This window comes from Sphaerodactylus townsendi, linkage group LG06 (genome assembly GCF_021028975.2).
Source record: "Sphaerodactylus townsendi isolate TG3544 linkage group LG06, MPM_Stown_v2.3, whole genome shotgun sequence".
NCBI classification, from domain to species: domain Eukaryota; kingdom Metazoa; phylum Chordata; class Lepidosauria; order Squamata; family Sphaerodactylidae; genus Sphaerodactylus; species Sphaerodactylus townsendi.
The window spans coordinates 95,589,054-95,640,277 of record NC_059430.1 but is presented as its reverse complement, the minus strand read 5'-3'; the positions used below and the strand labels follow the sequence as shown (position 1 = coordinate 95,640,277).

Genomic DNA, 51,224 nt, shown 5'->3' with positions numbered 1-51,224 from the left:
CCAGAGGTGTATCACAGAGAGAAGTTTGTTACAGTCTTCTCTCTGTGATACACCTCTGAAGATGCCAGCCACAGATGCAGGTGAAACGTTAGGAACAAGATCTACCAGACTACAGCCACGCAGCCTGGAAAACCCACCACAACCATCCCTATTTCTGTTTAGGCATTTAGTTATAATGCTTGTTAACATTAGAGTCCCTCTGTTCTGATGCTGTGTTGCCACTTAGCAGTAACTTTAAAGGAAGTCAGCATCAGGCCATCCTCTCCTGAGTTTGGGAGGAGAGGAACAATTATGTCTTTTGTATGCTTTTTAGCATTCCAGCATTCCAAGACCCGTAGAATTTCCAAGTGTGTGTGAAAATGCTGCTGATAGGGACAACAGAAACCGGACATTCCTTAGACGGCATCACACAGAGAACTTCTGTTAACAGAACTGCACTTTTTTCAAGTTTGGATTGAAAGTGGTGAAACCTGAGATGAGCCTGACGTGCATTTGAAGGTTAAAACTAAATATGGCGCTCATGAGCTTGTGGCACAGACTTAATGCAAATATGAATTACAAGCAGCTTCAGAGGTCCAAAGCTATGGTATCTCATAGATTATAGGATAAATGGAAGTCCTAGATCAACAAGTCCCCACTCAGCTCCCTCCCCTTCCTGAACTTGACCATTCCCGTGCATTGGCCACAAATAGGGCTGCCAAACCCTAGTGGAAGCAGGGATTCCCTACCCTCAGGTCTTAGTTCTTGTCATAGATCTAAGCAGGAGTGGGCAAAAAATAAAAAACAGCACCATCGCATGCTGCACTGTGTCAAACTTGGTAAAAACTCAGAAGTGACAACGGGTAGCTCTAGGAATCACAGGAAACTTTATGATATGGTTTTATCATAAAGTTTTCAGTGACTCCTAGCGCCACCCTCTGTTGAGCTTTTACCAGAACTGATATGATGCCATAGTCAGTGCTAAAGCCCCCCTGCCAATCCCCCAATATCACCACCCACAACAATCCTGTCAGTTGCCCTAACTCCAGATCTCTAGGAATTTTCGAAGCCACAGTTGGCAATCCTAGATTTTGGGGTCGTGGTGAAGAAAACTGTCATGATATATGCCATAAAAGGAAATGTTAGAGATATGTGCGCAAGGTTAAGTTCTCTCCTGAGTGGATTTCATATATGGCTGCTTCTATATGTAGGTTTTGCTACGATTTTGTGCCTGAACTGGTGTGTGCATTTCTAAAGCGTCTACATATCAAAGACCAAATGGGAAATTGACATGCAGTATCAAGTGCAGTTTCCATATCTCTATAGCTTAAAACTGGCAAGGGACATACTGCTAGAACTTACTGCTATAGCGATATGTCAATTATAAATTTTGAAGCCCTCTGGGGATATGGAGGGAGGAGAAATGGGAGTTATGGGGGGAGGACGAGAGGAAAACAACTCATTTTAGTGTTCTCTTGGGGCTGCAAATGCCTTTGCATTGGCAGCTGCTATGGAAAGAACATAGAAAACAATTGCCCTCTGGATACAGCCGATGTTTGGAAAGCTGAGATGGGGGGAGGGGACAACATTCCTCAAGGTCACAGTCAGGATATGCATTTTATCATGCCAGTCCGGTCAGCACCAGCACAAAGCTTTACCCTTTGCCCTGACACCTGGCGGAGGTGCCCTCGTGTACAGCCCCATTCACCTTAGCAAAGGCTAAGTGACGGTTCCTGCCTGTAATGTGAGCCAGACAGTAGATATCTAGTTCCTAGCAAAGCCATAAGATTATAAATGCCTGAGCTACAATATTTCAACCTCTGCTCTACTCAGGCCACCTGCAGAAGGTCCAAAGGTTCTGCAGCCTGAAACCTCATGGCAGAGATAGAGACTGGAATCACTATCCATCATAACGTGGCAGGAAAAATGCAGCAGCACTTGATAGGATCCACTGTAAGCCTTCTCAGGAAGGAGTCTTGTGGTGCAATGGCAAAGGCAAAACAACCCCAATTAACCAACAGCTATTGGGGGAGGCCCTAGAATAGCCACTCATTTTCAGTGCTTGGTGTATTTGTGGGACGTGAACGGTTGCGAGCAAGCCAAGAGTGTTAGCTATATGCACCTCAGAAATGTTCTCTGTGATTTTAATATGGAATATTTGGGTCTTAGAGAGGTAGAGTGTAAATATAGTAAAATAAATATTTGCTGTATATTGTACGCTCAAGGCAAGGATTTGACATTTTGACTGCATTTGGTTTCTGAGAAGAGACTGGCCAGAACTTGAGCTTGCTGTAAAAGTAATCTGAATGGGAAGCTCAAGGGTTTAGTATAAACAAGGCGCACACCAGTTACCTGTGCCAGACCTTAAATGGAGCTAAGAAGGCAGCTCTCTGACATTATCTGCCAACCCCTTCCTCATGACTTTACTTTGCTCCTTTCTGGCCCACCATTGGGGCAGTGAGGGGTGGGGGGTGGGGAGATCAGAATGCATTCTCTCAGCTGTTGGCCAAGCACAGAGACAGCGCTATGGCTATCTGGACAGAATGTTATTTCTGTTGAAAGCATGTGTGGTGCAACAGAAACATTTCTCCATTGCATCCTGACCTGGATTTGGGTCCATGTGCCTTGGATACAGTGGAGAAATCTGATACATTTTCTTACTGTAAGGAGGCTCAAGGTGGCTTGCAAACTCCTTTCCCTTCTTCTCCCCACAACAGCCACCTTGTGAGTTAGGGGCTGAGAGAGTTCTGAGAGAACTGTGAGTAGCCCACGATCACTCAAAAGGTTTCATGTGTAGAAGCAGGGAAACAAATCCAGTTCACCAGATAAGAGTCTACTGCCCATGTGGAAGGGTGTGGAATCAAGCCCAATTCTCCAGATTAGAGACCACCACTCTTAACCACTACACCATGTGAGCTAATATTTTAATAGTTTTTAATGTATTTGTATTATTTAAACTCTGTTTTTAATCATTTTATTGGTGTTTGGTTTTTTTGGAGGGAGGATTGATTTTAATGATTTCAAAATGCAATTTACCATGCTTGTTATAATTTGTTAGTGAGCTTGCTGGTTTTTGCGAGGAAAAAAAGACAAGATAGAAATTTTATATTTTTAAACACAATTTATAAGATAAATATGCTGCAGAATAAAGAGTTACAATTAGACAGGTACAATTGGAAAGGTTCTGGGACTGGCAGTCACTCAAGACAGACCTAATGAAAGACCCCAAAGCATCCAATGTGAACTTTAGCCTTCCCCTCCAGTTCTTGACTTGCCTTACCTTTCTCTGTTTTCTCCAGGCAGTCACTCTTCCTGCACCCAGTTGGTGGGATTCAGCCGGTTCGCACCACTTCGGCAGAACCAGTTGTTAAAATGGTGCTTGTAAACAAACAGTTGTTAAATTATTTGAATCCCACCACCGGAACCGGCTAAATTATTTGAATCCCACCACTGCCCAGGTCTTGTAGCCAAATCTTCCCCCGTTTCTTGGATCCAGTTCCTCTCCTAAACCCTTGTATAAGGCTTTGGTCTACCTGCCTGCTTTTTTCCTGGATCCCTGCCTGTTGTTTTTTTTTTAAACCTTATTCATTTCATTGCAGCTTTGTTGGTTGCTTTTTCCAGCTACAATCTTAGTATGCTCCAAGGTGCTATCTTATGTTCTTTACCGTGAAGAGGGAGAGGAACCCTCTCCTCATCCAGGGAAAAGCAGGAACAATAGTGAAATAGGGGAATGAGGTGGAGAGACTTCTTCTGTCTCTTTCCCTCAGGACTGGTGACATGACAAAATTTGCTTCTGAATTGTCACCAAAAAGTAGAGAAGGGGGAGGCTGATGAAATCATAAAAACAAATCTGCATTGGGAGAAGGTATGCATATCAATAATGTTGAATTTTCTAAAGCAAATGATTATGATTCTTCAGGCCACCATTGCTCATAAAATCAAAAAAGGGGTTCCACTGGAATGCCTCTATTTATAGGTGATTATCATGATCCTAGGCCTAAAGCTAAAAAATGAACAGCCTGAAAGCATCAAGGAAGCATTTCTAACATAATGGCCTGAGGATTTGGGAAGATATTGCAATAAGCTGCATTTCCAAGGCACCTTCCAAACTTTAGGCAAACTTAGGACGAGTCTAGCTTTCTGGAGTCAAGTAATGAAATATAGTAGGATCTAAACAAGACAGTTGTGTAAGGGACCATTGTTCTTTTCCAAGCATATTCTTTCTTTGTGAGCTTTGCTCTGTGTTACTTCTGCCCCATTTTTATAGTTTTTAACCTATTTGCTTACTTGGATAGTAGATGTTGAGTAAATCATTTTTTTGTTCATTGTTTTGTTCACATCTCAAATTTAGCCGTAAATCAGGACAAGCCCTGACTAAAGAGGGGGTTGCCTGGGGGCCCTTCTGGACCCTCCTTAGTAAAGTCCTAGAAGGAGAGTGGTAGCAGTCAGCTAAGGCCCTTGCCTGCTGCAGAGCAGCGGGGGATGAGCGGAAAGGAGGGTATGTATGGAGGGAGAGATCCCTGGAAGCGATTCTCCATCTGTTGCAAACCTGCATAGCCCTGCATTGTTCCCTGACAAGTGACATGAAACAATGCAAGAAGACTGAAATGTGATTGTAAATCCATTTCCCCATGGGAATTTGAAAGTCAGCTCTATCCATCCTTTCAGGTTCTCCTCACTAACTGGCTTCATAAGGAGGTGCAAAGGCAAATTGAAGAGCTTTCTTGTTGGTGGCCCCAGACTTCCACGTGAAATGAGAACTTCTTCTCTACCAGCATTTGGCAAGCCTGCAAAACATTCTGTTCAGATGAGCCTTTGGTTCCATTGATACTGCCAGTCTGACTGGAGGTATATGCTTCTACATACCGTGGATTTTAAGCTGATTCTTCCAATGTTGTTGTGTTATCAGGGGCTCCTTTCCCAGAAGGGTAATATTTGTTCCGACTCCATCTTTGGCAGCCAATTCAGGAGATAGCATGCATGCTTTGGAGACAATTGGGTCAAGGTGCTCCTCAGGCTATGCTAACGAGTGGTGAAACCTTTGGGCGAGAGACTGATACACGGATGGGACATCTGCATGCCTACCCGATTGTGGGGAGGGGGGGAGGGGACACACACTTGCCAAGCCAGGCACCCACACAGGAAGGTCCATGTAATTGCATCAGCAAGGGCAAGTCTTCCTCTGGATAAAATCTAATTACAGTCAACCAGCCAGATAGGAGTGTTTGCTTTTACTGATTTTGTTTTAATGTCTCTTCCCAACCAGACTCAGGCCTCCATTTTGTCACCTTTCTGGGAAACCCCCAATTCCTGACTCAATCAAAGTCAGGAAACTCAAAGATTCGCATGCTGGACTCACTCCGTATCTCCAGACTTTACAGTTACTGTTTTGATATTCTTTTGTAGGGGCTCCTATTTTGTTCTGCCAGCCAAAATTATGCAGTCTCGCTCCTCCACTGGCTCATGAGAAGGAGCACAGGTGGTAGCAGTTCTGTTTAGTTTTGTTGATGGGGGATGTGTAAGCCCGTCAAGATGAGCCCTGAGCAGCTGAGCCCCTGCTTGACCTGGGAGGCAGAGGCTGAGGAGTCCCCTTCTTGTGTCCCCTGAGGCTCCTTGCACCTAGGGTTACCAGCTTCAACCTTGAAAAAACCTAGAGATTTGGGGGTGCTGCTGGGCAGCAGTGGCGTACGGCCTTAGGGACATGGGGTAACCCATGTCCCCGGGTGCACACCTTTTTGTTGTGTGGGGGGCGCACATGACCAAATGATTTGTGCCTCCAGTTGGAGGCAAGGAATTGAGCTGGGTGTGCGGTGTGCAGCCGGCTCTCAGTCCCTAGGGGCTGCTGCAGACTGTGGCGCCCGGTGCCCTGCTCAGCTCCTCGCCTCCAGCCAGAGGCGCAAAGTTGAGCCGCCCGCCAGAGCTCCTAGTCCTGCCTTCCCTGGCTGCAGAGGGAAAGACTGGGAGCCTCTGCAGCCCAGGCGGCTGGGTCAGTTTCTTGCCTCTGCCTAGAGGTGCAAAGCTGAGCCAGCCGCCAGGGTTTCCAGTCCTGCCTTCCCCAGCAGGGAGGCGACAGTGGGGGGGGGGGGGCTCTGACGGGCAGAGGTGGGGGGGCATGGAGATGGGGGAGCGCCCGGAGAAAGTGTTGTCTCCAGGTGCCATTTCCCCCCATGCACTTCTGCTGTGGAGGAGAGAATTTGGGGAGAAATTTTGCCCATGGTATACCATAGAGTTTGATGTCTGACACTGCTGTTTTCTCCAGGGAACATATGTCAGTACAGTAGTCTGTAAATCAGATGTAATCCCAGGAGAATTCCAGGCCCCACCTGGAGATTGGCAGGTCTTCAGGGGAAGATCCCCTGCCTTCTCCACCACAGCTAGCTCTCACTCAGGAGTCAATGGTATAAGCAGTGGTATAACCTGAGTGGGATTGTCCTCTACCACCCTCAGAGTCTCCCCAGACTCAGAGGTGAACTCAGGACCAGGCATAGGAGTGCACACTTGGAAGTTTGAAGTATTTCACACTCCAATCTGTCAGTGAGAGCGGCTTTCAAAGGCTTCAAGAGCCTTGTGTGAAACCTGTTTTTGGTTCCTAGCCAAGTGGTGGGTAACCAATATAAAGGACACACAAAAATGTCTTCCAGAGGTCTTCTGCAGTTCTGTACTGTACTGTACTGTATAAATGGTGAGATTTCATCCAGAGTCCTTCAGATGACTTGTAGAGGAAATGGAAATAAAGCGCAGAACTCAGAGGATACCACAGCACAATTGGTAACAATTGTTCTGCAAAATTTTGTTTTAAAATGTTTACTGGGGTAGATGCTTCCTATGGATAAGTCGCAAAGTCACTGTTAGAGAAGTGGGTATGGATTGACATTGTACTGTGGGGGTTTGTAATGTGTCCCTTCCTCCCAAGGTGTTGCAGTCAATCATGACTCATTGCTTCTTGCCTTCCCCCAAGCAGTTTCCCCAAGCTAGTGACTGATATGTTGCATGATTGATATCTGACAGTGCAACCCAATCCCCCACTTTCTAAAAACAGCCCTGTTTTTTTACATTTTTTCATAACATCCTTCCTTACAAGTTGAAAGAAATAATTATTTTGTTAGTCACCAATATAGGAAATTGCAACACATATATTGCACCAGTACTAATCTGGAGAACCAGGTTTGATTCCCTACTCCTCTCCCGGAGTGGTGGAGGCTTATCTGGTGAACCAAATGTGTTTCTGCACTCCTACATCCCTGCTGGGTGACACAGTTCTCTCTGAACCCTCTCAGCCCCACCTACCTCACAAGGTGTCTGTTGTGGGGAGAGGAAGGGAAAGGACACATTGAGTCTCCTTACAGGACAGAAAGGAGGGGTATAAATCCAAACTCTTCTTTTTCTACTCATATTATGAGTACTAATTTCTATAACTTCCCCCTTCCCCTCCAGATCTGCACTGTTCCTGAGGGTCCAGAAACCTGCAGGAACAGTAATTTGGACCGCTCAGTAGGCTGCAGCAGAAGACGGGGAGTGCTGCTGCCCCCTCTTAAGAAAAGGGTACTTATTATTTCTTAATGATGTGTTTGGGTACAGGCTGTTATCTGGTTGTCCTTACAACAACTCTGTAAAGTAGATTGGTATTATTTATCCGCAGAGTGTAAACAGCACCCTAAATCTGAGACAGTGGGCCACTCCCCACTTACCTCTTCTAAGTGCAATGCCGCAGCGACCCCGCGTAGAAAAGGCTCTGCGGCTTTTGACCAGGGAGACATTTGTTCCCCACTCATTTGCCATTCAGGAAATAACACGGGGGAGCAAGAGGAGGAGTTCCGTGGCAATCGTGCGTTCTGATTGGCTGGCACGCGTGTTCGTCATGGACACGTGGAAGTGACGGCCAGCCAAAGGCGGGCCTCCATTTTGATTGGCTGACACTGAGAAGTTGTTTTTGATAGGCTTGCAATGCGCACGCACCTATCCGCAGTGAATTGATTGGGCAGAAAAACGAAAGTGAAAATCAGTTTCGGTTTCCACCGCCCACAACCTCGTGCGCTCAGTGGCACTTTGCCGTGAATGGGTGCTGCCAAGCCGCAAAGCTGCAAAGCTCGAGCAAAGGGAGCAATGTTGGCACGTCGCATTGTGCACACGTCTCAATTTCCACGAGCGTGCATTGTAAAAGAGGATGTTGCATCGTGTCTACGTCATCACGTAGCTTCATGTCGCCCACTTTTTGACGGGGACACCCTCCCTAAACAAAATGGAGGATCCTTTTTCCTGATTGGCCGGAAAGCTGTGCGTCACAGCGAATCAACCACGCGTAAACAGCCGAGGTTTCCCACCACCCCGTGGCAACCGCGGGGTTTTGGAAAATGTTGCTCTTTAAAGAGGACCTAATTTGACGTGCACCAAGGAGGTGGGAGAGCGGCAAATTCTGGGCAGCTGCGCAGTGGCCGCTGGTGATGTGGGGAACGTCCAGGATCCCCGTGTCTTATCAAGAGGTGACCCCGTGGCTTATGGTGAGTGGGGAGCGGGCCATTGTGGCCTGCCTAACCTAAGGCTACCTGTGAGTTCAAAGCAGTAGTGAGAGAGGTTTCGGAGACATTCTGAGTTTGTTTCTACTCTCCTTTCCAAAGGTGCTCTAAACTCTTCTATTGTTGATTTGCTGTCTTCCCCTCAAAAAGTAGCGCTGGCACTCAGTATCAGTGAGTAGCATCACATTTGGTGTACGCACTCAAAGAGCAGATAATGTTTGTTTGCTTATTATAATATTTACATTTTACCCTCTTGATCCAAATTGGTTTCCAAACAGCGTATTTAAGCATTAAATGTTTAGTTTTTTTAAAAGCATTACTAAACAACACACAGAATAAAATCCAGAACAGAATATGAAAATAGCAGCAAGCTCATCTCCCAAACATTCCGTGAACAGTAAGTTGCCAAGTACAGTGGTAAAATACAAGAAATGGCCACAGAAATGGCCAGAGAAAAAATTCTTGGTATGGTTATTTTTGGTGTGGTCACCAAGACATCATGACATCAAAAATGTATTCATTCATGTAGATATTTTTACCTGGCGTTTCTGCCTAATAGGACTCAAAGCACCTAACTGTGATCCCCCCCCCACTTTTATCCTCTCAACAATCACCCTGAGATGTAGTTCTGTACCCTGACCCCACGAGGCACACCAGAGGGGGTTCAGAAGGATATGGACCATGGAAGATACTACAACGCAAAATTCTCACTGCCCAAATCTATTAGGCAGAAGCAGCTTTAGTTGCCCTGCTAAAAGGCCTCAGATACAAGAGATAGTAATCTAAAGAAGCAGTTGCTACAAAGCAAAAGCAAACCACAGAAGTGAAGGTAATCTACTGGTGAGTCATTGTCTACATTTCCTAATCAGGAAACAAACCAGAAGAACAACATAGATGGCCTCTTGCTTCACTCAGAAAGCGTTAAACTACCCCATCTGTTAACGGTTAACAGCAGCCACAAATGTACCTTCAACGTCATGGGCATGAAAATAATTCCTTTCACAGTCTAGTTCCCTCTGAGGTAGTACACCTGCATCTGGACTGTACTTTTTCAGACTGAAGGGGGGCATCTTAGGGCTGAATACTCCATCATCATCATCGATATGTCTAACTCTCAATATGGCTGGATCTGTGAATACATAAATCCAGAAACTTGGAGCCAGGAAAATACAGGATAGATCTTTCTACAACCCTTAAAAATGCCCTAGGTAGGCAGAAAAACCTGAGATTAAAAAACATTCTAAGGGCTAACCCTCCTCCCCCATCACCGCATTAGAAATAGCACCAGTAGCTTTGAGAAGCAAATGCCATTTGGGGCCATTGCTATGAAACCACAACACCATAGTGCCAGCCTTCATGTCTTTTGTGATGGAACAGGCTTGCTTCTAACTAAGAGGGGGGAGGAAGGCTGGCAGCAAGCAAGCAAGCAGCTTTTCCTCCGGGACCTCCAATCTGCCCTGTGGAACCCAGGAGAGGGGAACCAAGGGAAACTGAGGCAGAGACCTCACGGTTGAAGTTGGGGAATCCTGGCCTTCCCCAGCGGGCAGTCCTCAAACGGTCAGGTGGTGGCAGCGGTTCACCCAGAGAGAAAGCAAGCCCTCCCCAGGAAAAGTTGGCAACCCCTGGGAGAGGCTTGGGAGCGGCATAGGGCCTGCCAGGCAAAGCAAGCCCGTTCCGCCACACCTTTTGTCAGTAAAAATCAGAGGAAGAGGGCAGGTTCATTTCCAGTGCTGTTCTGGTTTTACAGTGAGGATTTACCAGGGACAGACCTAACAGCAACCACCAGGTTTACTTGATTACACTTGACTCACCCAGGGCTGGCTAATTACTGCTTTTCAGCAAGTATAAATTAAAGCCAATTTGCTTAAGACTGGAATCTGGAAGACCCAGGTTCAAATCACCAGTGCACTGTAAACGTTCACTGGGGGGACCTTAGGCCAGTTAAGTCATTCTCAGACAAGCTTACCTTATCTGGCTGTTGTGAAGATAAAATGGAAGAATGACATAAGCTACTTTGGGTCCCTAACCTGAGGAAAGGGAGCGTGCAAATGAAGTATATAAATAATAACTATAGCTGAAGTTGGGAGCATATAAAATATAAGTTGGTTGGTGAGTGGGAAGGAGAAAAGGAAGCAGGAAGACAGGAGGTTGCCAGGAGGAAGGAAAGCTGTGTGAGGGAAGGGGATGTGGGTGGAAATGAGGTGCCCCCTGCAAGTTCTCGCAGCTGGTAGCTGGCATTGCTCAAGTCGGCCAGAGTTTTCCCAGGTACAGGCTGCTGGGGAAGGGAAGGAGGGGAACCTGAAGACAGAGTGCATAGGTTAGGTTGGTTGGTGGGTGGAAAGGAGAGAAGGAAGCAAGAAAAGAAGAGAGGTTAAGAAGATTGCCGAGTCTCCCACTAGAGTGGAGAGGCCTCCCATCTATCTGGTTCATTGCTTTCAGGCACCTGAAGAGTTGGCAGGAGATATCTGGCTTCTGTTCCACAAATTATCAGTTCTTGAATTCAGAGACAGATTGAGGCCTCATAAAATAAGATTGCATCCTGAAGCCTGAATTAACTGATAAGTATTTTTCTCCCCCTCCTGCTTTCGTTGCTGACTTTAACCTCACTTGTCATATCTCTTCCTACACCACCTTCTTGCCTAAATCTTTCGATTGTTGGCCAACCCTGTTTCACCACCTGCTCACCAGGCTGAGCAATGTTTATCTCTCTTCTGATTGTAAAAGCTACTTCAGGTGGTGTGAGTGGAGCTGATGGATTGCCAAGGGTTTCTGGAAGTCTGTGGGACTTGAATTTGAGTGGGTATTTTAAGCATCATAGTCTTGCTAAGGGCCCCTGGCTCCTTGGGGACAGTGAGAAAAGCAGCAAATTTCACACCTGCTTGGGTTGCCAGGTTCCCCCCACCCGCTGGCCAATGGCAGAGGATTGGGGATGGGGAAAGGTTGCCTGATCCAGGTTGGGAAATTATTGGAAGTTTGGGGATGTAGCCTAGGGAGGACAGGCACCTCAGTGGGGTACAACGCCACAGAGCCCAACCTCCAAAACATCCATTTTCTCCAGGGGAACTGATCTCTGGAGTCTGGAGATGTGATACTGTGATACTGGGGCATCCCCAGGCCCCACATGGAGGCAGCATCCCTAACACCTACTGATGAGAATCAAAAGGGATCTGTGTGCGTGGAGGGTGGGGGAGCCTGAGGGGGTAGGGTTTGGGGAGACGAAGAACTTCAGTTGTCATGGCCAGTCCTCCGTCCTTGTTCCCATATAATGCCATAGTCTCCACCTTCCGAAGTGACCATTTTCTCCTTGTGAACTGATCTCTGTGGCCTGGAGATCTGTGGTAATCCCAGGAGATCTCCAGCCACCACCTGGAAGTTGGCAAACCTAGATCTGTGCAAAGCACAACAGAAGGTGCTAGCTAGAGACATACTTTTTCAAAAAATAAAGAAAAAGTACCTGTTAGATTATCTCACATTGTAACAGTACAGTGTTTTCCAGTTGCTGACTAAAACAAAAAAGCCTGACTGGAGGCAGATAGGGGCACAGCCACCTCAGGGAGGGAAAATGGCAGCCATGTGAGCAGATTTTGAATTTTTCTTCCCGCATGGCAGCAATCCAGGCTTTTCTGAAACAGTTTTGAGAAAAAATAAGGGGAAGCCAGGGAAACTCTAGGAGGTACAAATGGACTACAATGCTGTAGGGAAGCAGGAACAAAACTTGCTTCCCCAAAGCATCGAACTCGAAGCAAATAACCTGTGTAGAAATGGTCTTAAAAGGATGCAACTCTGCTTGGGTCTGTATTGTTATTGAGGCGGAAGGCCTCATGCGCTTCGTCAGATGCATGACATCTGTCCTTAACTGGCAGATTAAACAATCACATTCCCAGAATTAAAACAATGAAAGCCCAGAGAAAAACAAATCAAAACAGGTTCAAGAGGTACAGTCTGTGGCTGCAGGCAAAACGTCAGGAGAAATGCTACTGAAACATGGCCATACAGCCTAGAAACCTAACAACACCTCAGTGATTCTGGCTGTGAAAGCCTTCGACAATACATTGAATATAAATTGTTGCTAAGAAGATTCTCTGGTCATAATTTCTACAGCGTATGACAACCTGGCTGAGAACTGTTCTGCAGTTCAAGTTCTGCCACTGACTCTTGTCCATGAGGTCTCTATTGTTGACATGACTTAGGGTTTCAAACAAATAAAAGATTGAAGACTCTAGGAAATGTTTCTTGCAGGGAATGAAAAAATGTGCTTGAAAATACGGCTTTGCTGATCATGTAGCTGTGACAAGACAGTTTGAAGTCCATCTCAGTGTGCACGTTCTCCCTCTCACACTTACTCACACAGAATCATAGAGCTTATCATCTAGTTTCTGGCTTTCTTTGCCTTTCCCCTTTGCTGATCTTTCATAAACAGCAAAAGATCAGACACGTTTGCAGATCAATTAATGTACTGGCATGGGGAGGCAAAGGACACAAAAATGCCTCCCACGGCCAGAAAGCCTGCATTGGATGGATTTAATGGTGCACACCACCAAAAAGGTGGCATAAGCCCAAAGTCTTGGCTGCTGGTGTAACAGGAGCAATGGCCTGGTGGAAACCACCTAGCAACAACTGGCCACTCCCCTGGACTGCCCCTACTATGCCACCAGTGGCACAGGTGCAGGGATGCTGGTGCAGCATTCAATACTGCATTCCAGCACTGTGGAGGGCTGAGACAGCCATCTGCCAGTGGATCTGCCCTTCCACTGAGGCAAGTGCCCTGGAGAAGGCAAACCTGCCAGGGCCACTCCCAGAGGTGGATTTGCCCTCCCCCTTTGGATGGGGCTGAAAGTTATAGATTTTCCTTTTTGTATAATACAACTTTGGGTTACAGGAGAGGAGGTTGCATGACTGAATGTCTCCAGACCTCCCCCCCTCCCAAACAAACAAACAAATAAACAGAGCCGCTCAAAATACCCAGTCAAGGTTGTCTTTTTTTGCTCTGTGCTTTTCCATTGTGAATACCTGATGGAAGATGGAAGAGAAGTATTCTTTTTAAACAAATGCAATTTCATATTCCAGATTTGGGAAACACAACACCACCCGCAAAAAAAAAAAAACACTTTAACTGTACAGATCAGATATGACTAGAATTGCCATCATCAGCTTGGGAAATTCCAGGAGATCTTGGGACAGGTGGACAGTGAAGTTTGAGGAGGGAGTTCAGTAGGGATTTCATTGTTGAATGCAGCACTGTTTAGTGTGCAAAGGAACTGAGAAGAAGACCCAGCAGTGGGCAGGCGAGTGGTCAGCTAGGGAGAGCTGTAAAGTTAGTGATCCCTCTGTGCTTTTGTGTCACTTTTTGTCTGTCTTTTGATACTCTCAGGTCTAATATCCTGCTTCTTCTTGGAAGTTAGGAAAAAAAAGACTCTTCCTACCTAGCAAGATAGTGGCTCTTTCCTATCCTAAATGTACTTCCTAATAAACATTTACCTTTTGCCCTTTTAATAATTGTGTTAGCTGCTTCTCTGTGTGGTAAACTCCAACAGCGATGCCATAGAGTCCAGCCTCTGAAGATTTTTATTTCTTCCAGGGGAACTAATCTTTGCAGTCTGATCAGTTATAATTCCAAGGGAACTCTAAGCCACATCTGGAAGTTGGCAAACCTATCCTGGATCTAGTGCTGCTTTTGAATGCCCAGGTGAGTGAAAGAGACTTTGAGGTATGCAAGTTATTTTCTGAACAGGAGGGATTTGGTCACTGTCAGCCATCAAACAAAAAGGATCCTTATATTAACAATATTGATGATTAATTTTAGGTTGATGTACTAAATAATAACTTAGTCAAACCAAATTATGTTCATATTACCTAGTGAGCTTTCTCAGATTCTTTCTTCCCAGTGATGAGGCCCAGCTGACCATAATACCACTGTAGGCTCTCTCACCAAATCATGAGGAGGTTGAACTTTAAGATTCTTGGAAATCCAGCCAGGTTGTAAAGGGTTTGTTTGTTTGCCCCAACAGGTCAGGTCAGAAAAGCCAGTTACGATAAGATTAATCACAAACTGGAGTGTGGATTTTGGCTGGTGGAGTGTGTGTTTGTTCATGTGTCAAGTTCTCCAGTCAACCCCTACCCCCACCCCAGGCTTCTCCCAGCATGTGTGTTGAGGAGGATAGAAGAGAGAAGGAACTAAAAGTTTGCATGTGTGTATGTGTGAGGGGAGCCAGCGTGGTGTAGTGGTTAAAAGTGGTGGCCTTTAATCTGGAGAACTGGGTTCAATTCCCCTCTCTTCCACACAGAAGCCTGTTGGGTGACCTTGGGCCAGTCATAGTTCTTTCAGAACTCCCAGTCCAGGCAGAGGCTGGAAATGGCAAACCACCTCTGAATGTCTCTTGCCTTGAAAACCCTACAGGGTGGCAACCCTAGCAGGATAAAATGTGATAGACTCGTTCCTGACTCACTGAATTCAGTTGTTGAGAGACATGTGATGTACGTCTAGGAACATCTGTATGTGCAGGTGTGAAATGCCAAGGGGCTGCTTCTGTCCCATATCCCTTCTCTAGGCCCCTATCCAGAAACAGGGGGTTGGTCGAACCATCCTCTGAGTATTCCTCCTGCAATGGAAGAGCCACATATTAGAGGAAAGTTCCTTTGACTGAAGGGAAGCTTCAAACTTCAGCTGAAAGGAAAGGTGGGATATAAATGGATGGGTGGATAGACAGATGGATAAATAAACAGAAAGAAAGACAGACAGACTTTGCTCAGTGGAGTAGTAAGATAGGTCAGATTCACCCCAGGATATGTTAATGGGATATGTACTGCAGTTAGTCTGTAATAAGTCACAATAAATGCACTATTATTCATTCTTGCATTACTGGATCAGACCAGTGGTCCATTCAGTCCAGCATCCAGTTTCATCCAGTGGCCAACTAATTGCTCTTGAGGGCCAACAAACAGGACATAGAGACTGAGGCCTTCCTCTGATGTTGCCCCCTAATTCTGGGACCAGAGGTTGACTGCCTCTGGATGTGGAAATTTGTTTCAAATGTTGTGACTAGTAGCCATCACTGGATCTCTCTTCCATGAATGTGTCCCCTGCTACTCTGGTCGCCATCATGATTTCCACTGGCAGCCAAAGCCAGCATCAAATTCCTGGTGAGAGGATTAGGTTACAGCCACTCAGCATCCAAAGGCAGTGTGAGGTTGCAAAGTCAGTGCTGCAAGTGGAGAAAGACGTGCAGCTAACGTGCCCCATGAGCTTGGGCAGTAATGAGCTTGGGCAGTAATGAGGGTGCGACCAGCACACAAGAGTGTCCCGGACTGCTCCTCTAAAATGCTGGAGGATATGAAATTATAGTGGGTGGTAGAGAGAGAGTGAGAATCAAGAAGATTAATGGAGGTAGAACGAAACACGGTTGCTGGCAGAGCACAGTATCAGACTGGAGCTTCAAAGTCCACCTGTGCTGTCAGGTCTGTTCCAAAGGCCATGGGAACATGTGGCTTTTTTGAAGCTTCAGGATGACAGCTTTCAAGTCTTTCTGTGTTTTGAGGCTGATGGATCAGCCCATGAGGACAATCGGGTGGTTCCAACGGAAGTTGTCTTAAGTTTTCTTAAACGGGGTGTGCGTGCATGCACATGTGGCAAATTTCATTGCTTCCTGCCTCCCACTCCAGCCAACATGATAGCCCCCTGAAATTTTGTTAGGGGGTGGGTAGAAAAATTTCAGGAACAACATAATAGAGGTCTACAGTGGGACAGGGGAATTAACAAAAATCCCCACCCGCTGCTTAAGAAAATGTAAGGGTACTTCAGTTTTTTTTAGCATGGTTGGACCCACCCCCACGTCTGGACACCTTTAACGTCACTGAATGCCCCCCACACCCCACATGAAACATGTTTGCTAGTTGCAATCTCGCTTCAAAACTAGACTTCATCTTTGGGACTTTTATTTATGACTTAGCTATATATGAATTTTGGCCTGATCTGGATGGCCAAAGTTAGTGCAATCTCATGAGATCTCACTGAGCAGGGTCAGCCCTGGTTACTACTTGGATCATGGGAGATTACCGAGGGAGTCTGGCGTTGCTACACAGATGCAAGCAATGGCAAACCATTGCCATTGCAATGGCGTAGGAACAGCAGAAGGGCGTAGGAGGTTAAGAGCAGGTGCACTCTGATCTGGAGGAACCGGGTTTGATTCCCAGCTCTGCCGCTTGAGTTGTGGAGGCTTATCTGGGGAATTCAGGTTAGCCTGTGCACTCCCACACACGGCAGCTGGGTGACCTTGGGCTAGTCACAGCTTTTCGGAGCTCTCTCAGCCCCACCCACCTCACAGGGTGTTTGTTGTGAGGGGGGAAGGGAAAGGAGATTGCAAGCCCCTTTGAGTCTCCTACAGGAGAGAAAGGGGGGATATAAATCCAAACTCTTCTTCTTCTCCTTCTCTGAACACCTCTTTCTTTGAAAACCCTATAGGGATGTCATAAGTTGGCTGTATCTTGACACCACTTCCCATTACCACAGACGTATTTTTTAATTATGTATTGTACTGTGGTGTGCCTTTAGAGCTAATGTGATAAAACATTTGAATGAATGGATGTGTAAAAAGAGATCACAGGTTTCCACATCATGTCCCAAGCCTTTTAGTTTTGTATGTGATGGACTACTACATTCTTGAAGGTGGAGGCGGGAGGGGGGGGCAGGGGGCAGTTGAAATTACAGAAAGAAACTTTTACCACCGGGTCACAGACAACCAACCAGGGACATAGGTAAAGGGGGGTGGGTTCACAGGTTCAAACCCCTCCCATTACATGTCCGGCTTGCTTGAAACAATGCATGGAACAGAACAGCTGGAAGGCAGCTTAGTCACTGAACCCATCCATTAAAAAATCTATACCTACGTCACTGCAACCAACCCTCCTGATGTATGGGCACCTGCAGGAGTTGAGTATGGAATTGAGTATTTCCATGGGTCAGGCTGGCACCATGCATGTGGAAAAAATCTGAAGTGCCCAGTGTTTTTGATAAACTCCCACTTCGCTTGTCTGTGACTTGCTTGAGACAGAGGTCCTTGATTGCCAAACATCAGGACGTAGCCAATTTTTGGAGGAATTGTGCAGTTTATTGTGCCTGCCTGCCCAGGGGTGTCTCCACAGCACATCAGCCCAATCACCTTTCTGGATGGTGTTCTGATTCGCTAGAAGCCAATGAACGAGAAAGCAAGGGGGAGTGGGGTGGGGTGGGGGGGAGAGGCCAGGATCAACACAAGCTGGAACACTCTGCATCCCACTTCAGGTCAGAGATACCTGGCTTCCAGTCGAGAGCTAAACAGTTCCCCTCCCCCGCCCAATCATTCAAGCCATGAAACCCTGAGATAAAAGGCCTCGTGGACATGACATTCTAGCTGCTACAGAAACAAATGTTTGCAGAGTCTGGGTTGGAAGAACTTGAGAAGACGGTAGCTATGCAATTGAGAAACAAACTTTGAAGTCAGAGTCTGCACAAGTAAACTTTTGCCAAGAGCAATCCTTCATCCACTTCAGAGCAGCCCCCTTGTGTACCTACCTGACATTGTGTTGCCAGGTCCACCCTGACAACTGGCAGGGCATTGCAGGGGGTGGGGTGGGGGGAGAGTTGTCAGGTCCAGGTTGGGAAACTCTTGGAGGTTTTATGGCCTTCATTGCCATCTCATTGGCTTTCATAAATGTCCTATAGGATGCTCTTGCAGCCTCACCTTAGCCCCCAAACTCTCTCCAGCTATCTAAGCTCCGGCTTCAACATCCAAAGCTCCATGGAAGATACTCGGGGAGCCCTAGTGCCACCATAGAAGATGCTCAGTCCCAAGCCTGCAACAAACGGGCAGCATCTGCATGGACATTGAAATCTTCCAAGACTATCAGTCCAGGGAACCTCAAATGACAGCTTGATAGTACCTCTAGCAGGCTTGACAGGGTATCTGCTGGTGTACTAGGCGACTGATACACCAACAGAATAAGCAACCTCTCTTCAGCATCCCACATAATCAATGCTGGTGATCATTGGAATGGGGATTGCCCTAAAGGAAAAAGCCCCCAAATATCGCCACCACCATCCCTGGCACTTTGTCCATGATTGACAAAGGACCAAGAAACCGGGAAGGGGAAGTTCTTTCAAGGTGACTGTCTTACCTGCATTCACCCAGGTCTCGGTCATGTTAGGTCCACCCCATGCACTGCAAAACAACGTTCAAGGCAATCTCGTGGTCTTATTATTGATGGACTTGGCAATGCACAACATCAGTGTTGGAGAAATAGTAATTCCCCAAGCCCCACCCCCTTCGCATCTCCAGATGGAACAAAGGGAAGAAGACTGCGCATAACCACATAACTTTCTCCTTTCCTTAAAAAAAACTTCTATAGAATACAGACACATTAAGGGGAATGGTTTAGAGCAGCCATCTCCATGCTGAACTAGTTTTCTACCTGCGGGTATGTCTGAAAAAAGTGACTGGACAGTACAGCTCTGGACTCGGGTTAGAGGTGAAGGACACATCATGCCACCAAGTCTCACCTTCCACTGTCATCCATCTGCAGGGTTCAGCAGAATGCGTGACAAGTTTGGAAGGTAACAGAATTCTATGTATCCAAAAATAAGTCAAGCAGAATACCATATCCAGGCCTGACTTAGCTGGTACAGTATATTAGGCCATTTGGGGGCAGAGCCTCAAAACAGAATATGCTTGGCAGTCTGACAGGCCAGTTGCTCATGCCCTGCGGCTTTCCAGTCCATGGAGGAATTCATTTCCCCCCGCCCTTCTCTCTCTCAGGTCATATCTCTGATGGTGTGTTGTCACCCTGTTATCCGAATGTGACAAAGGTTATATTGCTTCCCAGCATCCTTTCTCCTTGCTGAGAGAACAGGGAATGTAGCTTTTGGAACAAGTGGTGTGAATCTGTTTATTCTGGACTCTGCTCAGCCGCCAGCAGAGCAGCACGTGGCATGGAGCCTGACCCCAAACACTGCAGAACCAGCTGTGAAACCATCCAACTGTGCAGGGAGCAAATTCACAAGTGTAGGTAAGAAACCACCCACTGAAATTAGCTTCCACTGGGCAGAGATTAAAAAAAACACCCCAATGTGCAACCAGACACAAAATGTGCAATTTCAGAGGGAGAGGGGACAAGCTGCTGCCAAAGGATATTTGGGCATTTCAGATTATGCAAAAAATTGCATTGATTTCCAGAGTGTCAGATAAGACTTGGAAAAGTAAAGCAGGAGGCCCAAGCTTCTCTCCAGCCACAGGATCAGAGTTTTGCTGGAGTTCATTCTACCTTTTGCAGGAATACAGGAACCAGTGTGGACAGCTCTGAGTATTTTCACCACTCTGCAGATTGCCAAAAGCCGTAGAATACAATGCTAAGCAACATATGTGCATGTGCAAGGTAGGCACCGATGGTTGTAGTGGTGCATACCTAACATGCAAATTACCTACCACAGTTTGCAGTTCCAACTTGTCCTTTTAAGTCCTGCTACCAGGTCATGACAGGGCAGGCAGAGGTCCAACAAAGTGCTCTGGAGGAAGACCAGAGTCATCAAGTTTAAAAAAAACAAACAAATCTGAAGTAAGAAGAAACTGATACTCTGCGGCCACTTGGCAGTACTTGGGAGAAGGAGCTCTCAAGAACCCTTTGCCAACTAGTACAGTGACCCTTAAGCATAATAAGGAGGGAGAATGCCAATCACCATCCACCCCTCTGGCCATCAGGAGATGGGTAGTTTCCTGGCAAAATAAATCCAGGGCTGATCTCTTCCTGTAAACCCTTCTTATAAAAAAAAAATCTAACCAGATGAAAAATTATGGAGAACTTGAAAGCTTGAACATTTTATTTGTTTAGATAGTTGTTCCCTACTTTTCTCCCCAATGTTTACACATGATCTCCTCTGCCTCCACTTTATCCTCATAACAACTACCCTGTGAGGTAGGTTAGGCTGAGAGAAAAAGACTGGCCCAAGATCACCCCCTGAGCTGCCATGGTCCTAGTCTGACACTCTGACTATTCCACCATGGTGGTCTTTTTGATTGTCACCAACAATGGCACAGCTTTCTTTCAGGCTGCCATAGACAGAGCAGTGGATGACAGTGCTCTCTGAGAACTTGCAGATGCAACATCTGAACGTGCAATCTGAAGCGCCCTCTGCTGCCTGTGAAGAGGATTTGCAAACTCTGTGCGGACATCCCCTTCTGCAGACATTCTTCCAAATCTGACAGCAGCCTGGGAAAACTTTCCAGGTAGCAAAAAACTGATGTACCCAGACAGTAGGGGCAGAAGGTTGCTCTTCAATGCTCACCCTTCCCCTGTTCTAATTAGTTTCTGTTCATTAACTTTTTCAGCAATAACATACATATTTCATGGATTTCCCACCTTTCCTCCAAGTTCTTCGAAGTTGTCTTGCCTTCACTAGGGGACAGGGAAATCCCACAGAAGCCCTGATTAGATCCAGACCAGTTTGGTATTATTATTCATTTATACCCGGTCTTTCTCCTCAGTGGACCCAGCTCACATCATTCCCTTCTCTATTTTATCCTCACAACAACTGAGAGAGTGTGACTGGCCCAAGGTTACCCAATGAGCTTCCCTGACACAGTGGGGATTCAAACTGGGTCTTCCAGACCCTAGCCCAGCACTTTAACCACTATACCACACTAGCTCTCTGCTGCAGCGTGTGCCTTTACACCATGCTTTAGGCCCATAGGAGATTCTTAAACCACTGCAACTGCTTCAGAATGTAGACTCGTACTTTGTTGTGGTTCCCACCATGTGGAAAGGCCTGGCTGACGAGGTCAGGAAGGATCCTCTTGTTCTGCAGCTTGTAGTGAATGGAATTGCTCAGGAGGGCATTTTTATGAAATGAGTAAGGTCATAGCTAATGTCTGCGGAGCTCAAGTCAGTTTTCATGACCTATATTATGCTATGTTTATTGCATTATTCTCTGATTTTGCAATCCATCTTTATTTCTCCTGTTGACTGCATATTGCTTCACTACTTCCGATCAGCCTGACATCAATACCAGGGAAGATTCTGGAGCAGATCATTAAACAGACAGTCTACCAGCACTTAGGAGGGAATACTGTGATCACAAAAAGTCAGCCTGGGTTTCTGAAAAACAAGTCATGCTGGACCAATCTTTTTTTTTTTAATGACAAACTTAGTAGATGAAGGGAATGCTGTGGATGTAGCATACCCTGATTTTAGTAAAGCTTTTGACAAGGTGCCCCATAATCTTCTTGCAAGTAAGCTAGTGAAATGTGGACTAGACAATGCTACTATTAGATGGATTTGTAATTGGTTGACTGACCGAACTCAAAGGGTGCTCATCAATGGCTCATCTTCACCTGGAGAAAAGTGACTAGTGGGGTACCACAGGGTTCTGGCTTGGGCACAGTACCATTCAACATTTTTATCAATGACTTGGATGATGAAATAGAGGGCATGCTAATCACATTTGCAGATGACACCAAATTAGGAGGGGTAGCCAGAGGACCGAGTCAGAATTCAAAAAGACCTGGGCAAATTAAAGAGCTGGGCCAAAACAAACAAAATAATTTCAACAGAGATAAATGTAAGATACTACACTTAGGCAGAAAAAGTGAAATGCACAGATATAGGATGGGTGACAACACTACATGCGAAAAGGATCTGGGAGTCCTAGTAGACCACAAATTGAACATGAGTCAGCAGTGTGGTGCGGCAGCCGAGAAAGCCAATGCGATTCCGGGGTGTAAACACAATAGAGAGCAGCCTAGTCGATCAGGACCTGTTCTTCCAGATAGCTCAGGGACTATACTCCTTATCAGTTCTCTACCAGCATACCACCTGGCCATGCTGACAGAGGCTGATGGGAATTGTAGTTCCTGAACATCTGGAGAGCCGCAGGTTCCCTACCCCTGGTCTAGATCAAGGGATGTAATTGTACCTCTCTATTCTGCATTGTTTAGACCTCACCTGGAACACTGTGTTCAGTTTTGGGTACTGCAATTCAAGAAGGATATTGACAAGTGGGAACAGGTCCAGAGAAGGGTAACCAAAATGGTAAAAGGTCTGGAATCCATGCCCGCCTATGAGGAGAGACTTAGGGAGCTGGGTATGTTAAGTTTGGTGAGAAGGTTTAAAAGTGACATGATAGCCATGTTAGGTATTTGAAGGGATGTCATGTTGGTGAGAGAGCAAGTATGTCTTCTGCTGCTCCAGTGACTAGGACCAGGAGTAATGGGTTCATGGTGAAGGAAAAGAGCTTCTACCTAAACATCATGAAAAACTTCCTGACTATTTGACAGTGGAATGCACTACCTCAGAGTGTGATGGAGTCTCTTTCTTTGGCTAGATGGACATCTGTCAGGAGTGCTTTGATTGTGTGTTCCTGCATTGCAGGGGGTTGAACTTGATGGCCCTTGGGGTCTCTTCCAACTCTATGATTCTACTTTGTCTTGCAGTATTGTAGCTCCTGACTTACTTTTAGTTTTAGAACAATGTTCTCTAATTCTGTGGGCTTTATGTGAAATACTCTGGAAGCAGCAGAGAGGAGTAGCAGTGGAGAAGAGGAGTGGGACAGAAAGTGCTAGGTGAGCTCTGGTTTTCTTTTCGGAGGGTTTTTCTCAACGCCAAATCTTTTTAACATGCCTTCCCTAGGCATGGCTGGAGGCGTTCTGGGGGTAGGCCAGGAGGTAGAGCCAACCTTAGTCAGCTTCCACTCCCCACTCGGTCCCCACATGCCAACAGAGCTGTTCTTGGAGTGGCATATCTCCGTTATTCCCTGTGGGGATTTTTGCTGGCTTTTTAAAAAGTCTTCCTGCTCCAGGGAAAGCTTTTTGGAGAGGGCAGGACAGCCCTTCCCCACCCACCCAATTTGCATGGGGCTGTTAAACTTCCTAAATATGGCCAGCAGTGGTAAGATTCAGCCTATTCGTACCACTTCAGTAGAACCAGTAACAAATCCCAATACGGAGTCCCACCACCAGAAGTTCGGAACTGGTTGTTAAATTATTTTAATCCCACCGCTGATGCCCAGCAGACTTCTGTGCCTCCAGGCAGAAGCTACTTTATATTCCGTGCTGTCAAATCTCAAGCACAAAGAGCTACATGTTATTTCTTAACCAGAGTCTAACCTCAATGTTGCCTGCTATTACTCCTCATGGTCCAGCAACAAAGCAGACTTCAGGAGTCAAACCAGACACCTTCACACAGATGATAACATTCTCTGCAGCTAAATCAAATAACCTAAGTAGCAAGTATTCCTCAAGGTTAGTTATGATGAGGTGATAGATAACAAGATTTGGGAATTTTCTCCCTCCCAGACACAGCCTTAAGCAAGGATAATCCATTCCACCTGGGTCTCTGCCAGAGGCAAAGGGGAAACTGCACCTGGGGCGCATGTGTGCCCTGCACCCCTGCTGCAGCATCGCCCACCCCCGCCCCAGAACACCACTATTGCATGTTTGAGAATGCAGAATTAAAAATTACACTTTGGCTTACTCCAACATTGCCATAGAAAGAATGTTGTGGTTGAATATTTTTCTGCTTGCCAAGAATTGTCTGGGATACATCATCAGCTTGTCTCAAACAGGAAGACACAGTAAGCCATCTGAGAAACCAGATGGATTTGTTCATTATCTAACTATGCAACATAGAAAAAAGTACAAATCCTGTAAACGTTTAGTACATACAGCTTGAAAATTTTAGTTCAGAATTTAGACCCACTGGATGTAAAGTTTGCAACTGATTTATTAACCTGCATTCACTTTGTAAAAGCTCCTTCTGTATGTTGATATGGTTATAACGTTATTGTGCTGCTGCATCTGTAACAAAAAAAACGAAAATCATTCTTTGAATGGTTCTGTTCAACAAAATGTTGGACCAAAGGAGCGTCTGTTCATTTGTTATGGATGCAAGATCTGTATTCAGAAATCCATGCCCTAACAAATCTAGAAGTTTGACCTACATAAAGATAATTGCATTTGCAAGTAATTATATATGAAACTTGTGTACTATTAGCTCCGCTAGTTTGGGGTTTTTTAGGCTTTTGGGCTTAGGTTTTTTAGTTTTGTTTAGACTCTGCCACTTGCTCTATAGCCATAGATGGAATAAGTGCCAGGGCTTGTTTTAATTCTCTATTTAGACTCAGTCTAGTCACTCTAATTCACTTACGGTGCTGGGCGGCTAAGCTGGTGGAGAGGGGCCTTCTGCCGCGGGCCGGGTGGGAGCTCGCATTTGGCCCGCCGCTTTGTTTTTTTGGACTCCGCTGCCACTTCTGACCGTCTGCTGCCTCCCTGCCATCTGGCGCCTCTGCAATTTCCAACTTCTCCTTGTGGCTTCCTTCCCCTGCCCGGGCTGGGTTCTGTCCGGTCATCTGCTGCTCCTCCCTGGTCTGGCTCTGGTCGTCTGCCGCCTCCTGGGTTGCTGACGCTCGCTGCCTGCTGCGGCCGTGGTGCTGTGGAGTCGGCGGAGCTGGCGGTGGGGACGCCGCGGGGGATGTCCATTGAGACGGAGATCCCCCTGTGACGTTGAGATCTCCCCCTCTCCTCGCGGGTATTAGGGATCTAGGGACGCTCTCGGGCTTAGACGCCGTGGACGCCACTGGAAGTGGGACCGTGGCAGAGGGTCCCTTGGTGACGCTGCACCTAAGACGCTTGCATCTGGATCTCATCTGGCGCCAGGGCTGCAGGGACTCCCTGCTCAGTCAGCCAGTGATCGTCACTGTAGGGACCGGTGGCAGAGGGCCCTTGGTGACGCTGCGTGAGGACACCCATTTGATCCATCTGGCCTATCCATCTGGCCTATCCAACCCAGGAGACTGGCCCAGAGGCTGAGGTAGTGTCAAAGGAGGAGGTCGGTGGCTGGGACCTCCTCTTATCGTTGGGAGGGAGAGACGCCTGTTGAGTGCCCGTTTGAGCGGGAGCCATTCATTCATTCATCTGGAAGCTGTTCATACGACATCGGGGGAGGTTGGTGGCAGAAACCTCCTGTGGCAATTGTGTGGAGGGCGAGATTGAGAGAGAAATCCCTCTTTCTTTGCCCTTCAATAAACATCAGAACAAATACTGACGCCTCGTGGGAGTATTGCAGGCAGCAGCCTCCCTGACCTGTCCATCTGACGCCCCTTTTTTTCTTCCTGGTTCCTCCGACTACGGCTGCTGATAGTTGCCCACTACTGACTGTTGTCCATTGTCCACCTGTTTAATTATAGACCTATGTGAGTCTGGACGCTGACTGTCTTAGATGTTGTATTTGGCCTGTTTATTGGGTTCATTTGAGGATCAAGGAGAGAGGCCGGTGGCAGTGGTCTCTTTCATTGTCTTTCTCTCGTTTGTTGCCCTATTACTTGGCCACCGGCTACCGCCCAGCTATTTGATGCTGATCTCAGACAGCAGAAGTTACATCTATTGGAACTTTTACAGACTCGGAAATGGACCTGGTTTTCTTTATCTGTTGCTAACTGAAGTGTGGACATTTTTAAATCAATCAGGTGATTGGCAGTAGTGGATGTGAACATCAACAACATCGGCAGGAAGAAGTGGCAGTGACTCCTGACCGATGTATGTTTGAATTGGGATCTACCCTCCCCATTGTCATCACCGCCTTTTCTGTTGTTGTTGTTATTGCTGATTGACGCACTAGCACTTTATAATATTAATATTAATATTAACATTAATTTTACTGGTATTACTGTACTCTAATTGGGATTAGTGGCTGCTGGAATCAGATAACAGAAATGTTAAATGATTGAAGGCAGCCAATAGATTTAATTATATTTGCATATGTGTATGTGTCAGTTGCTAGGAGTAGGTGTAGTACTCATAAGGGTATTGCTAGTTTCTAGACTTCTATATGAGGGAGACGGCAGCAAGGGGCAGTGTGGGGCAGGGAGATCCCAGTATTGTGGGACGTGGGTAGATATGCGGTAGGAGGGGCCATATGAGAGAAGGGGAGATGCATCTATGTCACTTCTTCATTCTCCGCCTATCCCGGTGAGATGCGCAGAGAAGCTCAGGTATACCCTGCTTCGAGCCTGGTGTTGGGATTAACGCCAGGTCCATTAATAATAAGACTTCAAGGTGGATTTTCTCGGCAGGCGCAGCTGATGGACCTGGCCTGCATCACCGACCTGCAAGCGAAGGCTTAGATGGTTGCCTTGAATGCTATATCATGCCCCCAGGTTTCGCTTTTCAGTGTCCACCCAGCCCCAACACAGGGCCGGGGAGGTGTGGCTGTATTAACTGAGATTCCATCGCCTTCAGGGCAGTCCCTGCCCCTCAAATTCCTGGATTCGAAAGTGTGCCGGATTGGAGTGGCTGTCTGGGGGAGAGGTTGGCCGCCCTTCCTTTGGTGTACCGGTCGCTTAGCGACCTGGGGACGGGCCTGCCACGGGTTGCTGGAGGCGGTGGCCGAAAGGGCGCTAAGCGATTCCTCGGTTTCTATTGTCCTTGGGGATTTCAACGCTCCATGTGGACGCTTCATTTCTCATGTTCAGCCGCAGTGGACCTGGTGTCATCCATGGCGCACGGCCAGACTCTCCTTCTAAACACCGCGCCACCCATGAAGGCTGGTCACACTTTGATCTGGTTTTTGGGGCGGAGGAATATGGTCGTGATTCCTGTCAACAGAGTGCCATGGTCCCGAACCCATTTTGTCCTGAAGGTTCGGGTGGGACTCGCCATGCGGGCCACCCCTGTCTAGGCGACGGATTCCATTTATGTCCGGGCCAGCTGGCGATTCTTATGGAACCGCTAGGTTCCTGAATGCTTGGCGGGACCCTGAGCTCTTGGCACTTCGATGAGCAGGTAACAGACTGAATTCCAGGCTGTCCGATGCCATTATCGGTGAAATTAATAGCCTCTAGGCGCTTTCATGCTCTCGCTTCACGACGGGCTCCTTGGTATATACCGAGGAGCTGCTACCAATGAAACGGAACCTGTGGACGGGCTAGAGCTGAAGGTGGAGGGAGTTCCTGCTGACGTATGGGTTTAACAACTTATAGGACGCTATGAAAAGCCTCTATGAGTTGGTTTACACGGGAGGGCGCAGGAATGCTCCATTTCTCGGCCCTCCCTCGGTGATCTGCTAGCTCTCGCCTCGGCACAATTATTTTCGATTGTCCCCGATCCTCACTCTCTTGGTGGAGGGATCTATAAATTTCACCTCAATTGACTATTGGCTGTGGAGTAAGCATTTCAGGAGCTTTTTTGTAGATAAAGTTGCGGCCAATTCACTCGACCTTCCGCCAGTGCTGATACAGTAACAGAACTCGGCAGGCCTTCTCGCCGCCTTTGGGTCCAAATTCAATGGACATTTCTACTCTGCGATAGTCCGATGTTGACAGGGTCCTAGCTGCTGTTAGACCTTACTACCTGTCCTTCTGGATCCTGCGGCCCCTCTTGGCTGGATAAAAGCTTGCCGGGAGGAGTTACGCACCCCACCTGCTGAATATAGCCAATTGCCCTTTGAGCAAGGGAGTGTTTCCGGTGGGTTGAAGGAGGCAGTGGTCCGCCTTGACTCTTAAAAAAAAGACCAACTCTTTAGGATCCTCCTGAGGATCTGGCCACTACCGCCCCAAGGCTTCAAATTTATCATTCTTGGGGAAGGTAATTGAGGAGTGGTGTTGGAGCAGCTTCAGGGCTTCCTGAGGACGATCGTGCTCCTCGACCCTTCCAGTCCAAGCCCGCGGTGCTGGGCATGGGACGGAGACCGCCCTCATTGCTATCACAGATATGTTCTCCGCATGCAGCTAGACCAAGGCATGGATCGGGCGCTTCGCTTGTGTTGCTTGGATCTCACAGCAGCCAGCTTTGATGTGGGTCGCATCAATGCACTTTGATCCAATCGGCCTGGCAGCCGCCTCTGGAGTGCGGGGCACCTGTCCCTTCAATGGATTGCTCCTCAGCTTTCTCCAGGGTCGGGTCAGCAGGGTATGGTGCGGGCTGAGGCCTCCCAGAGAGCTCCCCGCTTTAGCTGTGGGTCCTCAGGGGCCCTGAGCTTTCTCCCCGCTTTTATTTAACATCTACATATGCTACTCCCCTTGCTCAGCTGGTGCGGGAGCTTTGGGCTGGTCTGTCACCAATATGGATGACACCTGCAGCCCATTCTGTTGATGGAGAGGGCTGGCGCTCTGCCCCTGCAGCCTCTACAGCATTGCTTGGAGTCGGGTTGCTGGTTGGTTGAAGCTATGAGTAGGCTAAAACTTAATCCAACAAAGACGGAGGTCCTCCCTGGCCAGGCCGGGGAGAGGCCAAGGAATTCCAGCTTACTATACTCGGAGGGGCCGCTCTGGCCCCGCTATCCCTGGCTTCTCAGAGTTCTGGGGGGTCCGCCTGGACTCCCCTGCCTTGTCAATGGAGAGCCAGGTGGGCTCCATGTCACCCAGGTTGGGCGCTTTTTTTCATCTTCGCTTAAGCAGGCACGGGCGGTTGGCCCCTTATCTCCCCTATCTCCCAGACCTACCTGGCCACTGTGATCCATGCATAAAGTCACCTCATGGGCAGATTACTGTAACTCGCTTCTATCGCTGGCCTTACCTGGCGCATTGATCCTGAAGTTGAAGCTGGGTCCAGAATGCAGCTGCACGTGCCTCTGGACAGGTGGTGATTACTCAGATCATATCACCCCTGTGCTATGCCGCCTGCACCTGGCTCCCAGTGGAGTTCCGGATCGCCTTCAAGGTGCTGGTGATAACCTTCAAGGCTGGGCATTACGCCGCATGGGGCCCCTTGCATCTACGTGGGACCGCATCACCCCTTATGTCTCACATAGGCCACCGCGCCGGCAGTGGCAGAACTACTGGTGACCCCTGGCCCCGACGAATGCGCGTTGGTTTCCACCAATCGCCAGGCCTTTACTGCTTCTGGCCCCCCCAGCCTGGTGGGAATACTCCACTTCCATCAGTCATCCTGGAACGCGGACCTTTGTGAGTTCCCGTGAGGGCCTGTAAGACAGAATTATTCCATCGGGCCTTTGGAGAGGCCGGGCCGCTGCTCTTACTGCCCCCCCATTGAAATGCTGCCGAATTTCCATCGTTGTCACCTTGGTTGGGCCTGCGTGCTTCCACCTGGGGCCCACTCCGCCTCTCCTTCTCTCTCTCTTCACCTTCTCCCTTTTGCTTTTAGCCTTTAGGAGCGGCTTTACTTCGTCTGAACTGGTTTTATATTGTTTTTATACTGCTGAATAGCTTTGGATCGCTTTTTTAAATTATATGTAACTGCTAGTCGAGTTTTACCGTTTAAGTTATATGTCAAGCTGCTGTTAGTGACAGCTATAGTTAGTTGAGTCACTGAGGCCTCGAAGAGAGGCCTATATAAATCTAAAATATAAATAAATAAATAAATAAATATTGCAATTGAAAAATGGATTTATGGTTTTTCTGAAATCTGATACTAACCATTCAAAAGTCTTTATTTCTAAGGTTAGATAGCAAACAGAACAAGACTCACATTTGAAAAAGCCTTTTGGATGCAAATCTGCGGCCATAGGTGGTTTTAAATCAACCTATACCAATTGATTTTTAAAGAAAGCTTTTTAGGGTTTTTTAAAACTAAACAAAGGTGATGCAATGTTTTCTGATTATATTTTTAATATTAAATATTAAATGGTTTTACTCAAAGGCGCAAAACAATCTATTTGATTTTATTCAGCATTGATCCCCTAACAATTTTATTCTGGGTAACCCCTCCTCAAAAATTGTTGACACCTAACATGAGACTATCTCAAGAATTGATTTTTTGTATAAAGTGGTTTATTGGACTGGGTATCCTTTTGCTCTTATTTATAGTTAAGCCTACCAGGCAGTTGTAACTTTGTACAGACTTTGATAAAGTAAAGCTAGTTTCTTCACACAGTGCATTCTTATCCATATTCAAAAGTCCAGTTATGTTAAGTATTGTTTACTCCCACAAAAAGTATACAGCCCTCACCATGCATCTGCAACTAGAGACATACAGTTTGATCCTCGCAGTCATGGCAAAGAGGCAAGGTCAGCTGGTCACCCACAGGGGGGAAAAGCTGCCCTTGCCTGCTTCTTGGAAATGAAGATGAGGCAGCCCTGCCTCTTCTTGTCTTTTGATCCTCTGAAAGAGGGAAACACTGCCATGAAAACATTAAACCCTCTGAAGCAGAAAGATTTGTGAACTGATGGCAAATACTGCTGTTGAGGTGTGCATGTATATATGAGAAGTTTCGCTAATGGACCATAGTGCAGGGAACCTCCTGCTGTTAAAATAAAGTTGGTCCAAAAGTTGCTCCAGAGGCTAAAAGTGTCACCAACTTACTACAGAGCCTGAGAAAAGGCTCTAATCCCTTGTTCCCAGATTTTCTGATATGATACCTACCTCTAAATTTCCCATACCTTTAATGACTCATTTGCAAGCTAACATTCGTGCCAACCTCCCTGAGAGAAAACACAGGAATCAGGTTGACACCAACCCATTAAGTAAATAATTTGCCATGTTTAATATTTATATGGGATCAGATAGAAGCCTCTAGTATTTCACACATTCCACAGGACTAAACCCAAGTTTGCCGTCCACTCTCCTGTCTTGGCTCACTCTGTCCCTCCACAAACTTCCTGGCCCCAGAAGCCATCTGGGGGACAGTCATGAACCCCTTTAAAGTTTTAGTCCAAAGTTTGAGAACCAATGCTCTACTGCCCCACCTTCAACCCTCACCAATCTTTAATCTAATACTGCAGGATTAGTTTTAAAAGTTGCTAAAAATTCCTAAACCAATGACTGCAAAGTGCATTGAACGGCCCAGAAAAGTTCTGTGTAGATATGTACTACATTTTATTATCATCAATGTGCTGATTTCATACCTACGAAAAAAATCCAAACGCTGACCTGAGAATCCCAACCACGAGGGTAATCCAGTGGGACTGAGAAGTAACCAAGATGCTTAAAAGATAATGAATTACATGCATTCAGTAACCTGAGAATGCTATCCTAAGAGTTGAAAGTTGGCCAAGGCCAGTGGTGCAAAATCAGTAAAAATATTTTTTATTGCTCAGAAAAATGTCCTACGCATTTTGCCAAAAGGATCTGTTAATGTTACAGTGGTTTGTCACTGAACCACTGAGTTTATACTCTTTGCAAAACCACTGCAAGATTTCCCAGAAGCCTCTTGGGTGAAACATGTAGTAATAAAATGTACTTTGACCTGTTTTACACTATCGGGCCTTATTTTTTATCTGTTGTGACTGGTGTAGCCCTTTTGTTTCTTCTGGATAGGATTTGAATATACAATAGACTGAAGTGGAGAAAGTGACACAGCAGAAACTCGTCTAGAGAATGAAGCTCCCCTTGAAAATATTTTGTCAGCAGGCTAGAGAACAGAATTTCTCTTTAGTTTAAAAACTTTGAGAGCTTTAAAAATAATTTTGTGGTTTCCTGTAAGCCAGCAGCCAAAAATCATCTGGTCAACAGCAATGCTCTCCTCTAGTGCAAGGGAGGAGCATTGCCACCAGACAGATCCCAGATAACTTAATGGTTGCTTCCTCATTCTTCACTCTGCATCACAATTAAAGTCATTGCTCAAAAATTTACACTGAAACAGCTTGCACATGTGCATTGATGTGTGCATGTGTGTGGAGAATCCACTCAAAAAGGTGCATGATTTTAAATTGTGAACTGCATGAAGCGCAACAAATAATTAGGATATTCAGTTAGGAAAAAAAATATTTTGCTCGCTATTCTATCCTGCTCCCTAAAAATTCACACAGGTACCAAGCACGAGTCTGAAGACACAGTATATGTCACCCTTGAAAATTCTAATATTCTTTTATACTTGGGAAACTTTCTAAGAGAAAACATCCCTCAGTATCGTATCTGCAGACAGAGTCTTGCCATTCTATTGGTCGGCTCAAATAAAGAAGTGGTGATAGGACCTGGCTTTGGTCTCCAGGTCACCTCTGCTGGCCCAAGAATCCCTTTCTGTGAATGCTGAATGTTAAGTTCTGTTCCCTAGCGGGGAGGAAAAGGCATGTCTGGCAAGCTTTAAAAAATCTCCTTTGTATGTGCTGCAGGGATAAATTCTGACATTGAGAACAATGATCAAGGCTGAGGTGAGCTTCAAGTTTTGCCCAGTTTCTCCCCACCCAAGAACAACCAGTCAGAAGCCAGGCTGTCTGCAACCCCCAGCCAGACAGGTCTAAATATAAGATAACTGTGGCTTCTAGCTTCCTTCCTGGAGCCTGCTGAGCTGGCTCACCACACACATTGTTAGGACACAAAAAATCACAGTCCTGGGTCCACCCTTAGAGGTTTGCCCAGGGACCAAACTTAGCTGCTCTGCTGTCTTGCTAGTAATCATTCTTCCCTGCAACAGGCTCAAGAGTGCCTGTGGGACAAATACTGCCATTATCCCTCTTAGAGATAGAGGAAACAGGCTAAGGACAGCCAGCAAACCACAAGCCAGCTCATACTTTACACCAGAATATCCTGGCCCCCACTCTTTTCAATCTTTTTTAAAGTAACCTCCCCTCTTCTCTCTCAGCTGTGAACAGCCATGCCCCAAAACTGGGTTCATCCCATGTATCAATTCTCCTCCATGCAGATGCTGCTGTCCTTCTCTCTCGATCCAGAGTTGGCCTCAGACACTTAATGAAGCACTGTGTGGATTACTGTGAATCCAACAGACTGACAATTAATTATGAAAAAACCAAGGTTTTGGTTTTCTCTAGGCGCTTTAAGAAGCTCACACGGGCAATGAATAGCACCCAAATTAACAGGTTAAGTGCTATAAGTACCTCAGCCTTTCATTCTCCTATAACCTTTCATGGGCAACCCATAGGAAGGCCGCTCTCCTTGCTACATCTAACAGTATGTCAGCATTACTACATCTACTCTCCTTGCTACATCTTACAGTATGTCTCACCGCAGCCAAGAAAACATGCTCCCCCTGTATTTTTCTCTCCCATTTGAACAGGGCCACTTGGCACACTACCTGTATTGTTTAATAAACCCTGCTCAAAGGAGAGCCATAATGCTCACCAGGTTTAATGTTATGCCTTCTGCCTTGTTACATGGCAGATTTAACAAGCAAGAAAAGGCTAAAAGATTGTGCCCATGTAATGATGGCTCGGTTGAATCTCTGGCCCACCAATTACTACACTGTTTCAGATTCAAGGAAATCCGATCCAAGTATCTTACTCCTTTACATTTACCTGATCTGCCCAATTTATTTAGATTACACTTGCTAGACAATCCTGATCCTTCTCTCTGTATGATAGTGGCAGACTTTCTCCTGGAAATTACTAAATGCCAGTAGACTTCCCTCCACTTAACATTTATTTCCTGTACTGTATATGTTTTTTTAATCAGTTTTTTTTACTATTGTTGTACTGTTGTCTATGCCAATAAAGGCTTGCTTGCTTGCTTAGATAGAGGAAACAGGCTAAGGACAGCCAGCAAACCACAAGCCAGCTCATACTTTACACCAGAATATCAGTTCATTCCCGTTTCTAAAATTGGTAGTGAGAGAAAAATGGGAGTACTGCCGCCTCACTAGGAGCCACTGAGGTGTAATGGTTATAGAGTGTGAGACAAGATCTGGGAAACCTAGGTGCAAATTTCTGCTGTGCCATGGAAGCCTGCTGGGTGAACTTGGGGCAGGAACTTGTTGAGATGATGAAATGGAGAACCACTTTGGGTCCCTGCTGGAAAGAAAAAAACCTCAAATCACATCATCCTCCATTTAAGATATATCCAATGCTTCAAACAAGATAGCTACCTTTGCTTGACCACTTGCCCTTAATTGACAGTTTGAAAACTCTTCAAACTAAAAACCCCTGACCAAGACCTGGGAAATGGCCCTGCTTGAAAATATGAATGGTAACCGGCTCTTATGGTAATCGTGGTACATTATATTATTTTTGTCAATCAAAACCCTTGGGGATTGGGTGGTCTATAAATTTAAATAACAAATGAAATAAATAAATAAATATGTACATTTAGGATACTGAGAATATTTTTTAAGAAACCAATTTATGGGTAATCGATATGAAAGAAAGGAGTCAGCTGACACAGAAATCTCCTTTATTAAGGAACGAAATATTTCTTAAATAGACTTAAAGAAAAAATAGGTTTTAATAAAAAAGGCTAAGAAAGAACAAACATCCTTTCCATTAAACTGGCTGCCAATGAGTGAGTTTACAGGAGTAATTCTGGCTGGAAAAGGCACACGACTTGCATGTCTCAGTGAACCATTTCTTGCTCAACAGGGCACCTCGAAACAAACATGTGTTGGTACACCAATGTGGAAAAGGCTGGAATTCTCTCTAGGAAACTGGTGATGTACTAGAGAAAACTGCCAGCTATGTTCCTTTAACACAGACCTTCAAAAAATGCCATGTAGCAAAAAGTGGCTTAAGACAAGTATACTGAAGGATGGAAATTCCCTGTTAGTCAGATGACCTTAAAGGCAACTCTATAGTTGCATCTGCATCCACCTGTAAGTGGCACAATTCAACAATCAACTGATTTTACTTAGTGGGACACTGATTTCTGTCCCACCAGTGAGTTTGATGCTGCCTAGATTTGACGATTCAGTCAGCATGAAATGCCACAGGAAGGGGATGGACACAATAACTTTCTGATGCTGAGAACTATTAGTTTGACGCGCATTTCACTCCAAGAGAATGGTTTCTTCCACGCAGCTGTACTCCAAACTGCGACATCAGCTCAAAAGAAGCATGCAGAACAGCAAGAACCAAGGACTATTTCCCCAACTCTTTGGAGGCCAGCAGCAACTAGCAGAATTAGAGATCTTTCCGAAGAGGTCCTAGAGATCCAGCAGGGTTCAAGTGCATACAGTGTCCCAGACCAATTGCACAGTAAAATCTGAACGTCCTGGCAAAGAGTGCTTCAATAAAACTAGGTGAGCTGGCAGATGCCAGACCACTGGTGCCCTTTTGCTCTCAGTCTGGTGAAGGCATGGTCTGTTTCACAGTTTGCAAGATGCCTGGGCCACTTTTGAACTGGTCTTCCTGTTCAGTGCTTTGCAGATGAAGGCGCCGGCATCAAGGAGCTTCGGTAGGTCCACACCCTTCAAAGGAAAAGGTGGACGGGGAGGAGAAGAGAGAACCGTAACTATTTTGCACATGAACCAAATTTAGTAATAATAATGAAATAATTCTGAAAACAGGAACCTATGTGCACTGGACTCCTTCAGACATTCAGTTATTGTGACCATGGCAGTAAAACACACACAGACCGTGATCCACAACATAGGGCCTGATAATGTGTTTCCTAGTGCCCACTTGCTTCTTCCTGTTCTGACTTTCCTAAGCTTCACTCAAGCAGGAGATATTTCAGAAGAATCTAAGAGGCATTGCCTTTGTGTCTGGAAACAGCTTCCTCCATCATAGGAAGGCACTTGGCCTGCAACCTTCCCACATACTGTGATTGGGCCTGCCTGCCACCGCCACCATTTTGTGGTGATGACCACTTCTCCTACTCAAAATTCCAAAATGGTCCACAGGTGCCACAAGATTGGGGACAGCTGTGCTAGGGAATAAAGCTATACTTGCATGCTTTAACTGGTAACTTCATCCGATTCAGCAGTAGCCAATAAACCAGCAAGTCCAATTTTAAAGAGAAGGGCTGATAGAAAGACTGTCTCAATTCTGGTGCTTTACCATAAACAGGAATACTAAAAAGGCCTTCTCTTCTAACGTTAAGTGGCACCTTTTAAAAATCTGGAAGTATTCACACACACACACCTTTTTAGAAAGGCAAATATTGTGAAGTTTCTAAAATTTTAGTAGCATGCAAATGTTAAATAGTTAAGAGGCAAATAATTTATCAATGACATTTGAATTTAGTATCGTGCCTCTTTCCAACAAACAGGGTTGATGCTTTTACACTGGCCACTCTTGCTAACACTTTAATATTAGTTTGGTTTGCATCAGCTGATGTCCCTTACAGACCTGCAGGCCACGAGAAGGTTTCACTGCCCGTTTCTACACATTAAGAGGTTATTCAAAACTCTCCAAGCCAGCCCTACCAACAGAAAACTCCCGAACAACAAACCTTGAGAGAGGGGAAGATGACAGGCATCTATTGCCTGACAGTTTACACAAGTTCATTTTATTTATCATTTACACAGTGAGTCAATATTCAGGAGAGCTAACACAAATAAGAATGTAATAACTATTACCACTAAAACAGAATTATACATGCAGTTATCGCCTAGCCTTAATGATGGCACTTCAGTGATAGTATACTCCTTCCCAGGGATATCCAGTTGTCACCCACTTTGACTCTTGCTATATTTTTAAAATGCCGGTTTTGCTGTTCTAGCTGTGTTTAATTTGAAGGCTTTTAATTTTTCTTGCGTTTCTGCTATAAGCTGACCTGGGAACAGATCAGAATGTGTGAATTCAACAGATAAAGATACAAGTTCTGCCTGTGCCACAGACTTCTGGAGGAGGCTATTGGGGGGGGGGGGGGGCTTCAACCATCCAGGCTTTATGAGAAAGCTGTAACACTGAGTTATTCCAGAGAGCTTTCAGGGCAGTTCTGTGTCCCCCTGGCAAAAGGGAATGGCTATAAACAAGTGTACTACAGATAGGTTATTTTAATGTATTTTTAATGTACTTTCAACTAAATGTTGGGATACAGGGTTAATGTACTATGGTTTTTTGTAATCTGCCTTGGGTCCTGAACTGTGAGAAGAAAGGCAGGCATATACATATTTTAAATATAAAGTACAAAAAATAGCAGGACAGGCTGAAGCTGCAAATTTCCAGCATCCAAAAGGCAGAGCAAACATCCCCTTCCACTGCCTCTAACACACAGAACATATTTAGCCCCAGCAAAAAGCACCCACTTCTGATTACAGTTCAAAAGGAGCAGAAATTAAAACAGCAGACTTACTGTATGGATGCCCAGGCCATGAAGCATGTACACCATATCTTCAGTTGCGACATTCCCAGAAGCTCCTTGTGCATAGGGGCAGCCTCCAAGACCGGCCACTGAGGAATCAACCACACTTACACCCATCTGTAAAATAAAGGAAACATCTCCAGGAATATTTGCCAAGTTTCTAAGAACTTAGAACTGCATGGGCTCATCAATTCAAATTTGAAAAAGTGAACTCAGGAAAACTCCCCCCCCCTCCCCGAGGGTTTTGACTTCAAAACCCTGTTTATTTTGACCATCACAATTTACCATGATTGCAAGACAACAGTTCTGAAAGGTGCAATCATAGCAGATAGGGCGCAAACATTCTTTCGGGAAGAATTTTGTGTGTGGATTCCACTCCACAGGCAAGTCCAATGGGAGGGGGTCGTGTGTATATATATGTGTGTGTGTGTGTGTGTGGGGGGGTTAATTCCCCACCTGTCTGTTAGACTGGTCAACAACCCACTTTATCATTTCCTTTGTGTAGCTTGCCCAAATTGCTTGAGGCACATTTTTTTAAGCTTATGATGCCTTTGGTTATGGAGTCCTAAACAAGGAAGAGAAACCCACCTGGAGCGCCACCAGCGTGTTGGCCAGGGCCTGCCCATAAGTATCGTGGCAATGCGCTGCGAGAGCCTCGACAGGAACCTCTTTCATGACTGCAGAGAGCATCTCCCTCATGGCGCCAGGTGTCCCAACACCAATGGTGTCACCCAATGAGATCTCATAGCAACCCATGGCATACATTTTCTTTGACACCTGTAACAAAGAACAGAAGAGTTCAGGAGGGGCATCTTGCTTTCAGGATCCCATTCTCTCAAAAAGGGCTGTATGGTCATGTTCCAGTAGCATTTTCTCCTGATCCTCTAAAGATGTCAGCCACAGATGCAGGTGAAATGTCAGGAGAAAATGCCACTGGAACACAGCCATACAGCCTGGAAACCTCACAACAGTCCAGAACTATTAAAACATTAAGGAGAAAGCATAGATCACCGAGGAATGCCAAACACAAAGTCTCCACCTGCTGGCAGAAAATGGCAACAGAAAGGGACATACAAATCTCTCTGGGGGTAGTTGCAGAGTTTTGGTGCCACAACTGAGAAAGCCCTCTCCTGGGTTGTCATCAGCTTAATCTCAGAGAAGAAAATGAGTTTGGATTTATACCCCACTCCTTTCTGTCCTGTAAGGAGACTCAGGAAAGTTTATAAACTCTTTTCCCTTGCTCTCCTCACAACAGCCTTGTGAGATAGGTGGGGCTGAGAGTTTTGAACAAACTTTGACTAGCCCAGGGTCACCCAGCAGGCTTCATGTGTAGGAGTGTGGAAACAAATCCAGTTCACCAGATAAGACTCCACTGCTCATCTGGAGGAGTGGGGAATCAAATCCGTTCTCCAGATTAGAGTCCACCTGCTCTTAACCACTAGACCATGCTAGGGTACCTGAAGCATGGCTTCCAAAGATGACCATTGCAGTCAGGTAGGTGTGTAGCAGAGTATCAGACATGGGACAAGCTGATACAAGGTGGGATGAAGCCCCCCAATGATTATACTGGATGTATCTTTGACATCAAGAATGTATGTGGCAGAGAACGGCAGGCACTCACTTCTGCTACTTTAGCTGGAGCAATCTTTCCTTCGTAAGGACAGCCAAGGACACAGGAGACATACCTACAAGCAGGGAAAGAAATGTTGCGTTACTACATCCTATTTAGGGGGAGGTGTGGCCAACAGCTTTTCCCAACTCAGAAACTGGTTCCCCTGCAGCAAAAGAAGAATTGGACATGGGGAGTTTTAGAACAAGCTGCCTGAAGGAATCTTAGATGTCGCTCAACCCACACACAGCACCAACTCGCCTAAACAGTAGTGTATGGAAGATGAAAATGGGAAAGGATATACTTTTTGAGGAGGCCCTTCTGCCAAGAGACTCAGCCATCAGAAGGCTTTCCTTACTGCAGTGCTACCTCAACTGAAGTCTTTTGTGCAAGTGACTTATGGAATTCATTACCACAAGAAAGTTGCTTACAGTCAAGGAAATAGTTTCAGTTCCAGTTTCTTGTTCTTTCTAAGCCTACTTCAAGCTGAAGCCTGCTCTAAAATACAGAGTATTCAACTGTGCCGCTTATTAGCAAAAATACCAGAGCTCTGACCTGTAACAACTTTTATGAAATCGGAATATTAGTCTAGCAAGAACTATCTACTCTGATTGGCAGAATCTCTCCAGGGTCTTTAGAATAAGGCCTTTCTCACCCCCTGATCCTTTTAATGGGAGATGCCAAGGACTGAACCTGAGAGCTTCTGCAGAGAAAGCACTCTGCCACACAAAATCCTATCCTCCACTTTCAAAAAAGCAGAGGAGCTAGGTCTTTTCTTCCTTAACTTTCTCCCCCACACATCAGCTGCCCTTCTAGTTTCAACATCACAGCAGATTCAACACATAGAGATCCCCATCAGTCACTGGAGGTGGCATCCAGCCCTCTCTCTCACCCTCGGACCGGGACGCTGGCTTCTTTTGCTGCACTCAGCACATCACTAAATCTCTGTAGGCTTTCATCAATGGAGCAGTTGATGTTCTTCTTCGTGAAGAGCTCTGAGGCTGCCCCAAAGATTGACACCTCCTTGGCTCCTGCTGCCACCTGCCCACACATAAAGAAGAGGAGAGTTCAGCAAAAGGGATCAACAACAAACTGAAGGTGTACCTACAAACTACCTCCCACTGGCCCCAAAGAGCCCAAACTGGTCACCTTCCAGAAATCTGGCAAGATCTTTGCATCTGAGTTGGCTCTGGGGATGACGGCTAGCTGTGCCACTTAAACTGAATTTTACATTTTTTTTGTCTTGGTCTACAATGAATTCTGAACACACAATTCAGGCAGCTGGAGAACCTGGTCAGATTCATTTCTGTGGCAGGGCAGCAGCAGGTATCTCAAGATAAGACCCAAAACTTTTGGAAAGCAATGGGTCATGAAATCCATGTTGTGTGTGTTTGTTTTTAAAGCAAACAGTGGAATTCAAAGATTACAGAGGTTTTTGCCTACCATTTAAAATTGTATTTATTTACATGCCTCACTTTTCTCCCCCAATGGAAGAATCCAAAGCAGTTTGTAGTACTGTATCTCAGAGGCAGAGCGACAAGAAACTCTGCCCAGGGCGCAGGCATGCCCTGCGCCTCTGCCACAGCAGCATCCGCCTCCTCCGTGGCCTGGCCACACTTCTGCCGCAGCTCTGCCAGGGGCATCATGCCCCACCCCACCCCACCCCACTGGTGCTATGCCTCTGCTGTACCTGGATAAATCTAGGGTTTGTATCGCATGCTCAGTTTTATGTGCCTTCACTGTAACATGAGAATTACTCAATTTATGAATAAAGTGTCTATTGTACATGGATTGTGGGTGCATTAACGGTAACTTGTGAACAGGGCTACTATGATCCTGCTTAATCCAATGAAATAAACTAACAGCCCTTGCAGACAAGGTAGGGCTGCAGATAAAAAGGAGCTCTGTAGCCATGAAGGAATAGGAGGCGTTAACCACAGCCAGAGAGATGAACTTCCCACTTCAGGATCTCCAATCCGTGAGATCTGTCTTGCAAGCTCTCCTTACCGCTGCTTGAAAGCCTTTAAGATTGGGGGTCAGAACGGGGTAGTTGATGCCCGAAACCTTGTGAATGCCTTGCATGACTTCAGCATGATCTGCCATCTACACAGGAAACAAAGAGGCTCATTAAAGAGTTCTTAGCTCCCATACACAAACAAGCTAACTTCGATATTCTGTACCTTCCCAAATGATCATATGGCATTACTGATCCATTCTACTCCCTGAAATTAACATTTAAGTTCTGCAGTTACCAACTCCATGCTTGGAAAGTACGCGAGAGGCACTTGTGAAAGCCCATCTCTCCATCAAAGTCAAGGAGACTACAGATCGGCTCATCAGGGACAATTGATTCCAGTACTTGTCTACACACAATGCCCAGCACCACACAGTCCATGCCTTACAGTTTATATTTGTACTGAATTGCAATTCTGTTTCCAGCCCTCATGATGGCACAGCTATGCAGAATTTGTATGAGCAAAGTCTACTGAGATCTCATGAAACACTTGACTGTTTTAGAGGATGGGGGATACGTTTTCAGTGTTCTTTCCATAACTAGCAAAGCCCAAACAAAATTGAGACAGCGGAAAATACAAAAGGTCAGACTGAATCTGCTCCAAATGTTTGATATATTCTGAACACAGAATCAGGACTGTCTATTGGCAAAGTTTTAATTCCATCTCTGCTAAGGTAGGGGAGGCCAACTCACTGCCAAATATGCAAATAACCCATAGTACTTTCAACTAAAATTATTAATTCCATAGTTAACAGTTACAGTTGTCACGGTGTAGCAGGGAAATGAAAAACACTGAAAAAATACAGCCCCCATTCTCAATTTCTCAGACTGGAAAAAGAATGAAAAAGAAGGGAACAAGGCAAGGACCCCTCTCCCACCATTTCTCTCCAGGCTTCCACATATCTAATTAGGGGTATACAATGATTTCACAATTCATGCACATAACAACTTTGTGAAGTAAACTAGGCAGACCAGAAACTAGTCAGCCAAAAGTTTAAGCCCCAATCTCCCACATACAAACCCATGCAGCTTGACCTATACCACAACATGGCTCGCACACTAGCAGCTCTTCCAGCAGACTTAGTTATAACCACTACTAACCTGAGGAACCCATTTTGGAGACACAAAACTGGTAGCTTCTATGACTGAAAGACCAGTTTCTGACAGCATGTTGATAAAGTCTATTTTCACTTGTGTGGGGACAATGTTCTACAAAGAAAGAAGAAAAAAAGACACAAACATTCTTCACTGATGGAAAGTCTATGACATCATTTTCCCCATTCTTTTAACCTTAAACTGGAAGAAACTGGCTGTATAAAATCTAAGCCACAGTGAGGAATTTGACTGTGTTAAATATGAACAGACTTAAAAATTAAGCAGTACATTTATTTCCATGTAATCTAAGTCAAGGTGTGTGACACATGGACCAGACTTGGGTTCTATACATGTTACATGTGATCTACAAATTATTTGAACCCTAAGGTCATAGCATTCTTTTTTTAAGTGACTTTCTAGCCCTCACTGCAAAGTTTCAAAAAGTAAAAGCAAAAAGTATTTACTAAGAAGCCAAAGTGCACTGATGTATCAAGATTCACATGATTCATAGATGCATAAAGGTTTTGCAGTTAATTTAGATGGACTAGATAGACTCTGGTCTGATCCAGCAGGCTCTTTCTTATGTTCTTATGTCATGTACATATCAAAAAATCCAAGTGGGAAGACACTCAGGGATAGGTGGAAGTTCTCTACAAAAGGAGGAACAGTCAGGGTTGAAAAAAATCAGCCCCAAACAATGCAGTAACTAGATTCAATAATTTCAATTTTGACACTGTGAAAGTAAAAAGAAAAATTAATGCAGAATGGGGTTCGATCCAAATGGAAATACAAAATAATCACCCGTAAATCCTGAGAAATAAAAAAAGTTATAGCAGCCGTGCAGGGCCGGAGCAAGGGGGAACTGTGCCTGGGGCAGGCATACTTCATGCGCCCCTGCCATGCCCCCATCCTGGAATGCCCCCGCCCCAGCATGCACCTGGTTCATTGTGTGCCCCCGCCCCCTTGGCGCTACACCACTGCAGCCAGGGCAGGTAGGAAAGAAAGGGGGAAAGTGAAGTTTCTATTCTTGAGTAGCAAACAGGATGAGCAAATTTGCTGGTGAGTTGGACTGATATATCAGAGATTAGAATGAATAATTGCAAATTTATTCAAAAAGGTGAGTTCTTTTAACTTTTCATCTTCTTTTAATTTTTAATGTTATTGTAACTGGTTCCCTTTCAAATATTATACATCTTGTACATAATTGGTTGACATATACAGAAGGCCTACTTTAACTGCTTTTCCGTAACTGGGAGTCTTGCTGACTAGGCACCTGGCCAAAGGGGCAAAGATTCCCTCTGTTGCAATCCACAGGCGCACAACTGACTTTAGAACAGGTAAACAAAGGAGAGTCAATATTACACCAAAGTTCCCCAACCGCTCTTAGGTTACCACAGAGCAGATATTTCAAAGACGTCAATGCTCACCTTCACCCAACTGAGCAGCCTTCACAGGTTGAACTAGGAAGCTGTCTCAATGCCACTGGCCATCTCTCTCCACTGTCTGTTCTGACTAGAAGAGACTTCCTGGGGTCTCAAGCTGAGAAAATGCTCTCTCAGCACCTACAGCTTAAGATACTTTAACTGGAGATGCCCAGGACTGAACCTGGGATTGTCTGAATTCAAAGGAGCAGTTCTACCCCACAACTATTACCTCTGAATACAACAAAAATTATATTTCCACCATAGCATAAACGTCCTTCCACCTAGTTCTTTCATATCCACCCATGGTGGCATTTTGAGGGCATTCTCTTGACAGTGCCAGCCCCCTAGCTTCCACATTTTGCAGATACATAATCAAGGTTATTTAGGATGCATTTGACCTGGGACTGCACAGCCATCACATATACTACTGCACACATACATGTGTGACATATTCGATATATCAAAAACCATGAAAAGTTTATGCACAGGAACTGAAATCTGATTTCTGACGTTACCTATGTTCTCAGAAGCCAAGAGGCAGGTGACACGCACTTCACAGATGTTTTAATTTTTGAGCTATTTTACCTAAAAGCTAACGTGTTGAGAATGTGTGAATGACCAGGGGTAGGAAACCTGCGGCTCTCCAGATGTTCAGGAACTACAATTCCCATCAGCCTCTGTCAGCATGGCCAATTGGCCATGCTTGTAGGGGCTGATGGGAATTGTAGTTCCTGAACATCTGGAGAGCCGCAGGTTCCCTACCCCTGAGCTAGCCCAAGGGTGTTTTTTTCAATACATCCATGGCGAAGTTGAGATCCTAATCCTAAATTGTACATAGCCCATTGATCTACCCTGGCACATTTCTGTTAACCAACATGTTTGGTTTGCATAGAAAATGAAACTCAAGATGCAAGGTGAAGGTGGACTTGTTAAACTTCAATAACTGTTGAAAAATCCTAGTACTGATGCTGTTGTAGCAGAAAGTTTGAGAATCAGAAGATTCAACTATCAGGAATACAGCAAAAGCATACTACAGGTTTATAGCCATGCTCAGTTGTATGGCCATCAATGGCTGCTAGCTACAGTGACTAAATCAGTGGTTCTCAACCTTTCTAATGCCACGACCCTTTAATACAGTTCCTCATGTTGTGGTGACCCCCAACCATAAAATTATTTGTGTCTCGGTTCCTAAGACCATTGGAAATATGTGTTTCCGATGGTCTTAGGCAACCCCTGTGAAAAGATCGTTCGACCCCCAAAGGGGTTGTGACCCATAGGTTGAGAACCGCTGGACTAAATAAAACCTCCACACAGAGGCAGTATACTAGTGCTGGGAGGCAGCACTGGGAAACACCTTTGCTTCTTCTTTTTTGGCCTTCCAAGAGAACTGCGTGAAACCTGATTCTGTATTGGCCTGATCCAGCAGGGCAGCTCAGATGCTCTTAATTACCTTTTCATTCTGCAGGCCGTCCCGTGGACCAACCTCAACTATTTTAACGTGCCTGGGAAGAGGACTGGCTGTTGAGCTGAGCTGTAAGAAAAAGGGATGGATGAGTGGGGGAAAAATAATCAAAGCAGGGGTTAGCATGACATTTTCACACACAGCCTCATTTAAAATGCCTAACTCATGAGAAACTGCAGGATCATTGTTATTCTAGCTTCTGAGATCACACATGGGCAAAGTGCAACCCAGGGGCCACATGTGACACACAGAAACTTTTCATCCAGCCCTCAAGCCCCTTGACAATTTGACAGCTTACTACCTTGCAGCTGCAAAATAGTTCAAACGACCAGAACTGTAAACAGGAAGAGCTGGTTTCCAACCCGGAACCTCCAGCATAGACACTGAGGCAAAAAGGTTGCTCATCCCAGTCGAGGATCATGACCTAAGTCAGATCAACTAACAGACTAGAAAACTTCAGGCTTGGAGAACTTCTTCAGCCTGCTCCTCTTTTTAAAGGGGATCACTGAGCTACCCTCGCAAGGCAGTGCATTACAATTGTCCATTACAATTGTACTGTGTCCAGTTCTGGTCGCCGCATCTCAAAAAGGATATTGAGGAGATAGAAAAAAGTGCAGAGAAGGGCAACAAGGATGATGATTGAGGGACTGGAGCACCTTCCCTATGAGGAGAGGCTGCAGCGTTTGGGACTCTTTAGTTTGGAGAGGAGGTGGCTGAGGGGGGATATGATTGAAGTCTACAAAATTATGCATGGGGTAGAAAATGTTGACAGAGAGAAATTTTTATGCTCTCTCACATATCACTAAGAACCAGGGGCATTCATTGCAGAAATGCTGGGGAAGAATTATAGGACTAATAAAAGGAAACACTTCTTCACTTGCATGAACGTCAGTGATTGGTGTTTCGGAATATGCTGCCACAGGAGGTGGTGATGGCCACTAACCTGGATAGCTTTAAAAGGGGCTTGGACAGATTTATGGAGGAGAAGTCGATTTATGGCTACCAATCTTGATCCTCCTTGATCTGAGATTGCAAATGCCTTAACAGACCAGGTGATCGGGAGCAACAGCCACAGAAGGCCATTGCGTTCACATCCTACATGTGAGCTCCCAAAGGCACCTGGTGGGCCACTGCGAGTAGCAAAGAGCTGGACTAGATGGACTTTGGTCTGATCCAGCTGGCTTGTTCTTATAATTCTGCCAGCTGGGCTCCTCTCCCACCCACCTCTCTGAATACACAGGCTGTAGCACCGAGTCAGTGCTTGACTGCCCACAGGGTCATTCTATACTAGAATCCAACTGTTTGACTCCCAAATGCAATTCTCTGTACACGGCATCTAATATGTTTGAGTTTAGGTCCCATATAAAAACCCTCTCTTGTTCACACAAGCTGTGTGGTGTATTCACAAATGGATCCCCCTAACTCTGCTTCCAATACACAGAACTCTCAATATTCTCCCCTATTTGCTAGCTAAAGTGAGAAGAAGAGTAGAAGAAGAGTTTGGATTCTCTCCAGTAGGAGACTCAGAGGGGCTTACAATCTCCTTGCCCTCCCCTTGCCCTCAACAAACACCCTGTGAAGTCGGTGAGGCTGAGAGAGCTCCGAAAAGCTGTGACTAGCCCAAGGTCACCCAGCTGGCGTGGGTGGGAGTGCCCAGGCTAATCTGAATTCCCCAGATAAGCCTCCACAACTCAAGCAGCAGAGCGGGGAATCAAACCCGGTTCCTCCAGATCAGAGTGCACCTGCTCTTAGCCACTAAGCCACTGCTGCTCCAGTGAGAGAAACCCACTACCTCTTACAAACATTTGTACACACATATGCAGGATGGATGGATATTCGCTGTAATACGCGAACTGGGCTAATAATTTTAGGTATCCCTTCCTGGTTGGGAAGAACCTAGAACTCGGGTCTCCATAGTGCACTGATCTGGGAGGCGTTAACTTCCCACCATTAGGACGAACCTCTGCTGAGGAGGGGGACACACAGCCAAACAAACCCCCTCCCAACCAGCGAGAGCCTCTAGCCCAGCCACTCACCGGCCGCAAAGAGGCTACCAGACGCGGGAGCGCTCGCTTCGCCATACCCATCTCCGCCGCCGCTTCCCTTCCCCTTTGAGGACACACTCGGGTCATGTGACACAAAGCAGCCACTGGTCCGGTCATGTGACCTTCCCACGTGCGGCTACTTACTTTTATCCGGGAACAGATTTTTCCCCGGGTGGCCGGTGGAAACAGGGGGCTTGCCCTTTGGGGAAGATTAAGGTGCACCGGGAGGGGGGTAATTCTTACCCCCGCTCTGGTAAATACCAGCTAGAGACATGCGCCTCGCCAAATGACAGCAGACTCCAAGCTCACTAGGGATGTTCTTTTTTAAAAGTAGTCCGCCTGTCAAACTCGGCATTAACGGGCACTGGCTCCCTGCAGTCTTTTAACTGGCAACTGACCCTGGATTTTTGGCCTTTGCTTTGAATAAACTTGGCATGCAAAAAGAAAAAAAATGCTTTCCTTTCCTGGAAAACGCACAAAGGAATGCCTTTAGTACTTCAAAGAAATGGTGCACTATAAACCCAAAATTTCAGAATATTCGGAAGCATATTAAGATAGGTCTGAATATTCATTCAAGCGGAGTCATCGTTAACTGCTACTCCCCACCCCACCCCTTTCTCTCTGGATCCAAAGTCATGTTTCCATGGCTTGCACAAATTGAACTTGGTTTCCATTGCCCCTGCACTGCTGCTTGTTCCAGAATTTCCAGCTCTAGTACAGCCTGAGTGTCGGGATTTTGCAAATGTCTACAATTCACTAGTATCTGGGTCTTATATTGGCATCAAACTACCAACACTGAACCTACACACAATTATTAATTCTCCCTACATCTGGAAATCCTACTACTGCCTTTCTGTCATTCAAATAATTTGTCCCTCACTCTATTAAGGGAGGCAAGGGTGAAGCTCAAACAGCTTCCCCTGCTCCCCTATTACCCCATAGCATTGCAAAGCTGGGGACTGGCACTTTTTAGAATAAACCTTTCTGGATTTATTATCAGAGGCGAGAGGTCTCAAAGTTATGCTGTTTTTAAAATTATTCTCTCTCTTCTGTGCAACCGGGAAAGTCTTGTCTTGCAGATGCTACACCTGTAGATGGTGCTGTAAGAGCACCTTAAAATATTTCATTCTCTCTCTCCCCCCCCGCCCCCCCCCTTTAATCAGCCAGATTGAACTGCCTTTACTTGACTTCAGCTTGGAGGAAGTTAACTTTGGCTGCCTAATTAAGGTAGTAAATCTAAACAGGTCTACGTTCCTGGGGAAGTGCATCCCATTCTAGTCAATGGGGTTTAAACCTAGGAAAATGTTTTTAGGATTGCAGCCTAAGAGCAGCCCTGCTAGACTGAGACCTAGTCCAGCATCTCATTTCCCACAGTGGCCACCTGTATGCTTTTTTAAAAGCCCAGCAGGAAGGCATTGAGGCTAAACACCGCAACAAGTGTTTAATGACATGTTTTCTCTTGACCCTAGCTTATTCTGCCCAGCTATCAGGGCTAAATGCCATTGACCCTCCACTCAATTCCTCTTTGCTTTCACCTGGCCCAATGGTCCAAAAGATATATGGCAAAGCTGCAAGCCAGCTGCAGGCTTGCTGGGAAATGCCCCATTGAGTTATATCTCAAGTAGGCATGTGTGAGATTGCAACCAAAGTCTGGTACAATCTTTACTTTTATATTGAAGCAATTGCTTCTTTATAACCATCCTTTTCCCACTTCTGAAAAATATACCTGTCCTATCAGGCTTCCTCTTCGCAAAGGCCCCATTTCTCACTCTGGTCTGCCTTGCACTCCAACAGGTTTGCTTGGCTTGAATGGAAGACTACAGCACAGCCCGAGGCATGTTTTATACTAACTCAACAGAAGGCTCCACAATACACCTCATGTTTGCTTTGGCTGCAGAGTGACTAATTCTAGTAGCATGTGGTATTCTTTGCACCAAAGGGGTCTGTCTATGGGGTGAACCCAAGAGGTGTGTCGCTATTCTCCTCCTCTTTAAGAAATCACAATCGAGGTCTTTCTCAAGCCAAGTGGCATGTGTGGCCAGCGTGTGAACGAGTGGCCTCCTTGGCTACTGCCATTCTTCCCAGTGTTTTGCAAGCAAAAGATCAATGCTAAGCACTGCTAGTGGCATAACAGGTGTGAAACGGTCCAAGGATCAGCCTGGGTTTCTAGCATCGACGACAAGATGACATCAATTTGTTTTTTGTATAGATGGCATCATCTACTTTGATGAACACGATTGCACGATGCCAACATTAATGATTGAGCCATTCTGTGAACTGACAATCCTGTATCCTTGAAATGAGCATTGCATTGGTCTTTACCCTAGAGAAATAATTGGAGAACTGATGGAAATCTCTCATGCCAAAGAATCCATGGGGTTTATTTTTCTTTTGCCTAGAGTTGACAATAGCAGCATATCAATGGCTGCAAGCAGGTAAAAGGTTGTATGTGTGTTTAGATATGACAGAGGAAGAGTAGCTCAAGATTATTTGGCTCCTGAAGTAGAAAATTCCACCAATACTATCCTTGGGGGGCAAAAACATGGCAAACTAGGAGCCAAAGTTCATTCAACCCCAGAGTTCTGTGAACAAAAACATTTGTAATTTGGCTTAAAAAGTAGACACCTGGCAACCTGGTTTGGATTGGGGTGGCAGCTTGGGGGAAGGGGGTTAATTTTCCCCCTCCTCACATCCTTTCCTTCATTGTGAATGCCTTCACCTCAATGGTAGGAGCTTTACAAGCAGCTGTGGTGAGACGGAGAGTAGGCATTTCTGATCAGGAAAAAGTGTATGTGTGGAAGAAGAGTCAAAAGCCATTATTTGCCAAGGTTGTGGTCCCAATTGAGACTGGGTCTCTCCAGCAGTTGTTTTGAACACTGTAAGAGGCTGTGGGGGCCTTCAGCTCCCTGATCAGTGCAGGAAACCAGAAGGTTTTTAAATTTTATTAAATTTATATCCCGCCTATTCCCAACTGGAGTTGGGCTTTGGGTGGCTTACAATTAAAAAAACAACAATAAAACATTACAATAACCAAATAATAATGCTAAAACCTAGACATTGAATCTACTGATGGCACATAGTAAAACACCAGCAAACCACCTTTGCCTCTCACTTGCCTTTTCCCCTTTGCTGAATTGCCATAAGGCAGCTGCAACTTGACAGAATTTTACACACATACAAGTATTTTTCACATCTAAATAAACAGTTTAGACAGGGATTTATTTTCCAGAGGATTCCTTCTTGCCTGCCATACTTATTTCAGCTCTAGACTGATATTTCACATTACAGGCACCTCTGTAGTATTTGTTTAAATACAGCACATATCCCATATTTTTCTCCACACCAAGGAACAAGATAGAGATGTCCCAGAATTCTCATTTTCGGTGCTTTCCCACAATTTCTAGTTGCACAGTCTGCAGAGGCAGAGCTACAAGGAGGCCAGAGTGCACACGTAGCACCGGGCGCGCACCTGGGGGGGAGCAAAAATTTCAGGTTTGTTTTTTGTATTTAAGTGTTTTTCAGTTTTTGGCCTGCAGGAGGCGCAGTTTTTAGGCTAGTAGCATCAAAATTTCAGGGAGTTTTCGAGTGACTGTCCTGATGATACCACCCAAGTTAGGTGAGGTTTGGTTCAGGGGGTCCAAAGTTACGGACTCCCAAAGGGGGTGCCCCCATCCCCCATTGTTTCCAATTGGAGCTAATAGGAGATGGGAGATACACCTTTTGAGTGTCCATAACTTTAGACCCCCTGAATCAAACTTCATTAAACCTGGCTGGTATCATCAGGATAGTCTCCTAAAGATACCCTGAAATTTTGATGCTGCTAACCTAAAAACTGCACCCCCTGCAGGCCAAAAACTGAAAAAACACTAAAAAATACCAAAAACACAAACGAGCATGGGGGGGGGGGGGGGGGCAGCCAAACTCAGATTTTGCACCAGCCTCCATTTTCCCTAGCTACACCTCTGACAGTCTGCAAGCAGGGTAAAGGTCATTCATTTTGTATGTCCAGGACATCCAAGAAGTGTCTGGGGCCACTTTGGTTCTGCATGTAAGAATGGGTGTGTGGGCACACACAGGATGAATCTAGCCCAATGATAACGCACGAGCAGGCCAGGCCAACTGTTCTGGGAGTTTTGTGAATGGGTTCCAAGGATGTTTTAAAATTCACTTGTCAGGTTATGTCCTCCTTTCATTTGGGTT

The 51,224-nt window shown here is 45.7% G+C and overlaps 1 protein-coding gene across 1 annotated transcript; it reads right to left on the bottom strand.

Moving 5' to 3' along the window:
* Positions 1–34,508: 34,508 nt before the first annotated feature.
* Positions 34,509–47,120, bottom strand: HMGCL (3-hydroxy-3-methylglutaryl-CoA lyase). Its single transcript, XM_048499093.1, has 9 exons — positions 47,016–47,120; positions 44,968–45,048; positions 42,100–42,207; positions 40,992–41,087; positions 39,877–40,025; positions 38,997–39,060; positions 37,964–38,152; positions 37,367–37,492; positions 34,509–35,534 (listed from the first exon to the last, which is right to left on the bottom strand). The coding sequence occupies exons 1-9, from the start codon at positions 47,109–47,111 to the stop codon at positions 35,433–35,435; spliced, it is 1,011 nt and encodes a 336-aa protein (XP_048355050.1). The 5' UTR covers positions 47,112–47,120; the 3' UTR covers positions 34,509–35,432.
* Between the last annotated feature and the right edge of the window lie 4,104 nt (positions 47,121–51,224).

Excerpts from the sequence above, each read along its gene's own strand:
- HMGCL (XM_048499093.1), bottom strand. The coding sequence starts at position 47,111 with ATGACCCGAGTGTGTCCTCAAAGGGGAAGGGAAGCGGCGGCGGAGATG. Across the intron at positions 38,153-38,996 it reads CTCCAGCTAAAGTAGCAGAA|GTGTCAAAGAAAATGTATGC; the intron begins GTGAGTGCCTGC and ends TCTTTGTTACAG. Across the intron at positions 37,493-37,963 it reads ACACGCTGGTGGCGCTCCAG|ATGGGTGTAAGTGTGGTTGA; the intron begins GTGGGTTTCTCT and ends TTTATTTTACAG.